The sequence below is a fragment of the Bubalus bubalis genome, chromosome 20, assembly GCF_019923935.1.
Source record: "Bubalus bubalis isolate 160015118507 breed Murrah chromosome 20, NDDB_SH_1, whole genome shotgun sequence".
NCBI lineage: Eukaryota > Metazoa > Chordata > Mammalia > Artiodactyla > Bovidae > Bubalus > Bubalus bubalis.
In genome coordinates, this window is record NC_059176.1 from 9,329,535 (window position 1) to 9,400,961 (window position 71,427).

General features: G+C 49.4%; 1 protein-coding gene across 1 annotated transcript; it reads right to left on the reverse strand.

The window, feature by feature from the left end:
• Positions 1 to 958: 958 nt before the first annotated feature.
• Positions 959 to 32,928, reverse strand: BDKRB2 (bradykinin receptor B2). The gene is made up of 3 exons (XM_006076929.4): positions 32,801 to 32,928; positions 7,452 to 7,559; positions 959 to 4,020 (listed from the first exon to the last, which is right to left on the reverse strand). The coding sequence occupies exons 2-3, from the start codon at positions 7,523 to 7,525 to the stop codon at positions 2,928 to 2,930; spliced, it is 1,167 nt and encodes a 388-aa protein (XP_006076991.3). The 5' UTR covers positions 7,526 to 7,559; positions 32,801 to 32,928; the 3' UTR covers positions 959 to 2,927.
• Between the last annotated feature and the right edge of the window lie 38,499 nt (positions 32,929 to 71,427).

The window sequence follows — 71,427 nt, forward strand, 5'->3', positions numbered from 1 at the left end:
AATTTCATGGACAGAGGACCCTGGCGGGCTATGAGGTTGCAAAGACTCAGACATGACTGAGTGACTAATACTTTTACTTTTTCACTTTTACTTATGATTCTAGGACCTCATGGGGCCTCATGGGCACCTGATGGGAACTTATTGAGTCACTAATGTGGGATGGGAGAAAATATTCAAACACTCAAAATTTCTTAAATTTCTACTTGAGTATGTTTAAGAGTGTACATTTTAATACCTGTTAATAAGTGTACATATTGGGTAAAAATAATCAAAAATTTTTTACTTATACGAATATGCAATTACAATGGTTTGGACACCACTAATTTATAGCACAGAGCCTTTAAGTAGGTTGAGTGGAAATAAATGGAACCCGTGCACCCAAGACTTCTAACTGTCTATGGCAGTGTCTGTGACAAGATTCAGAGTTTTGGGAGTTGTAACAAATGAAAGAACTACACAAAAATGCCTCATCCCTTTATTATTTTGGACAGAAAAGGCACATTTACACTACTCACCCATTTCTCCTCATTTGTGAAATAATCCCTCTTTATAATGTGATAGCTCTTTGGGTCTTTCACAGGACAGATGTTCTTTATCACAGTATCAACACAACCCACAGGGCAGCTCCCCTCCCATAGACAAATTACTCCTCTGCCCACGGGTGGATCCTAAATGGCCATTAGGAGCCCAGAACTCTGCTGGCAGGAGACCCTCAGACCATACACACCCGCTGATGAATGAGTTCCTCACACCCCAAAGCCCAGCCTAGCTTCCTTTTGTGAAACTCCACTCTCATTATGCATATGGTTTGTGAGTGAAAGTTGCTCAGTCATGACTGACTCTGCGACCCCATGGACTGAACAGTCCATGGAATTCTCCAGGCCAGAATACTGGAGTGGGTAGCCTTTCCCTTCTCCTGGGGATCTTCCCAACCCAGGGATTGAACCCAGGTCTTCCGCATTGCGGGCAGATGCTTTATCACCTGAGCCACAAGGGAAGCCCAAGAATACTGGAGTGGGTAGCCTATCCCTTCTCCAGGAATGGAATTGGAGTCTCCTGCATTGCAGGCAGATTCTTTATCAACACATGCCCACACATGATTTCACTTCATTCTAATATGAAACGGTTTGTATTTCTTATTTCACCTGTTTTCTTTCTCCAGCTATGAGTGCGTATGTTTATTTGGGCAGAGGGGCTTGCGTGGCAGAAAACAAAGGCTGGGATAGGGAGTAAATCTTTTTGTGACCCCTTTTCTTTTAAAGTCCAGAGCTGGATTGGTCAGGATTTATGGGCTCTTTGCCATCCCAATCCTGCTGGCCCTGGGGAAGATAAGAGCCCGGTAACGAATCACCCATCTACTGATCCAGTGAGCGCTTCCAGGGCGCTGCCTACATTACCAGAAGCTCCTGAGCACCCATCCCTGTCTTGACTCTAAGAGCTTGATGTCGGCGTCTGTTCTCCCAGAGGGCCAGCCTCGGGAGGCAGACTATAAAACGTGTAGAAAAAGAAGAAAGGAATTCCCCCTGGAGGACCTGGGGCTTGGGGCCAGGCGCCTGTCCATTAAGGGCCAAGGATGCTGGTCCATTTTCCTCCAGCCAGACACCTGGTACCCGCCCTCCGCCCCGCCCATCGCTGCCCGCTAGGCCCTTCGTCACATCACGTGGTCCCGCCCGCAGGAGGCAGGGCCGCGGCTCCTCTGCAGTTGCTTCTTCAGGTAAATGATCCGGTGGAGATGGGATGGGGAGGGTGTTCTCCCGCCTCCATGGAAGGGGTGACCTTTCCTGAAAATGCTTGTGTGTGTGTGTGTGTATGTGTGTGTGTGTGTGCGCGCGTGCACGCGTGCAAATTGATGGGAAGGGCAGGTGGTGGAAGGGAGCTTAACATACAGAGCACTTAGTTATGTGTCAGACACTAATGCATATTTTCCACAACCATTAGGTTCAATACCGATTCTCTTCTACAGACCTTTTGCTGAGCTTGTCTTTCTCCTTAGAATAAATTTATTCCCATTCTGTGGGCATAATAATGCCTCATATTTACATAGCACCTTTCATTTGTCAAAGTACTTCTGTGCCTGTTACCTCCTTTAATCCCCACAACAGCCTCGTGTTATCGGGAGGAAACCGAGGCGGGGACGCGGCCACGTGCAGCCAGTTATCCTCTGAGCTGGGGCGCCTGACTCCTCCACCCTGCCCTGTCCACAGTGCCTAGCTTGACCGCGTTTAGAATGGCCTTGAGGTGGTTGCTGAATCATCGCGAGTCTGCAAGTTCCTTCAGGACAGATTATTTTCTTTTTTCTTGTCCACACTGCGTGTACAGCAAGTGCTGGGTAAGTACTTATTAGGTTTGTCTTTGGCACAGACCACTTGTCTTTCTGCAAGGGGAACGAGAGTCCTGGTCTCTGGGCTCTCACTGTGGATCGCTCAGTTTAACTATCATTGACCTGAGGAATCATCCTCCAAAGTCCCAGCTGAGTGGATTCAAGAAACCCAAGACTACACGTCAGCCAGTGCGTGAGGCCCTCTCAGCAGCTGCCCCAAAGCTGGGCGGCATTCTGGAGATCTGAGCTGTCCTGCTCCGGCAGAGTGACATGCCACGTGGGAGGGGAGCTCGGCCACTCCTGTCCCTGTCCCAAGGCTCCTCTGCTCCTCGGGAAGCAACAGACTGGCCCAGGGGTGGCAGCCAGTAAGAAGGGTAATACTGTTGTATTTCTGGGGCCCTTGGCTGTGCACCTTCCAACCTCGCAGCCCTGTTCACCGAAGCTTGGGCAGGGCAGGAATTTACTGGAGACACGGACTCACTGCCCAAGGTCACAATTGGGATGCCTTCCTTCCTCCTGGGGGCGCGTCCTGAGAGCCGCCGTCCATCCTTCATCACATGCATCGGTAGCCCCAGGTGCCATCTGCTCGCTGGCTGCTCCCCACCTGCTACTGCAGTTTGTGAATGTTGCGTTCCACAGAGATGGAGGTCCGCAGCGTGCCCATGGAGTTCTCCGTCTGGCTGGGCTCAGCCGACCCGCATCCCCCTGGCCGGCACAGCCGCGCGTACACCTCCTGCGACTTCTTGCGGAAGCGCTTGCCCACGATCACGTACACCAGCGGGTTGAGGCAGCTGTTGCTGTAAGCCACAAAGGACGCGATCTGTGTGAAGATGTCGATCACGTACTCGTCCCAGCAGCCCGAGAGGACGTGGAGGCGCAGCAGTGTGTCCAGGAAGGTGCTGATCTGGAAGGGCAACCAGCAGACCACGAACAGCAGCAGGACGGCCAGGACCAGCAGCGTGGCCTTCCTCTCCGTCTGGATCTCCTTGAACTTCTGCATCTCGTTGTTACGCAGCACCTGCATGATCTGCACGGTGCAGAAGGTGATGACGCTCAGGGGCAGCAGGAAGCCCACCGAGTTCAGGAGGATGTTGGTGAAGACCTCCCAGCTCTGGGATGGGTAGATGATGATGCAGGCAGTGACGTTGTGGCCCTCGGCGTTGTACTCCTGCATGGTGCGGAAGGCCAGCATGGGTGAGCTCAGAAGCAGCGCGCAGCCCCAGATCACCAGGCTGTAGAGCTTGGCCCAGCGCACCCCGCGCATCCGGCCCATGGACATGGTCTTCACCAGGGCCAGGTAGCGGTCAATGCTCACCAGCATGAGGAAGCAGATGCTGCTGTAGAGGTTCATGTAGAGCATGGTGTTCACCACGCGGCAGAGGGCTTCCCCGAAGAGCCAGTCGAAGTTGTTGGCGATGGTGATGGCCCAGAAGGGCAGCCCGCAGGCCAGGATCAGGTCTGCCACGGCCAGGTTGCCCAGGTAGATCTCCGCCACTGTGCAGCTGCTCTTGTGCAGGCAGAAGACGCTGAGGACAAAGGTGTTCTCCAGGACAGCGAGCAGGAAGAGGATCCAGAGGAAGGGGGGCTGGATGGTGTTGAGCCAGTTCCACAAATCGGACTGGAAGCAGCTGCTGCTCTCAGGCAGGGTCCCATTGAGAGCAGGTTCAAGGACCTGGGAGGTGAGGTTGAACATTTCGGCGCTGCAAGAAAGTGGAAAAGAGGCAGTTACACCTCGGGGTGATGGGAGGAAGGAGTAGCAACTGGTGCAGAGGGCGAGGGGGTGCGTCCAGTTAGGGGCGGAACTCAGGCCCTTGCTGTGCCGTGTTCACAGACAGTCGGGTGCACCTGAGTCCCCGGGGGTCTTGGAAAGCTGCCTGTGCTCCTTGCACTTAAACTGAGAGCTTGTGTTCTTGGCCTCCAGGCTCCGCTGGGAGGTTTCCTTGGCCAGCATCCGTCACCCATATGAACAAGCGTGAGTCTTAGATGCTGGTCCTCCTGGAAGCTTCCATGGTGGGAGGATCCACAGCACATTCCTTCCTTATCACAGGGACTCCTCCTAAGGGCGCTGGTCTCTTTCAGCTTCTTGTGGCCTGGCTGTGAGTGAACCATTAATTAGAAGAGAAAAGTGGTATCATGCCAGACAGGGGGATTCCAGCCTGGCTCCGAGACCACAGCCCATCTGCCCACACCCTGTCTCTTCCTGGCAGAGGGTAGCTGTCGAGCTTCTCTACCTTCCATCAGCATAGCATTGATGATGAACTGAGGTTGCTTGACGGAAAGGGAGCGTGGGGGCTTTGACGTCAGAGAGTCCTCTGGGTTCAGTCCTGACTCATTCATTAGCTGTACGACCTTGAGTAAGTTAACTAACCTCTCTAGACCATAAAGGTCTACTTTGTAAACTAGGAATAACAAAATCTTCTTGGCATTGTGCATTGTGGTGAGGATCTGAAATAAAGTACAGAAAGTCCCAAGCACTGCACTCTGTTCAATAAACAAGAATAATTACCTTTGTGTGTGTGTGTGTGTGTGTGTGTACTTATTAAAATAAACAGTGTCAAACTCGAGTACCACTCTTGGTTCTTTGTCTTTTTTTAAGATTTTTTTTTGATGTGGACCATTTTTAAAGTCTTTATTGAATTTGTTACAACATTGCTTCGGGTTTAGGTTTTGGTTTTTGGCCCCGAGGCATGTGGGATGTTAGCTCCCCAACCAGGGATTGAACCCGTACGCTCTGCTTTGGGAGACAAAATCTTAACCACTGGACCACCAGGAAAGTCCAGTTCTTATTCTCACATTGCTGATTTTATCATTAATCCGCTGGCTTCTCCTTCATTCTGGGGTGAGACTTGGACCAGAGGGCAGTTCACTTTCTGCAAGTGTTTCTCTAAGGCTAGTTCCTTTCTGCCTTCAGCAAAGAGGCATGGGGCTTGGACAGACATGGGCTCCAATCCTAGCTGTGTGGTCTTGGGTAAATTACGTCTGAGCTTCTGCTTTGTTTTCTTTGGAGTAGAGTATTACTCTCTCGTTGATTTGCCTTGCGTGACTATTGCAAGGTTCAAATCAAAGAGTAGGTGTGAAGACATACCGAAAAGCTAAAAGCATAATGCAGAGGGCAGGACTAACTGAACGTGTTCCAAGTGCTCTTTTGGGTGGATGTGGGAAAAGTGGAGGTGGAGGGACTCTTCCTGGGCAGTTTGATTGTTGGGTAGGCTTGGGGGAGAGGAGCTGAGCAATAGATTATGGAAAAGAATCTGCTGATCGCTTCTGGGATTTCCCAGGAAAAGCCCCTATACATCCTGGAGCAGCTGACTGGCTTGGAGGGGCCAGACTGGGGACCTGTGATGAACTCACTCATCGACGCAATTTATCCTTACATGTTTCTTGAGCATCTCCTCTGTGTTGAGCTCCACTTTGGCTGTAGGGACCCAGAAAGGGACACCACACATCCCTGCCCTGCCGGAGCTCCTGACACCTCAGACCCAGCGTGGGAACAAGGCACACAAGGCCTCGGGGTGGCAGGAGGGTCAAGGGACCCGGGTGGGAGGAGGCAGGGGAGGTCGGAGGTGACTCTGGAGCTGGGGCTCAGAGGATGAAGAGCATGCCAACGGGGGCCGAGAGGGAGGGAGGGCAGATCAGGCAGAAGGAGTAGCCTGAGCAGAGCCCAGAAGTGGAGAAGCCACTGGCAGGTTCTGGCGGGTGGATGAGATGTTGGCAAGTGGCAAGGGATGAGGCTGAAGTAGAGAAAAAAAGGACAGTCTTCACTGGCTGCTAAGAAAGTGAGGCTTTGTCCCTGAGTGCTTCAAGGAGCAAGTGATGGAACTGGAAATACTCTTCTCATGGAGGGTGGTTTTAATATGTCCACAAATTCTTTGATAAACCTCCTTGCAAGGGGTGGAGTCTAATTCCTCTTCCAGTGAATGTGGCCAGACTGAGTGACTTGTTTTCCACCCAGGGTGGCAGTGCCAGTGTGTGACTTCCAAGACTGAGGTGTGAGCGGGTTTGCAGCTTCCTCCTGGGCCTCTTGGGTTTCTTGCTCAGGAAGAGGCTGGCCGCCACGTTGTGAGGATGCTCAAGCAGCCACATGGAGAGGCTCCGTGAAGAGGCCCTGACTTGCCGCCCTGGACGTGGATCCTGTGGCCCCAGTGAAGCCTCTGGCTGATTCTGGTCCCCTAGCCTGTGTGTCTTCCAAGTGAGGCCCCAGACATCATGGAACAGAGACAAGCCCTAAAGTCCTGACCCGTGGACACTGGCAGTCTTCTCTGTGGAGCCTCTGAAGGTAAGGCCTGCCCTGCGTGCTCCCCTTGGTCCAGCCTTTGGCCCCATTTCTGCAGGAACAGAAGCCCTGTTTCCCCAGAGCCTCAGACTTGGAGTGCTGTCTCTTGTGGTCTGGCTCTCTAGAGATCAGAGTGTCCCAACTGATGTTACTTGTTAATTTTCCAGCAAGGTAGTCTTTCCCAACAGGATGGCACCTGGCTTCGAGAAGCCACAGGGTCGTTAGAAGGTGGTCTGGGGAGGGCTTCATTGGGAGTGATTGGGCCCATGTTCCATGGCCTCTACTGAGACGACCATTGGTGATCTCCATAGCAGGCCACACCTGCCATAGGACTGAGAGCTCCAGCTGGGCCCCACTGCCCACTCTCCCTGACACTGCCCCCTCAGGACTGACCCTCCCTTTCCTCTGCTTCCACTCAAGACCCATTCCCCCAACATTCTCTCCTTAGAGTGTCCAGACCTTCCTCAGATGTCGGCCATGTGTTGGAGACATCCTGTCTCCGTGGAGACCTGGCTCAGCCTCTGTCTGATTTCTTGCACTGCCTTCAGAGTTTCCATCTCTTTCACGTCCCCCCTCAGCCCCATGTGGTTCACATGAGACCCCCCGTATGGTGTGTCCCTCCTCCTGCAACACCCAGCCCAGAAGCAGAACAGTCCTCTCTCTTCTGCCCCTGACAGGCCCTGGGGGATTTGAACACCAGCCCTTGAGGACTTTTGACTCAGGATTTAACGTTGCCTGTTGTTTCCAGTGGGCTTCCATTATCGTCCCAGAGAGGAGGGGCATGCTCTCCTAGGTGTTCCCCAGAGTGCCCGCACCCCTGTCCCAGAAACAGTAAATCAAGGAGCCCCTCTGACTCACCCGAAGGAGGCAGTGGTAGGCACGGTGTCCTCATGGATGGATGGGAACATTGGTCTCCTCCAGGCCGAGAACATTGGGACTCAGAGGGGGAGGTGAGTGAGGGCCTCCCTGGAGGAGAAATGATGGAGACGGTTAGATGGTGGGACTGGAGACCATAAAACGCATGCATTCTCCCCTAGGGAGAGAAACGGGGGCCTTCACTTAAATATTTATTAAGTACCCATCACACACCTGGTGCCGGGACATGATGTGGGGACAGGCACAGTGTCCGATCTCCAGGGGCTTATGGTCTCACAGAGAAGCCAGACATGACCCTCAGCGCTGGAGACTTGGTGGGGCAGGGTGGAGCTGAGCTCCCCTCCCCATGGGGTTCCCTGTCCAGGAGAGGGCCATCTGCCTGCTTGCCAAGGTCACCATTTCCATCGAGACAGTGACAGCCACCCAGGTAACCAGGGCCTCCCAGCTCTGTCACCCTGGGGGAGTGATGCCCACCCCCTCGCCCCATGCCCTCTGGTACAGGTCTGCCTGGTTAGGCGTCCCAGATCTGGCAGAGTCAGCCCATTGGGATCCTAATTGTTTGTTAATGTCCGTCAACATTGCTCTTCTGTTCAAAACAAAGTGGGGGGCTTTTCTGTCTCCCGAGTCCAGAGAGAAGGCGGTTTGAGGACCAGGGGGAAGTCTGGGGCAACTCTAGTTTCCCTGCATCTGCTTCGGATGCTCTGTGTGTGGGAGCATCGTCGTTCCTGCTTCTCCCTGGCCCTGCCCCAGCATGCAGGGACCACACCAGGAGGGGCTGCAGTCCGGCTTCTGTGGGGATTGGCCCCAGGGCAGCAGAAGGAGGCTGGGGGAGGGAGGGGAAGGAGGAGGGGATCTGGCTCCTAGCTTCCTCCCTTGAGGACCTCCAGGGACTGCCTGGGCCCAGCCCCGGTGCACAGCTCCCATTGGGGCCTTTCCAACTCCAGTGATTCTGACAACTGCCGTCTCTTCTCGTGGTTCAGGCCTCGGGTTGGGAGGAAAGGGTCGTCCGCAGAGGTCACCCCCACATGCTGTCTACACTCTGTAAGTAGACCCTCTTTAAACTCCTCTGCATATTAGGCAGCTTGATCGTTGCCTCTCAATCTCCTACTGGACCCGAGCTGATATGTCTGGGGATTACAGACTCAGATGTCAGGGATGCATCTGAGGGCCTGGGGGGTGGGGAGCTGGCTGTGGTGGGCACCTGGGTACACAGGGGGTGGCAATGGTCGGTGTGCGACCCTCTGAGTGCTATTTGAGGGAGTCCCTTAGCCCTCCCTGGACCTCAGTTTTCTCATTGACACAGCTGGGGGTGGGGAGGATGGACCCATGCTCCCCCCAGACTCTGATCCTCGTGTCTGTGTGGGGTGACAGGGCAGTGACTCTACAGTAGGGATTTTCCCTTGTTTTTCAAACAGATGTTTTAGAAAAAAACATCCAACATCCTGATTCACTTGTTCTCTATCGCCCTCGGAATTTGATCCAAGAAGACTTAACTTTAAAAGTATTTCCTTCTGTCAGATTACATAAACACTGGCTCTTGGTGCTGCTGAGAGTCATTTCCACTTTTTTTTTGGCCACACCACCCGCAGCCTGTGGGGTCTTAGTTCCCTGATCAGGAATTGAACCTGCAAGCCCCTGCATTGGAAGCATGGAGTCTTAACCACTGGACCACCAGGGACATTCTTCATTTCTGTTTCAGTGCTAGAGAGAGTCTATTTTGGTTCCCCAAGAATCCACGTCCGAAGGGCTGTGAGGCTGTGGCCGCCCCAGGACACACACCATCACTTTCACCAGGGCCAGGGTTTGCCTTATGGAACCCTGACTGAGTAATCAACTGTGCCAGTGTTTCGTGGGTATGTATTGAAGCCGGGAGATAGTTCCCAAAGCGAGGGTTGTGGATTGGATGGTAAATAACCCCCAATCATTGACCCACTCCTCTCAGTGTGGTTAGTAACCACACAAACTCCAGGTTAACCCTGGAGGAAAGTGTCAGGTTGGGGCTGTGTGGCTTCAGCATCCCTCTGGTGGTTTGTAACTCCCCTTTCAACAAGACCAGCAGGCCTGGGCTGGACACCCAAATCTAATCAGACTTTAACAGGCTTGCTTATGGTCCATTGTATTTATTTCAACAGGGCATTTTTGGTGACAAATGATACTCATTTTCCATTTAAGTTGGTGATATGCAGTTAACAGTTCAGAAGTGAGTCACTATTGAAGAAATAGTTGTGGGATTTCCCTGATGGTCGGGTGGTAAACACTCCCTGCTCCCAACGCAGGGGGCACGGGTTTGATTCCTGGTTGGGGAACTAAGATCCCACATGCTGCAGAGTGTGGCCAGAAAAGAAAAGAAAAAGTAAAATCCGAAAAAGAAAAGTAGTTGTACAGGTGATGGAGATGATGTCAGAGCTTGTGTGTAGAATGACAGAAAGAGGGAAACACAGCCCGAGGCGTCCAGACCAAAACCCAGGTCACAAACAAGAGGCCCGGCCCGGTGGTCAGGCTCAGGCTTACCCGCTCCGGAGGCAGACCTGGAATTTGGTCCCCCTCCATCGGGTTGCTCTTTAACCTCATGATGCCTCGCTTTTCTCAACTGTCAGATGCTGGCTGTGAGGAGCAGACAAGGCTATCCGTGTCAAGCGCACAAAGCACGTGGTGAATGTGTCCAGAACGGGCACCACCCAGGGGGGCACCCGGGGGGGGGGGGCCGTCTACTGCAAGAGCCCCCTCGTGGCACAGCCCCAGCGATGCTTTACAGACACAGTTCCACAGCTGCACGGAGAGATGAGCAGGTCGCTGGGACATCACCAGCCCACCTAATCCAGGGGAGCCTGTGAGACCACACAGTTCTCTCCTCTGTCCAAGGGGTGGGCTTGTCAACTTTTGCCTTTTGCATCCGGTCTCGCTGCGACAGCCTTGTGTGCGCATGCGCATGCGCAACTGGCCTATGGTATTAACACCTGCCTCGCTCATCTCCCCACCCTCCGCCACGCCTGTACTGTGTTTCGCACATCTCAGTCTTTTGGAAAACCTTTGCTCCATAAATAAGTAAAATCTCTCAGACCACTCAGGTTGGAGTCGAGGCCAGAGCTAGAAAGAAGCAAGGTCTCCCAAATCCAGCTCAGACCCCTTTCCCGGACACCTCCCTGGAATAAATGGTTTCTTCTAAAATCTGTTTCACTTAATCACTCAGGAAGGATGTTGTTTATAGACAGTTACCGAGGTGAACTGCAGACCACTGTCAGTACTGGGGCAGGGAAGGCTGTGGGGTCGCACGCACGGTAACAGCCTCGATACCAGGGAGAAGTGGCCTGAGCCCAGTTTCCAAGGGGCTTTTTCTCCTTTTCCCTGAAAAATGGCCAGAGCTGTCTGTCGGGGGATGGACGGGGTTCTGGGAATTCAATGTCTGTTCCAGGAACAACTAGAGAGCTGAATCAGATCCATTGAGTCCGACATGCATGTGGGCCCTTCTGGCATTTGGACACTTTATGGGCCTGGAATGTTTTGGAAACACGTGTGGAGGTGGGGTGGGGTGGCGGGAAGTGGGGGAGCCGGGTGAAGCAGAGCTCCCCCCGACACCGACCCTGCTTTCTGCAGCGATGACAGGGCATGCCTCCCGGACTCTTGTCCTCACAGAGTCTGGGGCTCCTGCTGGTCTTCATCTGTTTCCACTTGCTTAGAATTAGCTTATTCTGTTTCTTTCCCAGACATTGAACTTCGTTGTTTTAATGAATGAATGAGCAATTCTAGCTGATAGCCTAACACCAATCTTTCCCCTTAAAAAAATAAACCTCTCCCCTTTTAAAAAAAGATAATATGACCACAGTAGAGCATTTAAAAATGCTAAAATCTCCCAGAATTCTATACCCAAACAACTCTTTTCATACGCCTTCAACCAGCCTTTCGTCTCCTGTGGTTTTACACAGACCATCAGACCAAGAAAAATTTTCCATGTTGTTCTATAGCATCATAAGGATGCCTTTAAGAGAATGCATTGTGTTGGTTTATTGTTATTTATTAAACTATTCCTCGATTTCTATCCCTTTGTATTAATGTATTTCCATGGGACTTCAGTCATGATGATCCACATCCGCTTCCCAAGGCTCTTTCTTACCTTCCCACCCCCTCTGCCTTTTCCAGGGCTGCCCCCGATGCCTGAATCCCCTTCCCCACTTTCTACCTTTTGAAGTTGAGACCCACTCAGTTACCAACCCTTCCATGGAGCCTCCCAAAGTGCCCTGGGATGGTTAGTTTTATGTGTCGATGTGTCTAGGCTACAGCCCCCCATTATTCAATCTAATATGGATCCAGATGTTGCTGTAAAGGCATTTTGAAGGTGTTATTGAAATCCCTTATCAGATGTTAAGTAAAGGAAATCATCCTGAGTATCTAGGTGGGCCTGGCTTAATCAGTTGACAGGCCCTAAGAGCAGAAGCAGGGTTTCCCAGAAGAAGAAGTTCCACTTGTGGACAAGCCATGCCTGAGAGTTCAGGTTGCCTCTCCTGATCACCTTACTGATGGATTCTGGGCTTGTCTGGTCAGCCCTACAATCACGTAAGCCAATTCCTTGCAATAAATTTGTTAGTACCTGTCTCCCATTGCCAAGCTTCCCTGGTGGCGCAGATAAAGAATCTACCTGCTAATGTAGGAGGCCTAGGTTCAATCCCTGGGTCAGGAAGATCCCCGGGAGAAGGGAATGGCTACCCACTCCAGTATTCTTGCCTGGAGAATCCCCATAGACAGAGGAGCCTGGGGGTTAACTAGTCCATGGGGTTGCAAAGAGTCAGACGTGACCAAGCACATGCTTCAAGCCCCGCACTCCAGTCTCTTTTTCACTGGCTCTTTTTCTCAGTTGAACACCTTCAAGCAGTGGCGTTCTCTTCCCTCCTCTCCCCCTCCTCCTTCTCCACCACGTTGCTTAGTGCAGGTCTATCAGAAATGCTTATGTTGTGTCTTCCTTCCTCAGACTCCTACTAGGTGCTCAATACATGATTGTTCACTGACAGATAGAAGGCAGGGTGATCCTTACTTTTCTCTTCCTCCCCAGCAGACACATCTTCAGAGTAGAGGCAAAGGGAAGTGGAAGAACTTACTGTGTGCTCTGCCTGGTACATCCTAAAGACCGCACTGTGTGGTTGATGTATATTCCCATATACTCATATACCATACATGGTATATGGGTGTATTCCCATATACGTGGGTATATTCCCATATACCCATATACCATACATGGTATATACCATACATGGTATATGGGTATATACCCATATATGGTGTATTCCCATATATGGTATGTATATGGGAATATAAATATATGGTATATTCCCATATACCAGACAGGAAGGCAGAGACTTAGCTAAGTAACCTGAGATGGTTCAGGATCACACAGCTAGCCATAGGCAGAGCCAGGATTCAAATCCAGGTCTACCTGAGTCCAAATGCCAAGGCATTTTTCTTGCCTGGGAAGGCCTCATCCCCCTCCTTAAAGTTCCTGATGCAAGGCACCCCCTGTGAATAGTTGAGGGATCATATGGGCTTTCAGGCCTGGCTGCCCCTGGTCTGAAGGGGGCACTGTGACTTCATTCTTCAAGGGAAGAAGGTCTGTGCAGGTGGCTGTAGGTGGACAATTCAAACCAGGGCTCTGCTGGCCGCGTGAACGTGGCTAGGAGATCAGCACAGGCTGGAAACTGGTAGCCCATGGGCCTTGGGCCTTGGGACCTTTTGGTGATGATGCCAAGCAGGCCCCTGTGGGCCTCCCAGGCCCTGCTCAGCATCAGTGATGTGGGTTTTGGGGGGACAGGAAACCTCAATGTCTCAATCTCATCAGTCACTTGTGGTTTAGACCTTGAGAGGAGCTGCAGAGGGCAAACCACAGTGTGTGTGTGTGTGTGTGTGTGTGTGTGTGCGGAAGAGCATGGGCTGGGTGCCGGGGGATGTCCCCAATGGGTTGGAAAGACAGGGGCCTGGACTTTCACTACTGAGATCCAACCACCTCAGAATCCCAACTCCAACACTTACTAGCTGTGGATAACCAACCCCCTCGGGGCCTCAGCATCTCCATCTGTCAAATGGAGAGCTAACAGCACCCACTCTGCAGGGTTGCTGTCAGGAGAGACAGGGTCATGAACATAAAGTGCTTAGGACAATGGTTAACACACTTTAAAGGAGCTGTATGTGTCAGGGTTTCCTTCCTCTCTGCTCTATGTTAGGTTTCTGCAAACAATTTTTTTGGAGAAAGGAGTTCTACTTAAAAAGAAAATGTTCAACTTACCCCCAGGTCCTCATGACACAGGGGGAAACTGAGGCTCAGAGAGGTGAGGAGATGCCGAAAGTCACACAGCGAGTAAACGCCGGTGTTCAGGCAGAGCCACGGCCCAGCCTGTCTCCTGCTGGAGTGACCTGTCAGGGGTCTGTCCAGGCCAGAGGTGACCAGGCACTGGGATGTGCTCACAGGTCTGGGGCCAATGGGAACAGAGCCCGAGGGGCCATCTTATTGGAAAGCTGGGTTCCTGTACCTGGCATGTTCTTCCTTCTTCCCTCTGCTCCAGGATAATTCCAGAATCCCGGGTTAGCCTGACAGGATTCTGGAATACTAGGGTGGGAAGGGCTCCTGGACACTCTTTCATCAGACCCCTTCGTGTTACAGAAGTGGACACAGAGGGCGGAGACAGCAGACATTCTCCCAGGACACACAGCCGCTTAGTGCCAGAGCGCAACACTGACCCCCGGTCCTGGAATCATGGTACCTTAGCCCCCTGTTTGTTTTGCGTTTTCTAAGTCATCCCACAACTGCGCTCATCCTGTGCAGAAGACAGGGCTGTGTGCTAAGGCCTGACTGTGAACATGCTCAAAAGCCCAAGCCTCACACTCCCAGCCCCTGCAAAGGTGTGCCGGGGACACGCACCGAAACTATAAGAGCAGCTGCCTTTGCGTGATTAGAAAGATGTTCTTCTGGAAGAAGATATTTGCAAAACGATTCAACCCACAAGGGCTGAATTTCCAAAACATACAAACAGCTCACACAGCTCAACAACCAAAAAACCCCAACAACCCAATCAAAAAATGGACAGAGGACCTTAAATATACATCTCTCCAAAGAGGACATACAGATGGCCAACAAGCACGTGAAAAGATGCTCACCGTCACTAATCATTAGAGGAATACAAATCAAAGCTACATTGAGGTATCACCTCACACCAGTTGGAATGACTATTATGAAAATGTGGGTGTGGAGGAAAGAGAACCTTTCTCCACTGTTGGTGGGAATATAAGTTGGTGTAGCCACTATGGATGACAGTATGGAGGTTCCTCAAAACACAAAGAATAGAGCTACCATATGATCCTGCAATGGAGAAGGCGATGGCACCCCACTCCAGTACTCTTGCCTGGAAAACCCCATGGACGGAGGAGCCTGGTGGGCTGCAGTCCATGGGGTCGCGAAGAGTCGGACATGACTGAGCGACTTCACTTTCACTTTTCTCTTTCATGCATTGGAGAAGGAAATGGCAACCCACTCCAGTGTTCTTGCCTGGAGAATCCCAGTGACGGGGGAGCCTTGTGGGCTGCCATATGGGATCACACAGAGTCGGACACGACTGAAATGACTTAGCAGTAGCAGCAACATGATCCTGCAAGGGCTTCCCAGGTGGTGCTAGTGATAAGGAACCCGTCTGCCAATGCAGGAGATGTAACAGATGTGGGTTTGATCCCTGGGTCAGGAAGATTCCCTGGAGCAGGGCGTGGCAACCCATTCCAGTATTCTTGCCTGGAGAATCTCATGGACAGAGGAACCTGGAGGGCTGCAGTTCATAGGGTTGCAAAGAGTTGGACATGACTGAAGTGACTTAGCAAGCATATATGAATATATATATATATGTGTGTGTGTGTATATATATACACACACACCCCATATATATCATTTTGTTATATACCAGAAACTAACACAATATTGTAAATCAACTATACTTCAATAAAAAGATTTTTTAAAAAGAAAGATGTCCATTTCCTGTATGTTCTGGGGTTTTTCATCACGAGCATGTAAATAATTTATAAAGGGAGGAAATAGAAATCTTTGCAAAAGAATAAAAGCCAAAACTATGTAAGGTCCAGAGGGAGTGTGTTTTCCAGAAAAGCCTTTGTTCAGGAACTGCTCACACTTGGTGACCTGAAGATCCTCATTTTCCAGTAGACGCCCCAGCTCCCTGAAGGTCCTGGTGGCCCCAGGGGTGGCCCAGCCTTGCTGGGGCAGGAGGAGGGGACAGCAGGCCTGGGGCTTCAGCCACACGCATGTTTGTGTGTCGTGACCAGTCTTCCTATCCAGCCCGGTTTATAAAACACGTGGGAGGAAAATACTGTGGAGACTGAGCCAACCGCAGAGAAAAAACAACCCTTCGTGGCACGAAGAGGTTTGGGTCCTGCCCAAGAATGAGTGGGGGACGCCAAATGTGAGGCAGGTGGTGTTTCATCCCTTCCTGCACAGGGTCTCCGCCAGATGCCCTTGGCTGTGAAGGGACCCACACCCATTTACCTCCCGGGAGTGGCCTTTCTGCCCATTTATTCATTCATTCAACAAACTTTTATTCCTCATGTTTGCCGCGCTCAGTGTGCGATACAGCAGAAAAGGCACAGGCTTGCTGGGCAGGAAAAAAGAACGTGGACATCAAGCCACATCCCAGTGCCATTCTTCAAGGACCACTGAAGTGTCAGCTCCTCTGAGAGGCCTTCCTTGACCTCTCAGCTATCAGGGCTCCCTCCCTTGTCTGAGACTCTATAGCAAAGAGGTAGAAGGGTCCAGGGCTTTGGGCATCAAGCCTGGGTTCTGGTCCTGCCTCCATCACTGGGTACCAGGGGTGACCTTGACAATTCTGGGACTTCATTTTCTCATTGGGAGAATGAGAGCTTGTACTACATGGGTCTGGAGACATCTGTAGAATCATGTCCCTAGAGGGGAAATGAGCTGCTGTGGAGGAGCAGTGAGCTCCCCGTTCTGAGAAGCATGCAAGCAGAGGCAATAGGCCCAGTGCACTGCTTTTTCAGGGTTCATCTCCTTACTCACTGGCATCCAAAAACTCTTATAGAGATGGGAAGAATGAGTCAGTCTTAGCAAGTTTCCCTTCGCTGGGCATGGTGAAGCAGAAGTATCTTCCTGCCAGGCTCCTTGAAGCCTCCAAGCTTCCCAGGTTCAGGGTGCCTGCCCCACCCCGTCAGGCCTGCCCAAGTCAAAGCCACAGTGAGATCAGCCACAGGGGTATTGCCTTATGCCAGTCAGAACGGCCGTCATTCATTAAGGAGTCTGCAAGTAACAAATGCTGAGGAAGGTGTAGAGAAAAGTGAACCCTCCTACACTGTTGGTGGAAATGTAAGTTGGTGTAGCCACTATGAAGAACAGTATGGAGTTTCCTCAGAAAACTAAAACATAAAATTATCATGTGATCCAGCAATCCCACTCCAGGGCATATATCTGGAAAAAACTATAATTCAAAAAATTCATGCACCCCATGTTCATGAAGTAGCATTATTCACAATAGCCAAGACATGGAAGCAACCTAAATGCCCATCAACAGACGAATGGATAAAGAAGATGTGGTACATATACACAATGGAATATTACTCAGCCATAAAAAAGAATGAAATGATGCCTTTTGCAGCAACATGGATGGACCTGGAGATGATCATACTAAGTGAACTAAGTCAGAAAGAGAAAGACAAATACCAGATGATATCACTTATACGTAGAACCTGAAACATGACACAAACGAATTTATCTTTGAAACAGACTCACAGTCATAGAATACACTTATGGTTGCCAAGGGGGAACAGAGCTGGGGAATGGATGGAGTGAGAGTTTTGGATTAACAGATGCAAACCGGTACATATAGGATGGATAAATAACAAGGGCCTACTGTATAGCATAGGGAACTGTATTCAAAATCCTGTGATAAAAACACAATGGAAAATAATATGAAAAAGAATGTATATATATGTATAACTAAATCACTTTGCTGTACAGCAGAAAGCAACATAACATTGTAAATCAATTATACTTCAAATAATTAAGCCTTCCCCAGCCATGTGACTGCTACCCTCTGCCCGATTCTGCAGCAGGAGGCTGATCCCCTTGGAATCCAGGAAGTCAACCTTCAGAATTCCAGAGCTCTGGGTTCTGTTCGTGTTATGCCTTCTTTAGAAAAGAATGAAAGGGTGATCTGCAAAGGAATGGGCCTGACATCTCCCAAGAATGGAGAAGCAGAGAGGACAGGAAATGTCAGGCCCCTGTCCCTTGCTTAGGTACTCACATCATGCCTGGCATGGGAGCCAGGCAAACCCAGAACGTGTCTTGGTTTTCGTCTGGCTGGATGACCTGGGGCAGGCAATATAGCCTCTTGGTAAAATGGGCCTGTCGTCGTAAACAACAATGCTCAGTCTTGTCTGATTCTTTTGCAACCCCACGGACTAGCCCACCCCCACCAGGCTCCTCTGTCCATGGGATTTCCCAGGCGAGAATACTGGAGTGGGTTTCATGGGCAGACGGATTCCTTACCACTGACTCATAAGGGAAGCCCCAGTAGGTATAACTTCTCCTGAAAAGGGTTTGTGAAGACTGGCCACAATGTGCAAAGTGCCTACAACCTTAATTTTGTTGGCCCACATTTTCAAGTACCTTACAGAGAAACCCCCATACGCAGGGCCCAGGGCTGGTGATCAGGAAGTATTGTAGAAGGATGAATAATGATGGTGACGATGATGTTGACAGCAATGGATGTACCATCTGCCGTACACCAGCTCTGTTCTGAGCACTTAACAAATATCAACCGGCTCAGTCTTTGCAACAGGTCTAGACAGACGTTGCTAAACTGAGCCTCAGCAGAATTCAGCCTCAGAGCCTGGCCTGAGACGCAGTGCAGAAGTGCCTCCCTCAGTCCTGTAAGGAGGGTGGGGCTCACAGCCTTGTCCTCATCTTAATAAACAATGAAACAGGCTCGGATTCCAGAGAGGGGCTTGTGCAAGTTTAGGCAAATGGCCTTGGCCAAGTTTATCAGCTAGTAAGTGGACAGGGATGGGGTAGGATTTGAACTCAAGGATTTAGATGCAAAAGTACTTTGTAAACTTCCAAGTACCCCAGATGTGTCAGGACCATGGAATTTTCAAGCTAGAAAAATTTTGCCATTGAGAGATTTTTTTTTTGGATCCAACTCTACATTAACAGTGGCTTCTCAGATGGCTCAGTGATAAAGAATCCGCTTGCAATGCAGGAGACGCAAGAGACACAGGTTCGATCCCTGGGTGGGGAAGATCCCCTGGAGAAGGAAATGGCAACCCACACCAGTATTCTGGTCTGGAGAATCCCATGGACTGTGTAGTCCATGGGATCGCAAGGAGTCAGACACGACTGAGCGGCTTTCACTTCACTACGTATACACATACACACACACACACACACACACACATTGCAGTTTTCTTTCTCTTTATATATGTCTTGATTGCCACATTGTCAGTCACTCAAGCACAGAACAGAGTTTTTGCTTCTCTGAATTTGAAGTTCTAGTAGCATAACTGCTTTTGAATGTTTGCTGAATTGTATTGCTATTAGCAGTAGTGAGCTCCCTGTCACTGGAAGAATTCAAGTAAAGTCTGGGCAGTGTTTTTGGTGTATTTGGACCAAGCTTCCTTAAATTCTATGAATTTAGCCCTAGGGACTACATGTGATTGTCCCACCTAACCCCATGGCTTCCCTGCCCGTCAGCCTTTCCGGTTTGAGACATATGTATTATTATTTTTTAGCTTTTTAGTTTGTATTGGAGTATAGCTGATTGACAACATGGTGATAGTTTCAGGAAAGGAACTCAGACCTCTACGCGTGTATCCGTTCTCCCCCACACTCCCCTCCCATCCAGGCTGCCACATGACATCCAGCCGAGTTCCATGTGCTATATGGTAGATCCTTGTTGGGTGTCCATTTTAAATACAGCAGTGTGTACAGAGACACATATCTTAAATTTTATGATATGAAGGTACTGGAATTGCCCACTGTCAGAAGATTCACAGACCTGATCTCCCTTAATTCTCCAAGAACACTATAGGAGTGTTACTCTGGGTGTGACACCATCCAACTTCAGCGTGAAAACGAACTTCAGAGAGGTCGGTGTTGCTGTTTAGTCTCTAAGTCGTGTCTGACTTTTGCGACCCAGCCAGGCTCCTCTGTTCATGGAGTTTTCCAGGCAAGAATACTGGAGTGGGTTGCCATTTCCTTCTCCAGGAGATCTTCCCAACCCAGCAACTGAACCCGAGTTTCTTGCATTGGCAGGTGGATTCTTTCCCACTGAGCCACCTGGGAAGAGAGGTTACTAATTCCCCAAAAGTCACCCAGCTGAGAAGCAAGGTTTGGCCTCAGACCACCCAACCTCTGCACTTACTCTACCCTCACTAGGCGGCCTTCTCCTAGCGGGGGGCAGGGGGAGAAGTAGCGGGGGGCTGAGGGGACTGGTATCTCCCTCCTCTAACCCTGCAGAGGAACTGAAGTTTGCAGCTCAGCTGGCACTAGGGGGCTGTGTGTCCTGGTCCAGGGCCCCGACACTCCCACAGACACTGCTTGTGGGTGCAGGCCACCAGAGCTCATCATTCCTAGTGCTAAAGCAGCTGGAAATTTCCAACTCTTTGAATCGGGATGGAGGAGCATTTCTGACATGCATGAGCTCACCTAGTCCCAGCGTATGTCACAGTTTGGGAAGCAGAAGGAAGAGCCTGGGAGATGCTCCGCCTGGCCCATGGGAGGCCTGGGCCAGGGGGAGGCCACGCCCAAGCTGCTCACCCTCCAGCACACTCCACTCAAAGCCTGGCCAGGAGGGAGATGCAGGACCACAGTTCCGTGCCTCTTCTCACTGCTCGGTCCCTGGACCTCTAGGAGCCTTGGTTTCCTTATTGCTGACATGGGATTGATGATTCGTAGGCACTCAATTGGGCTTTCCTGGTGGCTCAGGGGTCCTGCAACGCAGGAACCCCAGGTTCGATACCGGGGTCAGGAAGAGTCCCTGGAGGAGGGCATGGCAACCCACTCCAGTATTCTTGCCTGAAGAATCCCATGGACAGAGGAGCCTAGTGGGCTATAGCTCATGGGGTCGCAAAGAGTTGGATACAACTGAAGAGATTTGGCACACACGCAGGCACTCAGTTAGGGATTACTCTTATAAGAGTGAGACACCACGCTGTCCACCGTCTCCAGCTCCTGGCTGCCTGGCCCTGATTCCTCAGGAATCCTTGGAGTTAAGACAACAATAAAACAATCTGGTTTGCAGATGTTTAGAGGGCTAGTCACCCGCTGAAGGAGGGAGGCCGGCAGATGAGAGCTTCTGTGTCTTCTCTAGATACAGAGGGTTGACAGGCTCTCAAACCTGCCTCCGAAAATTGGATTTGGGGATATTTCAGTGAAGCAAATCAAGAACCTAAAAAAATACCCTTTACTTTTTGCTTGTTATTGCCGAAAACAATCAAAAGGACAGGAGAAGCCTCCCACCCTTGGATTAGGGAAATAAGAAACAAGCAAAAAATTTTCAGACTAGGAGACTGATTAAACAGGTGAATAGTGATGCTCCAAAGAGTTCACTAAGAGACAGAAAACACTTTGGAGAGAATGTCAGGTGGGGAAAAACCTGGGCACTAAATCATATGTATAACACAGCAGGAAAAAAATCTGGAAGGCAGAATACCAAATTATAACTACTAATAACCGGGCCTCCCAGGTGGCTCAGTGGTAAAGAATTCGCCTGCCAATGCAGAACCCGCACGAGACTCGGGTTTGATCCCTGAGCAGAAAGGTCCCCTGGAGGAGAAAACGACAACCCACTCCAGTATTCCTGCTGGGATAATCCCGTGGACAGAGAAGCCTGGCAGGCTACAATCGTGGGGTTGCAGAGTCAGACACGACAGTATGCACACATGCCCTACTAATAATTAGTCATTATTGCAAATAAGCAATGGAATCCTGGGTTTCCTTTGTGTTTCCTTCATTCTTTGTAGTAGCCTTCACATTTTCTGTGAAGAATGTTGATTACTCTTGGAAGAAAACTATTTAAATAAGCCAAGTTTTCTCTTCTATTTGTTTTTTCAGAATAGAGAATGAGTGATGGGTTAGCTTGGATAAGAGATAATCAGCCAGCTCAAGTTCAAAGAAAAGACTCTGCTTACACGAAAACTGGTAAATCAATGTGCAATCAGGTTTTCATTTAGAATGAAATGGTTTGTGTATTTATGAGCTGTGTCTTCAATGATTTCCCGTCCTACCCAACCACCAGTCCTGAGCATGAGACAGCCTGGGACTCGGGACCCTTTACTGCGGTGCTGCAATGCTTGCATCAGAACAGACTCCATCTCCCCTAGCTACAAAACACAAAGAAAGTAAAGGGACTAAAAATAGCTGCGTGCGTGTGCAGTTGCTGCAAATTTCAGACAAGAAGATACAAAAAGAGCAAAAAACCCAACTGCCAGTTCTGAAAAGTCCAGGACAAAAACAAGGTGTCAGGAGCAATGCCCCCTCAAAGGAATGGGCAAAACACCTAAGCCAACCCTGGACACACTCCCACCCTTATCCTGTATAAGGAACCAGCTCACCCCACCTCAGGGACCAAGCAAGGGAAACTTCTCTGTTCTAGCTCTCCCCTGCTGCATTAGGGACCCCTATAGAGCCTCGCCTGAATTTCTTGTCCAGCCTCTCAGTTCAGTTCAGTTTAGTCACTCAGTCGTGTCCGACTCTTTGCGACCCCATGAATCGCAGCACGCCAGGCCTCCCTGTCCATCACCAACTCCTGGAGTTCACTCAAACTCACGTCCATTGAGTCGGTGATGCCATCCAGCCATCTCATCCTCTGTCATCCTCTTCTCCTGTCCCCAATCCCTCCCGGCATCAGAGTCTTTTCCAATGAGTCAACTCTTTGCATGAGGTGGCCAAAGTACTGGAGTTTCAGCTTTAGCATCATTCCTTCCAAAGAACACCCAGGGCTGATCTCCTTCAGAATGGACTGGTTGGATCTCCTTGCAGTCCAAGGGACTCTCAAGAGTCTTCTCCAACACCACAGTTCAAAAGCATCAATTCTTCGGAGTTCAGCTTTCTTCACAGTCCAACTCTTACATCCTGGAAAAACCATAGCTTTGACTAGACGGACCTTTGTTGGCAAAGTAATATCTCTGCTTTTCAATATGCTGTCTGGGTTGGTCATAGCTTTCCTTCCAAGGAGGAAGCGCCTTTTAATTTTACTGCTGCAGTCACCGTCTGCAGTGATTTTGGCGCCCCCAAAAACAAAGTCTGACACTGTTTCCACTGTTTCCCCATCTATTTCCCATAACGTGGTGGGACCAGATGCCATGATCTTAGTTTTCTGAATGTTGAGCTTTAAGCCAACTTTTTCACTCTCCTCTTTCACTTTCATCAAGAGGCTTTTTAGTTCCTCTTCACTTTCTGTCATAAGGGTGGTGTCATCTGCATATCTGAGGTTATTGATATTTCTCCCGGCAATCTTGATTCCAGCTTGTGCTTCTTCCAACCCAGCGTTTCTCATGATGTACCCTGCATATAAGTTAAATAAGCAGAGTGACAATATACAGTCTTGACGTACTCCTTTTCCTACTTGGAACCAGTCTGTTGTTTCATGTCCAGTTCTAACTGTTGCTTCCTGACCTGCATATAGATTTCTCAAGAGGCAGGTCAGATGATCTGGTATTCCCATCTCTTTCAGAATTTTCCACAGTTTATTGTGATCCACACAGGCAAAGGCTTTGGCATAGTCAATAAAGCAGAAATAGATGTTTTTCTGGAACTCTTGTTTTCCCATGATCCAGCGGATGTTGGCAATTTGATCTCTGGTTCCTTTGCCTTTTCTTAAAACCAGCTTGAACCACTCACCTAGAGCCAGACATCCTGGAATGTGAAGTCAAGTGGGCCGTAGAAAGCATCACTATGAACAAAGCTAGTGGAGGTGATGGAATTCCAGTTGAGCTATTTCAAATCCTGAAAGATGATGCTGTGAAAGTGCTGCACTCAATATGCCAGTAATTTTGGAAAACTCAGCAGTGGCCACAGGACTGGAAAAGGTCAGTTTTCATTCCAATCCCAAAGAAAGGCAATGCCAAAGAATGCTCAAACTACCGCACAATTGCACTCATCTCACACGCTAGGAAAGTAATGCTCAAAATTCCCCAAGCCAGACTTCAGCAATACGTGAACCTTGTCCAGCTTCTAGTCAATTCCTATTGATTGGGGAGTGCCAGGAACCCTGGTCGGTATCAAGCAGGTGGAATCATGGGCTTCTAAGAACCCAGGAAAGAACACCTGGTTGGGGAGTGACTGAGGGAAACTCTGGGGGAGGTGAGATTTTCTTGCTCCACCAAAAGCCACTTACTGTCACAGGATTCAGGCTTATTCTTTGTATTTGGGGTCCCAAGGAACCAAAAACATCCTTCCCCAGCCTCTGTTCCTCCTTCTGATTCATGTCTCTGTCGCCCAGGTTTCATCTTTGGGTGGCTTTCTCACGAAGGCGGCAAGGATGGCGTGTTCCCTGAGCCCTTCCTCATTCAGCATGGCTCTCTGCTGCCTTCCCTGGAGGAAGACCATTCACTGTCACAGCCTGTTTCTCTCCTGAGTCTGGAGATGCTCCTCTGTTGGGTTGGAGGTGTTTGCTGCTGTGGGAAACCCTTCCTTTGCATGTTGCCTGCCACTTTCCCTCTCTCCCCACCTCTGGATTATCTGGTCACCTGTCCTTACCACGCCCCCCCCCCCACCCCCCCAACACCCGCCCAGAGCATCCGCAGGCCAGCTCCAGCCTTCGTGCAGCAAACAAAAGAAGCTGGGAGGTAGCATCCATTTGGGGGCGTCCAGATCTCAGCTTTGACAATTACCAAGAAGTGTGACTGAGCCAGTGGCCCCGTCTCTGGGCCTGGGTCCCCCCATTTGTATGAGTGGGGTCATTATGTCCTGCCTGCAAGTGGTGGTGAGGACCCAGTGGGATCAGTCCTGGATCTCATTAATGCTAGGCTCCCTTCCCCACCTTGGAGTAACCGCTGCCCCCGAGGCCCCCCAGACCCAGGAGTGTTTCATGTGGTGACTCTCCTAGGGGCCCACCTCCACCCCCTCATTCCCAGCCACCACAATCTACGCACTCTCAAAAGAAATTCCCCAGGCCACTTGCAAGGAAAGTCCCCACGACTGTAGTTTATTTTTGTGGTATACACACATGTCCACTGCTAGGGACATCTAAGTGGCCCAATTAGGGCACTCAGCACCCAGCTGGGGTTTGGAGATGACACCCTAGAGTGGGAAGCACCCAGGCCAGGGCCTAAGTTTCCCCCAGAGTGTCCAGCTCCTGCCCCTCTTTCCCCATCTTCTCTCCCTGCCTCTCCCCCACCCCCCACCAGTGGCAGGGCTGGTCTCCTCATGGCTGGCCAGAATGCACCTCTTGATTCCCACCCTGACATCTTGGCCCACCCGGGGAAGCACGGTGTCCTGGAGGGGGAACCAGACCAGGCCCCGAGCACAAGGCAGGTGCACTCAGGCCAGCAAGCCCCTGAGCATCTCTGTCCCCTCAGAGAATGTTTCCTCCACTCCTGCACGGGGGCAGCTTTGTCAGGGGTATGGCGGCCATGGTGCCTGTGTCGGGGGGTGCTCCCCTGATCTGGGCTCCAGCCTCGTCCAGCCTACCACCTGTCCTTCCCCATTTAGACGTGCCCTTCACTTTACAGGTCCGGAGCCTCCTGGGAGAAAACTTGACCACTGTCCACAGTGACAGTGTACAGCCTGCAGCAACTAGGAGGGCGCTTCAGGCCCCCTTGCACGCTGCAGCCTGCTGCTCTGCTAGGCTGGAGATAGACAGATGGCTGAGGCGAGGCCTTGGCCTTTGAGGGGCTCATGGACTGCAGGAGAGACAGACACACAGACGGCTCCAACACAGCATGAGGACTGGAGAGGTGATGTGCATAGGATCCTCGGTAGCTCAGATTTTCTTCGGTTTCACACCAGCTGTGTCCCCTCTCGGCTGGGAAGGGTCAAGCCCTCCAATACGGTTTCAGCTCCACAGTTGGGTGTTCCTGCTTTAAGCCTGGGAAGTGCCCCATCTCTAAGTCTCTTGGCAGCTTTATCACAGGCCCTTTTCATAGCTCAACCCTTGAAGGCTGGTGTAGGGAGAGGCCTGCCTTTGCTTTCCCTTACATGGGGTTTTCTTTTCAGTAAGCCTGCGGGGAGTGGATGTGGCGGAGGTAGCACAGGCCCTCGTAAATCTGCTCTGAGAGTTCTTTCACCACATTATAAATAGCTCAGTTCTATCCTGGTGGCCTTCACTAGGCCTGTACTTCCCAAGATGCAAAGCAGAGCCTTGAATTCAAATGCCCACTGGGGCCCATTAAGGTGGGGTACTGGAGATACCAGATGCTCGTGCTGGGTGAGCAGTGGGCACCTGGAGGGTCAAGGTCTTACCTAAAGAGCTGAGTGTGGCCATGTGAAGGGATCCAAGTTCAGCCTTGCCAGAGATAACTGCATTTCTAGAGAAGCTGGCAATCTAAGCTTTTTTATGTGACATATCCTAGTTTTGGACTTCCCTTGTGGCTCAGTTGGTAAAGAATTTGCCTGCAATGTAGGAGACCTGGGTTTTATCCCTGGGTTAGGAAGATCCCCTGGAGAAGGGAAAGGCTACGCATTCCATTGTTCTGGCCTGGAGAATTCCACGGACCTTAGAGTCCATGGGGTTGCAAAGAGTCGGACACAACTGAGCGAATTTCACATTCGTATATCCTAATTTTAAAATAATGACCTTTTTAAAAAGGACCAGTGGCTAAATACTTAGCACATCTGTGAGGCTGTTGGTCTGTGGGATCTAATGAGACTTACACATAAAATGTTGAAGCTGGCCCTGGGCCATGGCACCGGGCAAGGCCTTTAGCTCTGCTCCCCCGCCTTCAGGGATGTGGAACACCCACCCTCCCACCCGGAACTCCCTCCCCTCCCCACCAGAGAGCAGGAGGCCAGGATGGAAAGAAAGCCTTCATGGGGCTGACAGAAACCTCTAGCCAAGCAGAACCTCCTTCCCACGGCCCGAGACGGCCAGGGCGCTGAGCCCCAGATCTGCTGCAGGCTGCTCTTGACTATCAATGAAGTGACCGCTCATCACTCCCTCAACTTAGAATTCTCCACATAGCACAAATCACTTCCTGTATTTCCTTCTCCTCACCTATTTTCAAAGAGCCAGGTTTTGGTTTTCCCTTAGATGAGATACTGATATTAACATTTTCCCCTTTCTAATTGATCATCTTGTTTTGTCATCGTTAGTTTTTCTCCTACTTCTTTTTCTTTCTTCTACTTTTTTTGGGTCTATCTAACTTCATTACTTTGCCAACAAAGGTCCGTCTAGTCAAGGCTATGGTTTTTCCAGTGGTCATGTATGGATATGAGAGTTGGACTGTGAAGAAAGCTGAGCGCTGAAGAATTGATGCTTTTGAACTGTGGTGTTGGAGAAGACTCTTGAGAGTCCCTTGGACTGCAAGGAAATCCAACCAGTCCATCCTAAAGGAGATCAGTCCTGGGTGTTCATTGGAAGAAATGATGCTAAAGCTGAAACTCCAGTACTTTGGCCACCTCATGCGAAGAGTTGACTCATTGGAAAAGACCCTGATGCCGGGAGGGATTGGGGGCAGGAGGAGAACGGGACGACAGAGGATGAGATGGCTGGATGGCATCACCGACTTGATGGACGTGAGTTTGAGTGAACTCCAGGAGTTGGTGATGGACAGGGAGGCCTGGCGTGGTGCAATTCATGGGGTCGCAAAGAGTCAGACACGACTGAGTGACTGAACTGAACTGAACTACTTGAACTGAACATTTTATTCATTAACTTGTGATCTCTACTGTTTATGTATAAAAATAATATGATAATCTTTATAATAATTATTATTTTAACACGAATTTTCCTGAGTATGGCTTTGGCTGCATCCCATAAATTTGATTCAGAGAAGGCAATGGCACCCCAGTCCAGTACTCTTGCCTGGAAAATCCCATGGATGGAGGAGCCTGGTAGGCTGCAGTCCATGAGTCTGCTAAGAGTCGGACACGACTGAGCGACTTCACTTTCACTTTTCACTTTCATGCATTGGAGAAGGAAATGTCAACCCACTCCAGTATTCTTGCCTGGAGAATCCCGGGGATGGGGGAGCCAGGTAGGAGGCCGTCTATGGGGTCGCACAGAGTCGGACACGACTGAAGTGACTTAGCAGCAGCAGCAGCAGCATAAATTTGGTTAACCATGTTCTTATAACTGGTGACTTCTCAAAGATCTATGACTTCACTTTTGATGCTCTCTGATAGAAGAGTTCTGAGGAAGAGTGTTTTGTACAATTTACAGTGATTTGTTGTGCTTCATTTCTGTATTTGATATTAATTTCCACAATATTGTCAAGTAATGCAGCCTGTAAGAGAGCTATATTAAACTTTTCTTTAGGGCCTAGAACATAGTCAATTTCTATCAATATTCCTTAGAATGTGTTAACTTTTTATAATAATATATTACAAATATAATATAAAATTTTATATGTATATATACACTCGTCAGTTCTTCTAATGATTATCTTTAAATTTTTAACAAATATATTAAATCTTGTGTTCATCTGTTAGCATTAATAGTAGAAGAGTAACTCTTCTTCCAGCTAAGATAAAATATTTAGTGTAAATCAACCATGGTGGTGGTTGTGGTTTAGCCACTCAGTTGTATCCCACTCTGCAACCTCATAAACTGTAGCATGCCAGGCTCCTCTGTCCATGGGATTTCCCAGGTAAGAATACTGGAGTGGGTTGCCATTTCCTTCTCCAAAATCAACAATACTTCAATTTAAAAAATCTTTAGCACACTTTTCTTTCTCCCTTCTTTTTTTTTTTTTCCCATTTTCAGATGTAGCTGAAATCATAAGAAATTTTTGTTCCAGATTATTTCCTAATTTTTATATCTATTTTAAGCATGTAGCTGCTGAAACAGTTACAAAGCTTCGCAATCATATTACCAGCAGTTTGTTAGCCATACCTTAGAACTGAACTCGTTTAACTGATCAACTACTTTCCCCTGTAACACATCTTTCCTTTTCTTGGATTATTTGATGGGATTAATTTCATCAAATTTGGCTGGAAGGTGCGATCTCAGAGGCTCTGGAAAGACCCCAGAAAGTCTCCCTCTGCAGTCAGGGTGTCTCCCCTGCCTTGCAGGTACTCCCAGTGGGTGCCGTGCTCTGGGCCGTATCAGGCTTTTCCCAGGAGGGGCTTCCAGCTGGGTAGGGGAGGCAGGATACCACATGGTGTTTCCTGAGCCCCAAATCCCAGTGCAGGGGAGCTGGGCTGGGAGCTGTCTGGGGCCCCAGGTTCTCAGGGACAGTGTGTCTGTTGGTTCCTGAGATGAGACGGGAGGGACAGTGATGGAACCCCAGTTAGAAGGTGGGGGACCCCGAATCTCAGCCATGGGGATTAAGAGGATGGGTCTGGGGTTGGTGGCTTTGGGGCCTTGGGCAGGGACAGGGCCCAAGTTCCCCTCGAGTTTGCTTCCCCAGAAAGCCCTTTGCTAAGGCAGTGTGGTCCACAGCTGGTCTTTCCCGGTCAGGCCACACCCACCCTGGAGTGTGGTTGCCTGGGGACCTGAAGGACAGAAGAGGAGATGCGATGTTACAGGTACACATCAGCACAGCAAGAGCCACAGAGGCTCTGGGGCTGCCGGATGCCTGGCACTCCACAGTTTATAACACCCCATGGGGTGTCCAGCACAGGTGCTGCTGATTTCGTGAGGCTCAGAGAAGCAAAGTGACCTCACTGAGGTGGCTCAGCCAGCTAGCAAGTTTGGATCAGGATCTGGAAGCCAAATCTCTGTGACCACCCCCCTCCCACCCCGGTGTTCAACTGGCCACAGAGATCAGAGGGGGCCCAGTGGTGCTGGGGTGTGTGGAGTAGAAACCCGAATTTTAAGCTCTCAAGGGAAGACTGACAGGGATCCAGCTGTCGCCACCCACAGATGCACTGCCTAGGAATATGGAGTTTAGGTGTGCATTGAGGGGTGCCTGTTTCCTGGGAAACCTCAAGCTGCAATGACTCCACTGGAGGGCAGACAACACCCTGGTGGGCCTAAAGGCTGTCCCTCTGCTAGGTGGGCACCTGCAGTGAGCCTGTCCCCCAACCCCACTTGCACTACATCAACACCCTCTGAGCTAACCCCCCGTGGTCTTCAGAAGCAAGAGTGACTATCCCCATTGTACAGATGAGAAAACTGAGGCTCAGAGAACTTCTCCAGCAGGAAGCAGTCAGAATTTGAACCCAGAGACCATGCTTGTTCCACCCTGCTTTGTGCAGTGATGATTTTTTTTTTTTCTAGAGGGGGTTTATATTTTTCTAGCCTCGAGAACCCTAGAGATCCCAGAGTCAAAGGAACACCTTACTCCTTGGGTTTGTTCTGAAAAGTGTGTTTTGATTGCGGAGCTGTAGATGTTTCGTTCAGGGAGGACCCATAGGATGAGAATTATACAGTCCAACTCCAAAAGATAGAAAGTGGGCCAGTGGTCAGTGGAAGAGGGATTTAGCTTCAGTCTAAGTAAGGAAGGACTTTTTAACACTGTAATCCTCCCAAGATGAAGCAGGCAGACTTAAAAATTAGTGAGCTTTCTGTTCCCGGAAGCATGTGCAGTAAGACGGTTACTTGGAGTTCAGGGGACTCCTGGGCTGGGCGGGCATCAGAAGTGATGTCCTGAGTCCTAGTATCAAGTCTTAGGAAGTTCTGCTCATTAGACTCATGGCCTGGGAAACCCTAAGTGCCTTCTGAATCTTCAAAACACTGTGTGTGTTTAAAAAAATTTAAGTAGACTTTATTTTTAGAGCAGTTTTAAGTTCACAGAAAAACTGAGCAGAAAGTACAGAGTTCCCAAATATTGTACCTCCTGCTCCACATGTGCACAAATCAACATCCTGCACCCGGAGTGCTGTGTCCTTACAATCCTTGAACCTACACTGATACGTGGTGTCACCCAGTCTATGGGTTACATTAGGGTTCTCTCTTGCTGTTGTACATTCTATAGATTTGGACAAATGTATCATGACACGTATCCACCATCATAGTGTGCGGTGTGGCATACAGGGCATCAGTGCCTCAGCCACGTACGGAACCCATGCGTCCTGCAACGGAGGCGTGGAGTTTTAACCGCTGAATTGCCAGGGAAGACCCAAACCACCATAATTTCATGCAGAGTAGTTTCACTGCCGTAAAAATCCTCTGTGCTCTGTGTGTTCATCCCTCCCTACCCCCAGTTCTGGCAAATACTCATCTTTTCACTGTCTTAAAGTTTTGCCTTTTCCAGGATGTAATGTAATAGGAGCATTTTCAGATTGGCTTCATTAACTTATTAACATGCTGTATACTTGTAGTGCTTGCTAAGTGATCAGTATTCACTTATTCATTTATCCATCCATTCGTTCATTCATGCATCCGCTATTTAGTCATTCAGCAAATACTGACTGGCGTCTGCTTTATGCTAGGCACGGTTTAAGAGCAGGCGAGGTGGCTGTGAATGGGACAGACACGCTCACTGCTTTTATTTTGCAAACCAGAATCCCCTGCTGGGTCTGCAGCCCCCCTCCCATGCCCCGGGTGCATCCTCTCTGACCCTGAGGTGGCACAGGTCAAAAGGACAGCCCTTAGTCTTACCCTCGGACCCCCTCTGAACTTTTTATCCAGACAGAATCACTGTGTTAGCAGAGGCCACGTGGCACAGCTGTTTCCCCTGCTTGATGCCATGGGACAGCATCTCCCCATTTCTGCCTAATCCCAAGTCCTTATATCTCACCATCAGTCAATCATCGGAACCTCCTCCTTCTTATAAGTGATAGACTTGAGTCACCAAGAGGTTGAGGACTTCCCAGACCCTAAGTGAAGGGCTTTGCTGGGTTACATCCTGACTCGGAGGCTCAGTTTCCTCATCTGTTCCGTGAGGATCCCAGAGCCCACGATTGCAGGGGTTTTGTGAGTTCAGGGCAGAGCAGGGATGAGACCCTGTGGTCCTGCCTCCATGCCTCCTGCTGTGGGGCCAGCGCGGAGCCTGCGTTTGCAATGTTTTCAAAACCACTTCTGGCTCCAACCCCTGTTTGGCTCCTGTTCTGAGCAGGAGAAAAACAATAAATGCGCCCTTCAAGCTTTTGGGTCTCCTGTTGTGGAATATCCCCACCACTCACAGTACTGCCGGGGTCCAGAAGGACACAGAACACAGAAGGACTCCAGCAACCTGTGGGGTTGCTCCCTCTACCCGCAGCCAGCCAAGCCCTTCTCTTGCTGAGAGGAGGAATATGGGGCGGGGTTGGTCCCCCCAACGGTTCATACCTGGGCCAGAGCTCCCACTTCCTGAGGTTGGCAGGAGACACAGGGAGCCTAACTCAGGAAGGCACATTCTAACCTGCAACGGGCAGAGCAACGCCCACCTCCCACCCTGACCCAGGCTGGTAAAACTACCTGCCCTTGGCAGCTCTGATAACGGCTATGGTTTATTGAGCACCTACTGCATATGTGACACTTGACTTCATCAGCCTATTTCTCTCTTGGCCACCACCCTGCCAGGTCAGCTTTCTGGCCCAGGAAACTAGAAAAAAATTGGACGCAAACATGTTACCCAGGGGATGAGAGCAGAACTTGGTGCCAACTAGGTCTGGATGCAGAGCTGATGCTCTGAACCAAGGTACTGTTTTAGCCCTCCATCCTAGCCACCCAGGACCAGACAGGAGGGATGAGAAGCTTATCTGAATCATCATCACAGCCACCTCAGATGCAAATCAGCTCAAGTTTACAACCCCTTCCATCTGTGCTCTGAATAACTCCAGACACCCTGGGAAGTAGGTGAGCAGGGTACTTTACAGATGAGAAACTGAGGCTCAGCGAGGTTAAGTAACTTGTCCAGGGTCACACAGGGCCAACGAGAGGCAGGGCTATGAGTGCAAAGCCAGATTCTGGAGTCTAAACGCCACACCTTTCCCACCGCACCTCGCTCGCTTCTCCCTGCTCTAGTGCAAGAATCCACCCGGAGCCTATAAAATCAGACCGCTAACTTGCTCACACGAACACATGCCTGCCTGCCTGTCTCCTCAGTTCCGAAAGAAGACACACCGAGAACAAGAAAATTCCTCTTGCTGGGAACCTTTCTTGTTACTTGTAGGGAAGGAAAGGAACTTTCCCAAGCTCCCCAGCTGCCGAACAAAACTTCTCTCCCAGCCTGGGGATCAGCCCCCGGGTGTGTCACCCATCTACCCACCTCCCTCTGTGCCGGGTCTGCCCGTCCAGCCCCCGCCCAGCACCCACCTTGTCTGGAGCATAATCGACGGCGCCTCCGTGGCTCCCTGGTCCAGCGAGGCTGCCCCAGGACCCCAGTCCTCCCAGGAGCCTCCGGAGCGGAGCTGAAGTGGCAGCGGGAACAGCTCATCTTTCAAGGGCTGGGTCGTGATGTCATCACCCTTCTAGGCACTTCCTCCCTCCACCTCCAGCCTAGCCCAGCACTCAGGCTTCTGCCCAGCGCCTTGCCTAGCCAGGCTGGCTACAGTTTCTAGAACCCAGACCTGCAGAGGTCAGGCAGGGTGGCTGCAGCTGCCCAGGGCTCCTCCTGGCTTCTGAGCCGGGGGAGCTGGGCGAGCCCCGTGGAAGACCTCCAAGTTAGTCCGCGGAGTGTTCTATTGTGTAGACAGGCTGCCCTTGAGAGGCTCCAGTTGGCAAACGTTCCGGGCTGCGAGTCAGCCCGGGGTTTTCAGCCCCGCTTCCCTAGCGAAAAGCCCCGGGCAAGTGACTTAACCTCTCTGAACTCTGAAATGGAGCTAACGGTGACAACACTCAGAGCGGGTGTGGTGAGGATTAGGAACAGTCCTGACATGTATATGACTTTTACTGTGGTAGGCGCTTTGTAAAGACATAAATGCATTCACTCAGCTAATCCTCCCTGGAACCCAGGCAGTGTGGCTTCAAAGTCTGTTCTTAACCACTTTCCCATTCCTTTTCTCAATTAAATGAAGCTATGGATGTGAAAATCGGATACCTAGCAGGTGACCCCTAAAATACTAGCTTTCTTCTTGCTGGTGTTGAGGTAGGTAGCTGACAGACTCCACAAGCGAACACATTTTTCTAAATAGCATGTTTATAGCAATAAATCATGATCTGTTTTCCCTAGGCGGTTGTTTTGTGTCTGAGTTTAGGTATAAACAGTGGGCATTTACACAGAAGGTAGAAGCAGAGTTTGACCAGGGAGGCAGGGGAGTTCTGATTTTTTTTTTAATGCCATGTATGGAATGCAGGTGGAGAAGGCAATGGCAACCCACTCCAGTGTTCTTACCTGGAGAATCCCAGGGATGGGGAAGCCTGGTGGGCTGCCATCTATGGGGTCGCACAGAGTCAGACACGACTGAAGCAACATAGCAGCAGCAGCATGGAATGCAGGAGACATTGGTTCGATCCTTGAGTTGGGAAGATCTCCTAGAGAAGGAAATGGCTACCTATCTTAGTACTCTTGCCTGGAGAATCCCATGGACAGAGGAAACTGGTGGCTACTGTCCATGGGGTCACAAAGAGTCAGATACGACTGAGCAGCTAACACACACACACATACACACACACACCCCACATGCTTCCAAAGGAATGATGGCAGTAGAAACTCAGAAACATCTTCAGAGATAGAACACCTTGCCCGGTCCTGTTTCCCAGTGACACTTAAGGGTTTTTGTGCTCCTGAGACTCAGCCATTTTTGGGGGGCTGTCTGGCTATGGTGTCCTCCCACTTTAACACTGATTGACTTTCTTGGCTTCATCCTGGAGACTTACTGACAATCCACAGCACTTTACACTCTTGAAGCCTAGAAGCTGGAAAGTGCACAAGCCTTCAGATGTTTTTTGTCTTCACCCTGGAGACTTACTGACAATCCACAGCACTTAACACTCCCGAAGCTTAGAAGCTGGAAAGTGCATGGGCCTTCAAATGTTTTTGAAAAAAAGTCTTAAAGCCTTTCTTTTAAAACAGAGAAGATAACACGGGCCTGGGGGTACTGGGAGATAGAGGGTCAAAACCCCACTTTCTGTCTCCCCTTCACTTGAAACTTCTCTCTACCAACTCTTCAAACCAGCAGTGGAATCCGACTTGATCATCAGATAGCCACCTGATGTGAAGAGTGATCCATTGGAAAAGACCCTGATGATGGGAAAGATTGAAGGCAGGAGGAGAAGGGACTGACCAAGGACGAGATGGCTGGATGGCATTACCAACTCAAACGACATGAGGTTGAGCAAACTCCAGGAGTTGGTGAAGGACCAGGGAGCCTGACATGCTGCAAAGGGGTCGCAAAGAGTTGGGCACGACTGAACAACTGAACAACAACAATCATCAGAGAGATGGGGAAATGAATTTCTGGAAAGGTTTAAGGGGAGATCTGGGGTTTAGACCTAGCTTGGCTATAAACTGGTCACATAAGCTTGACTGTGGTCCCTTCCCCAACCTGGTGTCTCAGTGACTCCTCTGCACAGTGACTGGTTCCTGCCAGAACTCCTTAATCTGAGGTTTCGAACCTTCCAGGTGGGGGCAGGGCTCTGTGGACAGAGCTGCCCAGGGTCTACCCACCCTCTAACATGGTATACGGAACAGTGCTGTGTGCTTTTTCTGGGAGAGAGGATCTACAGGTTTCATCAAATCATTGAAATGATCTTTGATGATCCAAAGCATCTTCAGACCCCTGGATGTCAGAGACCTGGTGAAGTCCCTTCCAGCTCCCATATTCTAGGGTTCTACATCTACGGGATGAAAAATCCCCAAAGACCTGAATCCAGTGCCAATGCTTCTGTAAATACTGTTGACTGAGGCAGCTCCACCATGCATCCGTCCGTCTGCAGAAATCTCCATCCACCGCAGTAACACAGTGTGTTGGTAGGGGAAAGGGGATGCTATCTTGACTCGGTTTTGAAGTCCTGACTGGGAGCCGGGCAGTTCTACTTGAACAGCTAGGATCACACTCCAGTCGCTTGTTTTCTCGGGCTCTCACGCTTCAGGCCACTCTGTGCCTGCCCTAATCAGACTGGGGCCAAACACCTACGGACAACCCCATATCCCGGAACTTGCAAAATTGTTCAGATTAACCAATCCACAGGGAGCCTGAGAAAGCTGCCTAATGCATCCTGCTTGCCTTACGTATGCTCTCTTGCAGCAGCAGCTTGCTGTTTCCGTGTCCCTGGTACAACCCCTGTGCGGCCCTGCCTGGAAGCCCTCTCTCCTTTGGAGCTGTAAGTAACAAAATATGCTGCTTTTCATCTATCTGAGTGTCACTGTATGGTCTCTCCCTAGCAAAAGAATTCTTAAATCTTGTAAAATAATCACCCACTCTTCCATTCATCCACACTTGTATCTACCCATTCACCCGTCCTCCCATCCATCCACTTGTTTATCAGACCTGCCATAGGCAGAAGTGAATGAATGGATACTCCCGTGCCTGGGAGGAGCCTGAAACCGAGCAGGACCCTGTGGGGCTCTTGGGCACAAAAGCCTTTCTGTGTCCCCTTCCCTGAGTTCCAAAGGGTAGGCTCAAGCATGCTAATCAGGGAATGAAAAGACAAGGGAAGAGCAGTCAAGTAACAATAGTGCAGCCTTGGGGCAGGGTCCTGGTTCCCCCTCAAGGGATACACATGATGTATCTTTGAGCCTTTCCAGCAGAACAAAAATCCCCACCAAATGGAAGATGTTAACCCCTGATGAAGCCCTCTTCATTCCAGAGACGGTCACAGCTCATCCTTCATTACCAGATGGTCTCTGGATTGAAGAAACGTGGACCCTGCACGCACCCTCATCCTTCTCAGCAGCCCAGCCCCTTGACTATAAAACTCCTCACAAGCCCCCCGGGGTTGGGGACACATAGTTTTGAAGGTATTAGCCTGCTGTGGCCCTCTTAGGCTGGCAAAGCAATAAAGCTTTTGCTTTTTTTTTAATTCACTCAAAATTCTGTCTCTGAGGATTAATTCAGTATTGGGGTACAGAGGTGAAAAGTGGCGCCAAGCCTATCACTGAGGCCAGTCCCCTGCCCAGGGGCAGAGCTCGGGTGGGGAACCATTTGAAAATGAACTTCTCACGGACTCAGTCAGAACCCACACTCATTTATATCTGAATCAGGACTTCATTTTCGCTTTGAGAAAACTTGATGAAACCCTCCCTGTGAAATCTGGCACCCCTGACTTCTTAGACGCCTGTGTACTCATCTGCTTGGCTTGGGTCACAGTGGGGATCAGCCCTGCCTGGACTCTGGCTCCAGCCAGCAGCTGTTTTCAGGGTGAACAGAGTAGGGACCAAGTTCCTCCTGCGTGACCTGGACAAGTCTCTGCATTTAACCAGGGCCCCTGTGTGGCTTGGTAAGAACCCACCCCAGGCCTCTCCAGCTCATGTCCAAGCCTAAGCTTCAGCATCATGGAGTCACCTAAGGCTCCTGGGTGCGGCAGATGGCAGCTGAAACACACCTGCAGTGCTCTCTGTCTGGAGCGCCCTTCCTTGGGAAACGTCCACTCTTCTCTTAGGGGCTGCTTACGGGGCCTTTCCCTGATGTGCCTGGTGAGGACAGCGCCCCGCCTGCACTCAGCAGCCTGACTGTCTTCCTTCACAGCTCTGCGGCTTTTTGTCCATGGTCCCTGGACATGAACCCCATAAGGCAGGGACTCCTGTCTTATTTATCACTATTCGTTATCTAGAGCATAGCTGGCCCACTGTGAGCTCCTGCTGATGGAAGGAAGACACAGATCAGTTTTGGGGCAAAAGCCCCCAAATCTAACCTTTTCTATGGGGTGGAGAAAAGACCCCATAGAACAGAACAGCACAAAGCAGGCTATGACATGTACACACACGTTTGTTTATATATGTCTGCCCCTCTAACCCAGTATTGTGGAACAGTCTCTACAAAGGTCTATGTTTGAGGCTGAGGACCTCAGTCCCGTCCCTGGTAAGACCCTTTTCCATTTGCTTTCAGGAGTGGGCTGTGCTTTTGCCTAGAATTCTACAGTCTTGACCAGAAGCAACCTCTGTTCTCAGCAGCCATTCGGCACATCCCAGGCAGTGAATGCTTGTGTGCTAAGTCGCTTCAGTCATGTCTGACTCTTTGCGACCCATAGACTGAAGCCTGCCAGGCTCCTCTGTCCACAGGATTTTTCAGGCAAAAATACCGGAGTGGGTTGCCATGCCCTCCTCCAACGGGTCTTCCTGACCCAAGGATTGAACCCATGACTCTTGCGGCTCCTGCATTGGCAGGTGTATTCCCTGCAACTGAGTCACTGAGAGAGCCCCACACCCCAGGCAGACCAGTCCTGAAACACTGGGTGAGCACACATTCTGCTTTAGAGCAAAACATGCACAAAGCCTGTAACGTGAGCCGGTTGGCACTGATGCCCATGCCTAATGGACCCTGCAGAGTGTGTCCAGGCAGTGTGTAGCCACCCCCAGCCCCACACGTTCTGCCTCTGTCCCCTGATATCCAGGAGCCCCTATAATGCTACAGGAAGCAGAGGTACAGCCAGTAGTCACTTTTCAGCTCTGAACTGCCCTCCACCCCGTGATAAGTTACTAGCTGTTTATTGTCCTCCTGGATAAAGGAAAATGAAAAATTTAGTTTATTAGCATGCATTTTACCATTCACCTTTATACTGCTCAGCTTGAAATGCAAATATCAATCCTTTTAGCTCATATGTGAAAGCACCGAAATGACGCCATTTGTATTTTATAATTTATATGCACATATGTATTTTTTTTTCTTTCCAGAACAGTGGAAACACAGCAGAAAACAAACTCATCTGTTTTTATTTAACTTTTCAATATAGGAGTTTTCCCCACAACTTTTGTCCTACTGGACTTTTCCATACCCCTTCCCCAGATTTAGGGAGTGAGTGAAATCCTTGCTATTTATGGTGCAAAGACTTTCAGCGCTGAGAACGGAGAGGAACGTGGGGAAGGAGGTGGAGGGAGCTTGTGCACAGGGAAGCCAGTCTTTCTGTCTGTCTGTCTGTCTCCCTCCCTGCTGTCCTGGGAGGTGGACCAGGGCCTGGTCTTGCTGGGCCGGCAGGTTGTAACCCCCCGGGTTTGGTTTGGGGAGGGGGTCTTGGTTGCCAGTCAGCGTGGTGATGCTGCTTCCTAACTCCGTCCTTGGCCCTGGGGCTGACGCCGCTCTTAGGTCTAGAAGTGATTGCTCACTTCCTGCCGTCAGGGCCACTGAGTTTGGGAAAGCCTTGGGTGAGGAGCCCAGGCTGGTTCCTAGCACCCCTGTCCCCTCTTCTCCTGGGACTAAGCGCTGAGCCATGGTCCCCGGGCAGCTGGCTCTGCCTGCAGTGTCCTCGTGCCTCCCAGAGAACCCGGGAGTGCGTTCCACCCCCGTCTTGGCAGCGTGCTGTCTGATTAACTGGCCTGGTGCCCACCGGGCTGGCACTGTGCCGACCTGGCTGGCACTGCGCTGAGACCCCTCCTTTCCCCTTCCCACCCCACACCCCTGATCAAGATACTGATGCTCAGAGAGAAGATTTATTCTGGGAGCAGTGTCCTTGAATTTACCTATTATGGATATTTAATAGAAATGGAATCCTATGACTTATGGTCTTTTGGGCCTGACTTCTTACACTCTGGGCTTCCGTGGTGGCTCAGATGGTAAAGAATCCACCTACAACGCGGGAGACCTGGGTTTGATTCCAGGGTCAGGAAGATCCCCTGGAGAAGGGAATGGCAACCCTCTCCAGTATTCATGCCTGGAGAATTCCAGGGACAGAGGAGCCTGGCGGGCTACAGTCCATGGGGTTGCAAAGAGTCGGACACGACTGAGCAACTAACACTTTCCCGTGCTTTCCTACACTCTGTGTCGTGTTTTTGAGACTCAGTCACCTGGCAGCACGTGTCAATCTTTCATTCTTATTTGTGGCTCAACAATGTTTCATGGCATCTGGACCACATCCATCTGCCCCTTCTCCCCTGGGTGGACTTGGGGACTGTTTCTTCCTTTCGTCTGTTGTGAATAAGGCTGCCGTGAGCATTCACGTAGAGCATTCGTTTGGGTTCCTATGTTCAATCTTTAGGGCATGTACTCAGAAGAGGAGGTGCCAGGCACCGTGGTGATTCTGCACTTGGCTTTTGCAGGAAGAACCAGACAGTTTCGCAGTAGTTGCGTCTTGCTGGTCCTCACTCACAGGTTCACACAGTTGGTGCACTGGTGCTGCTGGGGTGGGGAAGGATTGTGCCTCAGGGGGCATTCTAGAACCAAGCAGGACCCTACAGGGGCTTCCTGGGCAGATATCGCCCCTGTGTCCTTTGCTGTAGCTCCTCTTTGAAGTAGCTGGATACCAGTGCTAAGTCACTTCAGTCGTGTCCGACTCTGTGCAACCCCATAGACGGCAGCCCACCAGGCTCCCCCGTCCCTGGGATTCTCCAGGCAAGAACACTGGAGTGGGCTGCCATTTCCTTCTCCAATGCATGAAAGTGAAAAGTGAAAGTGAAGTCGCTCAGTCGTGTCTGACTCTTAGCGACCCCATGGACTGCAGCCTAACAGGCTCCTCCGTCCATGGGATTTTCCAAGAAAGAGTACTGGAGTGGGGTGCCATTGCCTTCTCCAAGCTGGATACCAGTACCTGATGCATATTTCCCAAGTTTTCCAGATGCTAAAACCACCACCAAATGGAAGAAATTAACTACTGGATGACCCCGAGCTCATCGCCCCCCAGATCTACCGGCACCTAAGGACTGATCAGGTTAGCCCTGTGACACTGCCCTGTCACCTCACCATCAACCAATCAGAGAACTGTGTGTGAGCTGATCGCAGACTCTGGGACACCCGTCCCTCACCTGGCCTTTAAAAATGCCTTGCCCTGGATAGCACAGGGAACTTCGCTCAGTATTCTGTAATAACCTAATACGGAAGATAATTTGAAAAAGAATAGCTGCATGTATATGTATAACCGAATCACTTTACTGTATACCTGAAACTAATACAACATTGTTAATCAACTAGACTCCAACATAAAATAAAAAAAAATTTTTTTTAAAGTAGGCACAAAAAGCTGTACATTGCTGCTCTCAGAGAAACAGGTTCTTTGCTGAAACTTGTCAGAGTGTATGGGGTTTGCGGGGGCAGGAGTCACTTGTTCTCCTTACTCAGGCCTGCAATAAACCTTTCTCTGCTCCAGATTCTGACAGTTTGGTTTGTCTGGCCTCCCCGTGTGACGGGCACGTGAACTTGCATTCGGTAACAATTCAAGTTTCTCCCGACTCACGGGCTGACCCTTGATCAACATCAGCATCAGCATCCATTTCACTTCGTCCATTTGGTTCAAGTATTGTCAGTTCACCGAGGTGTCTTCCCATGTGCTACTCATCAGAGGCTTATGACGAAGCAGAGAGGTTGAGTGACCTGCCCAAGGTCCCCCAGCGAGAGGGGGGCTGAGTTGGAGCAGAATCCAGGCTCCCCTGCACTGCAGCCTGCGGGTGGGAGCCTCCGTCTCCCAGGGGACAGCCCCGCGAGCCAGGCTTTCTGTTCCCCACCCATCTCTGCTCAGGCCTTCAGATCCTGAATGCACCCCAACTCAAATGCTCTGGCCTCCCAGGGAGACAGAAACTGAAAACACAACGTTCTGGTCCACATTCCTCTGCCCGGGGGCCTCCAGCCCAGTGCCCTTCACTGTTGAGTAATTCCTGCTTGGTTCACCTTCAAGTCTGTTTTCCTAAGGCAACCCCTGGCAGCTCCCAGCCCCCACCCCCGCCCTGGCCGGAGAGCCCCAGCCGTCCTCAGGTAAAGCACAGTCAGCCAGGCTCCCCAGTACCCAGCACTTTGCTCCCGCCAGGCCCCTCCTGGCAGGTGACAGGAGATGTCTCCAACCCACGTGGTCAGCTCCGAGGTGGGAACCATTGCCCCTGCGCCCAGTGAGGAAGCAGGCTCCCAGAGGTCAAGGCCCCTGAGCCACCACCAGCCCAGACCCATCCACCCTCACCCAGATCACTGCTGCTGGCCGGCGTTTCTCACTTCCCCTCCTGCCCCTCCCACCCTTCCCTTTGCAGTTGCCAAAAGGGATCTTTTAATTTTTAATAGAAAACTTAAAAAAAATTGCATGCAGTAAAGTTTCCTCTCTGTGGTGTCTGGTTCTGTGAGTTTTGACAAAGTCAGATTCTTGCATCCACCACCCTCGTGCCCCACAGAACGATTCAGTCACCTTGCACATCGCCTGCGGGCTCCTTTGCCATCAACCCTCCCCTCCTCTGCTCTCTGGCAACTGCTGATTTTATTTATTTATTTTATTGGAAGGACTGATGCTGAAGCTGAAACTCTAATACTTTGGCCACCTGATGCAAAGAGCTGACTCACTTAGAAAGACCCTGATGTTGGGAAAGATTGAGGGCAGGAGGAGAAGGGGACGACAGAGGATGAGATGGTTGGATGACATCACTGACTTGATGCACATGAGTCTAAGTCAACTCCAGGAGCTGGTGATGGACAAGGAGGCCTGGTGTGCTGCAGTCCATGGGGTCGCAAAGAGTCGGACACGATTGAGCGACTGAACTGAACTGAACTGCTTTTATTGGGGTCTAATTGCTTTACAGTGTCTTGTTGGTTTCTGCCGTACAACAGCGTGAATCCGTCATAACTGTATACACGTCCCCTCCGTCTTGAGCTCCCTCCCACACTCCCACCCCATCCCACCCCTCTAGGTCATCACAGAACCCCAAGCTGAGCTCCCTGCGCTGTACCGCAGCCTCCCACCAGTTATCTATGTTACACATGGTAGTGTATAGGTGTCAACGTCACTCAGTTCATTTCACCCTCCCCACATCCGCCCCCTCCCCCATGTCCATGTGCCTCTTCCCTACATTTGCAAACAGAGGGATTTTAAAGCAGGTGAAATCACTCTCTGATGGCCACTTCCATTGCATCTAGCAAAAAACACAGCTCCAGACCTCTCGCTCACCAGCGCTTCCCAGCCACGGGACACTGGCCTAGCCCGCTCCTCCCCTGGGAACGTTCTTCCCTCTTCTCCCAGGGCCAACTGCTCTCCTCCCCAAGCCACAGCCTTAGTGCTTCCTCCTCAGGGGGTTCTCTCTGCCCTCCTTCCTGTCTGAAGCCTCGGGGCTCTTCTGCAGGACACCCACAAGGTGCAAAGGTGTGTGTGTGTGTGTGTGGTTGCGTGTCCTCTGCTGTGAACTCACAGCTCCATGAGGGCAGGGCCGTATACACTACTCTCCAGTCTGCTGGCAGGCAGGTCCTATGTGCTCAGAAAACACTCATTGAACTGATGAAGGACGGCTGCTGATGGCAGAGAAGCCAGTTTCTGTCTGACTCTCAATCTGTATCTTTTCCACCGTGCCTTGGGGTCTCCCCAGAATTCTCGCTCATCTCTCCATCTGTCCATCCATCTGTCTGTCCCCCAAACCCTCCCTGAGGCCAGCTTTGTCCCCTGTGCCAACCCAGGGCTCCCAGAGCCGGTGAGGCTGGTCTCTGCTTTCCCGTGGTCAAGATTAACAGCCTCCTATCCTGCCGTGCCCTTAGGGGTCTCCCCCACCCGCTTCCTCCTGTGGCTTCCTCCTTCTCACAGCCCCATGGGGGCGAGTGACACTAGAATTATCAACAGAAGAGGAAGGGACCTGTCCAAGGAGAGCAGGACCTGAAGGCTTCTCAGGATATCCCAGCGCCCCTGGAGCCACACAGCGCCCTCTGAGAAAGGCAGAAGGTGGGCAGAGGATATATCCTCAGGTGGGCAGGGTGGGTACCTGGAAGCTGGAGGGTCCATGAGAGAACATGGGAGCTGAGGGCCCCCTTCAGCGCCCAGTGGAGAAACAGGTCCAGACAGGATGCCTTAGTCATCAGGTCCATCCTTGAGGGTCCCGTGGAGAAACAAGTCCAGACGGGATGCTTTAGTCTTCTGACCCATCCTTTAGGGTCCCGTGTTTCTCGGTGGATCAGGAAAGCAGACGTTCTGGAGATATGGGGGAGGGGTGCTCTGGGACCTGGAGAGGGAACCCCCCACACCCCCCAACATCAGGGTGACATGACCGAGTTCGCCCTGCTGTTGTGGCTCCATGAATAGGCACCGCCTTCCCAAACGTTCCCTTCCGTGAGCCCCAAGGGCATGGAGTGGAGCAGGGTCAGGGTTCCCTGAGGCCAGAAATAGGCCAGAGCCCCTCAGCAGACATGGTGGGGGCGGCGGCGGGCCACCCTTCCGGGAAACGGTCCATGTTCTCCTCCCAGACCTGAGTGATTCAGAAAGTAAGCAGGTGACCTTTTCCTTTCCTGAGGGTTACATTTTTAACTCCGGAGTTTATTTGAGGGTGGTTTTCTTTTTTTGGCAACCTAATGGAAGCCAGAGTGAATCATGTCCAATTTTTGAGGCTGACACAGTGCCTGGCGTAGGGAAATGGGGGATAAACAGTTGCTAGTTGAATAAGCAGATGCCTTCTCTTCCCCCCGCTGTGCACACAGAGGCTGGGAGACCAACCACAGGAGACTGATCTTGGGTGCAAGTCTGTGCACCCAGGGCCATGAGTAGGTGGCTCAAGTCTAGAGAGGGGGTCAGGGGTGGGCTTAGAGGTCCAGCCAGGGACGGTGCCACAAAGCCCCCTTGGAATGGCGCCTGTGTGGACACCTCCTCGTCCCCCCCTCCATGGGCACATTCCTCGTTGCTGCCCTCCTATCCCCCATGAGCACAGACCACACTGCTGATGCCCCAGGCCTGGCACTGGACCCTAGGGCCTCCAGGAGCTGGTGTAGCTGTGGGCCTGTCCTGGGAGGGGTTCCAAGATCCTTACCAGCTTCTGACTTTGCCCATTTGGGACTTCTGGCCCAGTGCCCACCTGCTCCCTGTTGTAGGAGAGGCTGTGAAAGCATTTGCCATCTCCAAAACTCACTGGGTGGGGAATCCCCTAAATCTAGCAAGGGTGTTCCGAGATCGGGGGAGACCAGCAAGAATAAACATGCTCACGACCCTTCCGCCTCCCGCAGACATGTCATGCATAGGCCAATCCTTGTCACAGGTTATACCCCAGGGCCTTTGCCTGTGCTGCTGTCTGCGTTCAGCCTGACATCCACTGCACATCCTCCCATCTTTGTGCTTCACTACATAATTCCTCTTGCTCTGTCTCTCCCATTCCTTCCAATGTGAAGATATAAAAAAGGTGGTTCCATCGACCCTCAGTTTTCATGTTTCTCTGTCCCTGATGTGGAATGTTGTTCCTGGTAGACAACGGTGGCACCTTGATTGGATTTCATTAGATTTATCATCCTGTGGGTGCTGTAACAAATTACCCCAGCCATGGGGGCTTGCTGTTGTTCAGCAGCCAAGTCATGTCCAGTTCTTTGTGACCCCATGGACCACAGCATGTCAGGCAGCCCTGTCCTTTACTGTCTCCCGGAGTTTGCTCAATTTCATATCCATTGAATCAGTGATGCTATCCAGTCATCTCATCCTCTGTCATCCCCTTCTCCTCCTGCCTTCAATCTTTCCCAGCATCAGGGTCACATCCCTCCCATCACCACCACCACCCCCACCCCCGACCAACCCCCAGGGCCTTCTCTGTGTCTACTCTCCCTCTACCTCCCTGTTATAAGGACCCTGTGATGGTCTTAAGGGTCCACTTGGGCAGAATAATTTTGTCATTGCGATTGCACAGACCCCTTTTCCAAATATGATCACATTTATCATTTCTTTGACAAGTTTTTCCCTTTGGTTTACTTCTGTTTTCTTTTTCTGGAGCTTCTATTTCTCAGATCTTGAACCACCAGAATTGACTCTTAGAATTTCTTAATTCTTATTATTGCTGTTCTTCTTTAGGGAACGTTCCATGATGTTATCTTCCAACCCTTCTTTCGAACATTTCAATGTCATTTATCATGTTTTTAAACAGCTTTATTGAGCTGTAATCGACATACAGTGAGCTGCACATAGTTAAAACATACCATTTGATAAGCTTTTACCTACATACATATACACTTTCAAAGCCAACACCACAATCAAAATTACAAGCACACACATCACCCCACAGCCCCTTAGAAACACCTTCCTCCCCATCCTCCCCATCCTCCCCATCTCCAGTCTCTTCACTCTCTGCTTATATTATTTAGAGTTTTTTTTAAAAATAGAACCATATGTCCTCTTTTTTGCTCTGGCTCCTTTTATAGGCATACCTTCTAGTTCCAGGCATACCTCCTTTTATTGCATGGTTTGTAAACTGACGATCTGTGGCAACCTTCCCAGGTGGTGCAGTAGTAAAGAATCTGCCTGCCAGTGAAGTAGATGTGGGTTTGATTCCTGGGATGGGAGGATCCCCTGGAGAAGGAAATGGCAACTCACTCCAGTAGTCTCGCCTGGCAAATTCCATGGACAGAGGAGCCTCAGTTCAGATCAGTCGCTCAGTCGTGTCTGACTCTTTGCGACCCCAAGAACTGCAGCACGCCAGGCCTCTCTGTCCTTCACCATCTTCTGGAGCTTGTTTAAACTCATGTGCATTGGGTCGGTGATGCCATCCAATCATCTCATCCTCTGTCGTCCCCTTCTCCTGCCGCCTTCAATTTTTCCCAGCATCAGGGTCTTTTCCAATGAGTCAGTTTTTAACATCAGGTGGCCAAAGTACTGGAGTTTCAGCTTCAGCATCAGTCCTTCCAATGAATATTCAGGACTGATTTCCTTTAGGATGGACTGGTTTGATCTCCTTGCAGTGCAAGGGACTCTCAAGAGTCTTCTCCAACACCACAGTTTAAAAGCATCAATTCTTTGGTGCTCAGCTTTCTTTATAGTCCAACTCTCACATCCATACATAACAACTGGGAAAACCATAGCTTTGACTAGACAGAACTTTGTTGGCAAAGTAATGTCTCTGCTTTTTAATATGCTGTTTAGGTTGGTCATAGATTGTCTTCCAAGGAGTCTTTTAATTTCAATGATTTTGGAGCCCAAGAAAATAAAGTCTCTCGCTGTTTCCATTGTTTCCCCATCTATTTGCCATGAAGTGTTGGGACCAGATGCCATGATCTTTGCTTTCTGAATGTAGAGTTTTAAGCCAACTTTTTCACTCTCTTCTTTCATTTTCATCAAGAGGCTCTTTAGTTCTTCATCACTTTTTGCCATAAGGGTAGTGTCATCTGCATATCTGAGGTTATTGATATTTCCCCCAACGATCTTGATTCCAGCTTGTGCTTCATCCAGCCTGGCATTTCGCATCATGTACTTGGCATATAAGTTAAATAAGCAGGCTGACAAAACGTGGTCCACCAGAGAAGAGAGTGGCAAACCACTTCAGTATTCTTGCCTTGAGAACCCCATGAACAGCATGAAAAGTGCAAACATAACTTCATTTAAAATTAATTTTTTTGGAGTAAAATTGATTTACAATGTTGTATTCATTTTGGCTATTCAGCAAAGTGAATCAGTTATACATATACACATATCCACTCTTTTTTAGATTCTTTTCCCATATAGGTCATTACAGAGTATTGAGTAGAGCTCTGTGTGCTATGCAGTAGGTCCTTGTTGATTATCTATTTTATATATAGCAGTGTGTGCATGTCAATCCCAATCTCCCAATTTATCCCCCCCCTCCACTTTCCCCCTTGGAAACCATAAGTTTGTTTTATATGTCTGTGGGCCTATTTCTGTTCTGTACATAAGCTCATTTGTACCATTTTTAAGATTCTACATAAAATCGATATGGTGTGATGTTTACCTTTCTCCGTCTGACTTACTTCACTCAGTATGACAATCTCTAGGTCCATCCATGTCACTGCAAATGGCATGATTTCATTCTTTTGTATGGCCAAGAAATATTCCATTGTAAATATATATATACACACACACACACACACACCACATCTTGTTTATGAAGCATAACTTCTGCATGTGCTAGGAAGCCAAAAAATTTCATGTGACTTGCTTTCATTCGGTCTTTGATTTATTGCTGTGATCTAGAATTGAGCCCCAGTATCTCAGTCTGCTTGTATTTCAAAATTCACCCATGTTCTTGTGTATATCAGACGCTCACTACTTCTCATTGTTGTGTAACTGGATAGACCACAATTTGCTTATCCACTCATCTGCTGATGAACAAAGGTGTTTGTTTCTAGTTCTGGGCTACTACAAAAAAAGAATCAGACACGACTGAGTGAGCACAAATAAGCTGCTATGAACATTCATGTACAAAATCTTTGTATGGACATATATTGCCTTTTCTCTTGGGTAAATATCTGGGAGCAGAATGGCTGGATCACATGGTAAGTGTATGCTTAACCTTTTGAGAAACTGCCAAGCTGTTTTCCAAACTGCCTGTATCACTTTTGATTCCTTCCAGCAATATAGGGTGGTTCTGGGTTTACCAGCGCTTAGGTCAATCTTTTTAGCTTTCAGTCAGTTAGTTCAGTTGCTCAGTCGTGTCCGACTCTTTGCGACCCCATGAATCGCACCACGCCAGGCCTCCCTGTCCATCACCAACTCCCGGAGTTCACTCAAACTCATGTCCATCAAGTCGGTGATGCCATCCAGCCATCTCATCCTCTGTCGTCCCGTTCTCCTCCTGCCCCCAATCCCTCCCAGCATCAGAGTCTTTTCCAATGAGTCAACTCTTCGCATGAGATGGCCAAAGTACTGGAGTTTCAGCTTTAGCATCATTCCTTCCAAAGAAATCCCAGGACTGATCTCCTTCAGAATGGACAGGTTGGGTCTCCTTGCAGTCCAAGGGACTCTCAAGAGTCTTATCCAACATCGCAGTTCAAAAGCATCAATTCTTCGGCGCTCAGCTTTCTTCACAGTCCAACTTTCACATCCATACATGACCACTGGAAAAACCATAGCCTTGACTAGACGGACCTTTGTTGGCAAAGTAATGTCTCTGCTTTTGAATATGCTATCTAGGTTGGTCATAACTTTCCTTCCAAGGAGTAAGTGTTTTTTAATTTCATGGCTGCAATCACCATCTGCAGTGATTTTTTAGCTCTAGCCATTCTCCAATAGATGTGTAGTGAATCTCACTGTGGTTTTAATTTGCATTTCACTGGTAGCTAATGATGTTGACTATCTTTCCATTTCCTTATTTGCCATCTTATATTTTTTTTTTTTTGGTGAACTGTCTGTTTGCATCTTCTGTTCACTTTTTAATTGTGTTGTTTCCTTATTGTTGGGTTTACAGAGCTCTTTGTATATTCTGGACTCAAGTCCTTTATCAGATAGATATATACTTTGCAAGGAGTTTTCTTCCAATCTGTTATGACATTTTTAGCATATAAGATCTCTGCTTATTCTTGTTGCTTTTATAACATGCTGTTCTTTTTTAATGGATGTACTGTTTCATCCTTGTGAAGATATAAATTATCCTTAAACTTTTTTTCCATTATTTTCTGCACTGTTTATCCTTGGCCTCTCTTCCTCTTTGCTTTTAGGTTGGTGGGGTTTCCTTAAAGGGCCAGTTCCCTTAGCTGTCCGTTTACATTGAAGAGTGAGCTGGCCAACGTTCTGCATACCGGGGCTGGCCTCGGTGACAAGTGTGCCTCGTGGAGGAACAACGGAGCAGGAAGCTAAGCTGCCGGGGACCCCCAGGTGTCAGTGCTGCAGGGCTTCCCCCGGAGCCACTCCGTCTCCCAGAGAAGAACCTTTGGATCCCTTGGTTTTCTAGGGACAGGACGGGGGCAGCTCTGGGGGTGCCAGAGCTCCATGTGCCGATGGTCACAGCATCCTATGATGTTCTGCTTCATGCCTCACCTTTACCATTTTTAATTTGATTTTTGCCGAGGTTAGGCTCATGTCCTGGGGCTGGAGGTGGCATGGGACAGAAGAGTCTGATGCTGGTGTCAGCAGGGGATGAAGATGCTAGCCATTTTTCAGTGAAACCTTCATCCACTCTCCCCCTGTTTTAGTCCTAAAGGGTTTATTCCTGAATCCTTTCATGATATCTGACGCCTCAGATGTGGAGACCCCACGGGGCCTGTGTGGAGTAGCCTGTCTTTATGGAATCTCCTTTATGGGCTTCCCTTGAGGCTCAGTGGTAAAGAACCAGCCTGTAATGCAGGAGATGCAAGAGATGCAGGTTCGATTCCTGGGTTGGGAAGATCCCCTGGAGGAGGCAATGGCAACCCAGTGTTTTTGCCTGGAGAATCCCATGGGCAGAGCCTGGCGTGCTGCAGTCCACACGGTCGCAAAGAGTGGGACACACCTGAGTGACAGAACACAACATCCCTCTTCATGCCCTTAAGTGGAAACCACCCCCTTCTGCCCGATCCTGCTTCTGCTTTTAGTCAGCTAACCATGTCTTGACTCTCTCAGTTGCTAGTGCAGTTCACCTGTGTTCATGTTCTTATGGAGAATTACCGTGTGTGTGTGTGTGTGTGTGTGTTTAGCAATACCTTTATTAACATTTGAAAGGGTTTTGGGGAGAGGAAGGACTCATGGATACTGACTCTGCCCCTTTTACCCCAAATCAGCATTTTGCTTTCTGACCATGACCTCCCTTCTTCCCATAGGACATAGATGACTTTGCCTTCACTAGGACATTGCCCACTGCCCTCCCTGAACCCCTGTCCCTCTCTGCTGTCTGTCCCCTGCTCCCTGTACCAAGCTCAGTACAGCCCTGAAGCCACTGACGACTCAGAATTGCCAACCAGCAGGGCCCTGAACAACCCCCAGAGCCGCATGTGGTTTCTCAGCTCCTGGTCCTTCGCTTCTCCCTCAAATTCTACACCTTCCTCTTCCTCCAAGTAAACAACCCTCCTGCTCCTTCACAGAGAAAACCAAAGTTGCTGGATGAGAGGTCTACCTATTCTCATCACCCCAGACTTGCCACCTTCCTCTCCAGCCTGGCTACTGTCTCCAGGGCCCCATCTACCCCTCCTCTACCCAGGCTCAATCCAGTAGCCCAAGGTCCCTCGGGGAGCCATCAGGGCTCTCTGAGAAAGAAGAGGAATGCTAAATCTAGGGGTCATCATTTCAAGAGTAGGTAAGTCAAATTAGAGTGTAGAGTGAAGTAAGTTAGAGAAAGAGAAATACTGCATGATATCAGTATTTGCAGAATCTCATATGCAGAATTCAGAGAAAATTCTACAAAAAAAATGAGCTTATTTACAAAACAGAAACAGACTCACAGATTTAGAGAATGAACTTACGGTTGCCGAGGGGAAGGATGTGGAGAAGGGGTCGGTAGGGAGTTTGGGATGGACATGTACACACTGCTATAGAAAATGGATAATCAAAGGACCTGCTGTATGGCACATGGAACTCTTCTCAATGTTATGCGGCAGCCTGGATGGGAGGTGACCTTGGGGCAGGATGGATCCATGTGTACGTGTGGCTGAGTTGCTCTGCTCTGCACCTGGAAGTATCACAACAGTGTTAATTGGCTATACTCAAATATAAAATAAAAAGTAAAAAAAAAAAGATTCAGAAAAGTCACTATGCTATACTTATGTAGTGTGGTTTGCCACTTACATCTCAGTAAAACTGGAAGTGTTAATTGGGCTTCCCTGGTGGCTCAGATGGTAAAGAATCTGCCTGAATGGCAGGAGGCTCAGGTTCGATCCCTGGATCAGGAAGATCCCCTGGAGAAGGGACTGGCAACCCACTAAACTTATACAGTGCGATTTTCCACTTACATCTCAATAAAACTGAAAGAAAAGCCACATACAGCTGAAGCCCAGCCTCAGAATGTCTAATTCAGTAAGTACAAGCTGGGGCCAGGGAAGCAGCTCTTCTAATGCCCAAGTGGTACTGATGCTGCTTGGCTTCCACTTGAGAATCACTGATAGAGTCAACAACTTCAAGCTAAAGATGGTAATGCTGAAGTCCCAGAAACGTGTCATGTCCAGCAAAGTTGGCTAATGTCCAAGATGGACCTAAAACCAAGCTGCCACCTCCTAAGTCAATATAACCTCCACCGCAGGCTGCCTTTTGTACACTCCCAGGGAGAAGATGCCTGACCTCACAGTGAGTCCCAGAACAACCACTGGAGGAACGAATTGATACTTCGATGGTGTATCACCTGACTCTTGTATATACTGTATTTTTAAAAAAAACAATTAAAAAAATTTATTTATTTACTGGCAGTGCTGGGTCTTCGTTGCTGTGCAGCTTTTCTCTAGCTACCGTGAGCAGGGGCTACTCTCTAGTTGCAGTACGCCGGCTTCTCATTGCGGTGGCGTCTCTTATTGCCGAACATCGGTTCTAGGGCACATAGGCTTTGGTAGCTGTGGTGCAAGCACTTAGTAGTTGCAGTTCCCAGGCTCCAGAGCACAGGCTCAATAGTTGTGGCATATGCGCTTAACTGCTCCGTGGAGTGTGGGATCCTCCCAGATCAGGGATCCCACCTGTGTCTCCTGCAATGATAGGTGGATTCTTTACCACTGAGCCACCAGGGGAGCCCTATTCTGTATTTTAATGTCTGATAACAGGATCAGTCATGTTCTTGACATCTGCACCAACCTTGAACCACCAAGCATTCTATTTTGTGTGTGTAGATCTCATCTGTTTAGAAAAGTCACATCGGAATAACAGTATTATTTGAGAAAGGCAATTCTAGGACTCACTAATATTCTCTTCCTGGTGATAGGAGGGTTCTCAGGACACAGATCTTATACTATAAATATGTCACTTTTCTCTGTAGCAGCTCCCTGGTAAATAACAGGTTGGGGAAGAGAAGGGAAGTCGCTCAGTCGTGTCCAACTGTTTGCGACCCCTTGGACTGTAGCCCACCAGGCTCCTCCATCCATGGGATTCTCCAGGCAAGAGTACTGGAGTGGGTTGCCATTTCCTTGGTTGGGGAACTAGCAAAAAACCTAACCGTGTTCGTTGAGAGTAAGGAATTCAAATACAATTAAAAAAATTTTTTTTTAATTAAAAAAAATTAAAAATCAATTAAAAAAAAAAGAAAGGAAGAAAGAAAAGAGAGGAAGCCTGGGGGCCATGACGCATGGGGGGGGGGGTCTTTGCATGAGGTCATCAAAAAGGATGTCGTGCTTGGAAGAAAGGCTCCATCGGGATTACAGGGCTCCTCGGGCTCCTTTGGAAGCTTGGCCAGGAATTTTTGTTCCATGAGGCTTAGAGGACTTGGTGGCTCATTGCTGTGTTGGCCCGCTGTCTCGCTCTGTCTGTACCCCTCATGTCCTTTCACCAGGGGTGACCCCAAGGTAACAGGTGGGGTTGATGGGGCAACACATGCCTGAGCTGTGCCCTGGGGAAGGTCTGCTCAGATTGCCCCCTCTTTCATGGCCAGCTTTTCTGGCTCATTCAGTCTCAAATGTCACCTCTCCAAGAGGATGACCTGACCTCTCAGTCTAAAGCAGCCTCCAGGGGGAGGGGCAAGATGGTGGAGGGGATTAAAAGGTATAAACCACTGTATATAACACAGATAAGTGGGGAGGATATATTGTGCAGCACAGGGAGCAGAGCCAACATGTCATAATAACTCTAAGTGGAGCATAGCTTCCCAGGTGGTGCAGTGGTAAAGAATCTGCCTGATAATGCAGGAGACATGGGTTCAATTCCTTGGTCAGGAAGATCCCCTGGAAGAGGAAATGGCAACCCACTCCAGTACTCTTGCCTGGACAACTTTATGGACAGAGGAGTCTGGCAGGCTACAGTTCCTGGGGTCTCAAAAGAGTCAGAAAAAACTGAGCGACTCAATGACAGCAACAAATGGAGTATAACCTTTAAAAATTGTGAATCACTATGTTGTAGACTTAAAACTTATACAGTACTGCAAATCAACTATGCCTCAAGAAAGCAGTCTCCAACTCACACGTGTGTGTGCACACCCTAACCACACACATCCCAGTACACATCACACAAACATCCCACCAACACACAAACATCCCATCACACACACACACACACACACACACACACACAGACAAGATGGTCCATTCTCAGCTCAGAAATTAAAATCTGAAATTGCAGATGGAGGCTCCATGAGGTGAAGCAATAGACCCTCAGGTAGGCATGGATTTCTCGACTCCACCCTCAGCCACAGAGGTGCTGAAATCAGTTGTGGCTGTGGTTTGGAGCCTCAGAGGCAGTGGGCACTCACCCCATCCAGCCTAGAGGTTGTGAACTCAGGGTGTGGCCCACTTGGTCCCTGGCTCTCTGCCTTGGGTCTGTCTCAGCAAAACCCTCTGAACTCAGAGTGCTGGCATCCTGTCCCCTGCCACAGTGCGAGGACTGGTCATGGACCCTGAGTGGTGGGTGTGCAGCCTGGGAGGTGGGCTGCCTGCTCCACACCCCACCTCTGCTGTGACTCTCAAGTGAGGCCCTTATCTTGCCCTGGCCAAGCTTCCTCATCCATCAAATGTAGACGGAAGCAGCACTGAGCTGATGCGCTTGTGTAAGGACTTAGTGGGCCATACTTGCATGGCACCCGGCATGTTCCTCATAATTATCCTCAGTCCTGGGTCAGATGCTCCAGGACTGTGGGCAGCAGGAAGCTTTCAGAACTGCCTTCCTCTGTCCATCATGGATGAGAATGCATCACACTTGCTGAGTGTGAGTGGAGGCAGCCATGTGCCCCATGCAGAGGTCAGGTCCAGCCACTGTGGGGATGCGAGCTCCCTTCCCCACCTCCCCACCCCTCACGGTCACTCTGGCCCCAGCATATTTCCTCAGTACTCTTTGGGCTCATTTGGGCTTCCCTGGTGTAGTAAAGAATCTGCCTGCAACGCGGGAGACCTGGGTTCGATCCCTGGGTTAGGAAGATCCCCTGGAGAAGGGAACGGCTATCCACTCCAGTATTCTGGAGAATTCCATGGACAGAGGAGCCTGGTAGACTATAGTCCACGGGGTCGCAAAGAGTCGGACACGACTTTCACTATTCACTATTCTCAGTTAATGACATTCTCATTTACTCACAAGGCAACGTCAGAACAGCTCAAGGCCTTTCATCCTCCACAGTTCAAGGTCAGGGGAGCGCAGGCACAGCACTGGGACTTCAGTCATCTGCTGTGGGGGCTTCTACCCAAGCCAGGAGCCCCTGAAGATGCCAAGGATGCACCCTGTGAAAACCAGCCAGCCAGCCTGGAAGGTTTTATCTTCTCACCCACCACCAATACTAATAAGTGATTATAAACTATTATTCAGCATCTCCTATTCAACAGAACTAAGCTTTCTATAATTGTTACTTTATTTAATACTTAAGGCACATTTGTTCAGTAGATATGGTTAGTCCCATTTTACACATAGGGAAACTGAGGCTCAGAGAGAGGCAGTGAGTTGCTTCAGGTCACACAACTAAGAGATGGAAGTGTCAGCACTTGAAACCAGGCCTGAGATCTTGGCACCTACATCAGCTCTGGATGCCCCTGCCCTCCTATTAGCCTGAAAGGGTCCCCTAGTCTCTGTCTGCAGCTCTAAGCAGATGGCGCTGGAAGGAACCAGTTGAATGATGGGCTCCGAGGGCTCAGTGCATGTGCGCAGGGGCACAGGATGCTGGGAGGCTATCGAGAGCAGGTGGGGGCTTGTAGAAGCTAGGAGTCAGAGGCACTGTCTGATTACCCCAAGTGCTGGGAGATTGTTGGTATCCTCGTGGAGGGAAGGGAGATAGGAGCTGAACAGCAGGAATGAGAGAGGGGCTTGGTGCCTGGGAAGCAGGAGGACATGTAGAGCCCACGTGCAGGAGCCCATCACATCCTCCAGATGGTCTCAGGCTCTTGGCTTTGAGAGACAGAAACCATGGACTAGGTTACACTAGAAAGATGGGGAGGGAGATGCTCCTGGGAGTGGGAGAACAGATGGTCCTGAACCTCTCAGCTGCCCAGACCTGGGATTGGATGCCACCAGGGACTGTTCACCTCCTCCTTCCTCTGGGCAGTGGCTGTGGCCCTGACCAACAGTTAGTGCCCTCGGGCTTCCAGGCTGCTGCTGTGAAATGCAGACACCATGCAGCTGAGTTGTGGCCACCCACAGCCCCAGGACCCGTGACTAGAAGGGCCTTGGCCAGAAGGGACACCACCTGGGCCACCAACACCACAGATGGCCCTAACCTGGGTTCCTTCTGAGTAGAGACTGAGATGCAGGCTTCTGGGCAGGGTGCTGTTTGGGCAGTGACCACATGGACCAGAAGGAGATGCTGGCGGGAGAGGTGCTACTAAGAAGCGGAGGTGACACAAGATGCTTTTCTGAACTGACCACCGCTGTGCGTGCTGGGCCCCTGTCACCTCGAGGACCTTCTAAGATGGGTCAGATTGTTTCTCAGAAATCTCTGCCTCAGGACAATAAAGAGGTCTTTCCCCACTTGGGGAGGGTTTCCCATGAAACTTCAGTCCCCCCACCCTCCAGGATGCTTCCAGGAATGTGGAGCAGGGTCACCCAGGCAGCATATGCTATAGATCCAAAAAGCCCCAGGTCAGGGGAGAGGGTGAGAGGCGGAAGACGGTCAGGCTGGAAGGACCGGTCAGTGGAGCCACGGCTGGAGCAGGGCCGGGGCTGTGGAGCATCCAGGAACATGCCCTTCCTGTCACCGTGCCATCACCATGGCTCAGCCACTCTCTTCCGGAGTGGACCAGAGCCTCCTGCTCCCAGCGCCTCTGTCTCATGGCTCTTGGTGCCTCATGATGTCTGTGTCCCTTCTCTCTGTAAGTCTTTTGGCCTCTGCTCTTGCCAACAGCCAATAGCTGGCTTTTCTGAAACACAAGTCCAAACTTGAGTCTGCATCCAAAGAGTACAAGTGGGCCCTACCCCCTCCCAGGTACCCTACAGGCCTGAGGCCAATCTGTCCATGAACCTCTGGGTCAGATGCCCTCTTCAGGATCATGGGACCTATTTTACCTCCCAAAGAATCTGATGTTAGGAAGTCATCTGCTCAGTCCTCTTGCCTACCCTTTCTTGAACCTAGGAGAGAGACAGAGAAAGGGCCTTTGCTTATTGTCTGTTGTGGAGCTTGAGGTGTGTCAAACCTTATGGGTACACCAGCTGCTGGGTCCATCATGCCCAAAGGGTGATGTGGTAGAGAGAATAATGGCTCCCTCAGAGATGCACATGTCCTGTGTTATCTCATATGGCAAGGAGAAGATTAACTTGTAGATGGAATCAAGGTTGCCAGTCAGTTGACCTTAAAATAAAGAGATTGGCCTGGATTACCTGGCCCCAGGGTAATCCTGTGGGCCCTTAGACGTGGAAGAAGGAGGTAGAAGAGCAAAAGCCGGAGGTATGCAAAGTGAGAAGGACTCTACCGCCATCGCCATCACTGGCTTTGAGGATGGAAGGGGCCACAAGTCAAGGAATGCAGGCAGTCTCTAGAAGCTGGAAAATTCAAGGGAATTAACATGGTGATCCAGGGAGCTGAAGGGTAATGGGGCACCCTTCTGTCTTCTTTTACAAGGCTGAGGCGAGCCAAGCTTCTCCCCCTGGCTTGCCAAGGCTGTCTAATGGCTAGTCCCAGTTGGGCAGGCGTTGAAGCCACCAGAGCAGCCTGCCCATCTGGCCCCTCCTACCCTGCCTATGAAGCTGGCCAAACATAGACCTCTCTGCCCCCAGGCTGGCAGCAGGAAGAGGGGCTGGCTGTCAGTGATAAGGTCCAATGCCCACCACCATCTTCACAGCTGGGTGGGAGCAATGGCAGAGGGTGGGGCTGCTCTCTAGCTGGTGGCCGGGCCCTGGAGTGGGGAGCTTAGGCACATCCCATCCCTGCTCTGAGCCGTCCCCCTTCTCCCCAGGCCATACCACCGAGCTGTTAAGATTGAACACTCTGTGCTGTGGAAGCATTTAGTCGAGATTGAATGCCCCGCAGGTGGCAAGGACTCCCCACTGGAGAGAGGCCCTGCTGGACCACGGTCTCAGAGCCCAGCCTTCCCACCTGGAGAGGCCAGCCGGAGAGACGATTGAGGCTCCGCTGACATCTTGCCTCTCACTCACGCACGAAACCCCTCACGTGGCAGGACAGATGGAAAAACACTGAGTTGGAAGGTGGCGTGCAGATGGCCAGATGGTTTTCATCTGAGTGATGATAAAACCTGGGCCCAGGGTGCAGACGGAGACCGGGGGCATTAAGCGGTGAACGTGCTCCCTCCCGCCAGCCTCTCCTTGCTCATCCTCTTGGGTTCGCTCTCTTTGTCTTTGAATCTGAGATGTCCCTTTCAAGTTGATTTCACGCTTGTTTTCTGTCTGAGCTTCTCACTCTCTCCTTCCGTGTCCTTTTCTTCTGCTTCTCCTTCTCCCCCACACACTTCTTAGAAGTTACCCTCTGGTGTCCCTTGCAGCATCATCAAAGCCCATCCTTCTTTTTAAAATATTTTTATTGGGCTACAGTTGATTTACAATATTGTGTTAGTTTCAGGTGTAGATCAAAGTGATTCATATAAAAAACATATATATATATACCTATTATTTTTTACATTCTTTGCCATTATAGGGTATTATAAGGCTGAATGTATTATAGTTCCCTGAGCTATGTAGTAGGTCCTTATTGGTTATCTATTTTATACATAGAAGTGTGTCTCTGTTAATCCCAAACTCCAAATTTATCCCTCTCCCCTTTACTATATTATTGACACCAAACTGATACATTATGAACGTAATTTTCTCCCCAGTCTTATTAAAAAATAATTGTCATTCATCGCTGTAAAGTTTAAGGCATACAGCATGATGGCTTGATTTACATGTATTTTGAATGAATGCCATCTGTTTTATGTAGGCTATAATTCAATAATAAAAATAAGGAAGTGGTGGTGGGCTGATCTTTCCTGCTTGGAGAACTCAGAAGAGACCCCTTGCTGGTTCTTGCTTCTTTCCATCTGACCTGGCTACTTCGTGTCCTTTCTGAGACCTGGCTGTCCAGCCTCTGTGATTCTGGGAGAATTTTTCCAAGTTCTCTGCCTCGTCCTCATCCTCCCTGTCTCGCCACTGCATGTACCAGAACTGGTTTCTGTTGCTAATAACAAAGGAAACATGGTGTGAGTGTGCAGGAGTGTGTGAGCATGCATGTGTGAGAGTAAGGGTGCACGTGTAAGGGTTGTGGGGGTGAGTGTGTAAGCCCCACTGCAAAGGGCTGACTCAGCTTCTGCGATGACAGGTATTGGACAGAAGGACAATCCTTGTTTCTCTTTTTGGTTCCAATTTTACCTCCTGGCTGGCAGGGCTAGTGTGGTACAATCTGTGGCTTAAGGGTTATTGGGGTGGAAGGTGAGGGGCAGATTTTGCTCCCAGGCACAGGAAGTCTTGGCAATGAGAAGGGGGCAGTCGGGCCAAGATGCAGAAGAAAACTGATGACTGGGTGGCACAGAGTCAGAGCTGAGGGGCTCCAAGTCCTCTGACTCAGCTTCTCATTTGGCAGAGGAGGCACCTGGCCAGAGAGCTTCAGTCACTTGCCCTGGCTTACAAAGTGGATCTTGAATCTGAATTTTCCACTAGGCTCTCCTGCAAGAAAGGAAAGATGGAAGCTGGGATGAGACCTGAGAAAGGAATGCTCAGCTGGATGACAGGGGTGGGACGGGAAAAGCAGGGAGAGGCTGGGGCAGAGAGTCAGCCGTGTGGGTGAGAGGTATCCGGTGGGGTTGCCTCATACTTTAATTAATCAGTGTATAATGCAGGATGGGGCAATAATGGAGAAATTTTTGAGTGTGCCTCTGTCACCCAGGCAAACAATATGTGACCAGAGATGAGAAAGCAAGATTACTGTTTTTGCTTTTTGTCATTATGTCGTGTCCAACTCTTTGCGACCCCATGGGCTGTAGCCCCCCCAGGTCTCTCTGTCCATGGGATTTCCCAGGCAAGAATACTGGAGTGGGTTGCCATTTCCTTCTCCAGCGGATCTTTCTGACCAAGGGATGAATCCACATCTCTTGCATTGGCAGGCATATTCTTTACCACTGAGCCACCAGGGAAGCCTGATCACTGCTGTAGCCAATTGGAAATACAGTTTGGACCACCATAGACTTTCACATATTCAGCCTTTTAAATTGTGTGCTGACTTCCTATGTGACCTGTCACTGGCCTTGGGGATCCTGTGAAGACAAAGCAGGCTCTGACGCTCCTTTGCTGGGGGACCTAGACTTTGGGGACCTAGATATCAAACATGCAATTTCACAAATGATAAATTAGCCACCTCAGTGCTATGTAATAGGGAACCGCTCCCATGGAAGCGACGCTTAAGCTCCTGCTGGGAGAAGGAGGGTTTAGCTGGGAGGGTGGGTAAGGTCAGGGTAGGCCTGCAGCTTGGAACCAGTGTAGAGCTGTAGGTTTTGGATCGCTAGCATTTGTATCTGCGTAAGCCAATTCCTTAAAATAGACCTTTCTCTGTATATTCTATTGGTCCTGCTTCTCTGGAGAACCCTGACTAATCCAGATTTCTCCTGCTTCCCTCGGGAACCCCCTCCTTCTCTTCTAAGTTACTCATGTTGGCATGGAGACCTGTAGCTCCCAGCCCCCCACTGCACCCCTCACACCATTTCATCCCCAAGGTCCTGGGAGGCAGGCTCCAGGAACACCAGAGTCGAAGTGTGAGCAGCATATTGACCAAAAGCACCGACTGCCGGGTCTGAGTCCCAGTTCTGGGCCTCACGTGGGCATATTACGAAACTGCTGGCACCTCAGTTTCCCCATCTGTAGGTAAGGGCTGATTCTTTTGGTACAATATCTATCTCACGGACAGGGTGAAGGAAGAAATGCACCTGTTCTCTATTTTCCTGATGGAAATCTGGGAATCAGACAAGTGAGGATTCTGTTTTCTCTGCACGTTAGAGGGAGAGCTGCTGCCGTGGTCTTCCTAACCCCTCGGGGCCTCGGTTTGCTCATCTGCCAGGCGGGTAGGACCAGACCAGCTTGCTGGGAGGCTCACCCTGGGCTATTTGTCTCCCCAAGTGAAGGCAGAGCCAACTGGCTGTTCCTGGAGAAAATGATGGAAGACGCTCTCCCTGGTGCTGGTGGGGTTGAGCAAGATTTGGCTGTAAATAATCTCAAAGAGCTGGACATGACTTAGCAACTGAACAACAGCAGCAACTATCTCAAGAGGCCATTCTGGACTTTTCTCTCGTGCTCTCCAACCTCCCACAAATCACTGAAGGGCAAATTACTGGCTCTTTCCATCAAGACGGAAAAATACTTCCGACTTATTACAGACCCTCGTGCCAAACTCAGCAGCCTCCAGCAGTCTGGGTCATAGCCAAGGGCCACAAACCTCTCTGCTCTGGGGAGGCTCCTGAGATATCTGGGCCCTTCTCTAACCGGCTAAATAGACCAAACAACCTTGAACCTTAGACCAGCCCCACCCTTTTCAATTGATGGGAAAATCCCTCTACTCTGAAACATTTGGCAACTGAACAGATCATGGGATATGACCCAATGAGTTTATCCTGGAACTCATGGGACTAATGTTTGCATATTAGATCATTCACTACTCATTCATTTACAAATATTTTTTAAATACTTAGTATATTCTAAGTGCTGGGGATATAGCAGTGAACCAAACAGGCTACTCTCTGACCTCATGAAGTTTACATTCTAGAGGGAGGAGATTCAAACAAAATAAGCAAACAGATAGACAAGATAATTCTAGATAATAGGAGTATAGTGAAAAGTGAAAGCAAAAGTTGCTAGTTGTGTCTGACTCTTTGTGACCCCATGGATTATATAGTCCATGGAGTTCTCCAGGCCAGAATACTGGAATGGGTAGCCTTTCCCTTCTCCAGGGGATCTTCCCAACCCAGGATTGAACCCAGGTCTCCCACATTACATGTGGATTCTTTACCAGCTGAGCCTAAGGAAAGAGAAATAAGGTGTGACTCTAGGAACTACTTTTGATCAGGAGGTCTCTCCAAGAAGATGACGCTGAAGCTGAGAAGGAAGTAGCCATGAAGTCAGGGAGGGGAGCTTTGCAGGCAAGGGGAGGAGCAAGTGAACAGGCCCCCTTGGGGCCTGGATTATAACGAAAGCCATACAGAAGGTCAGCACAGTGAGGGTACAGCACACGAGGGTGGGTGCCAAAGGAGGTGATGCATAGCCAGCAGAATGTGCACAAAAAGGAGTCTTGTGTTAGCCAGGGTAAATCAACACTAGCTGCAATAACAGATAACTCCCAGAGCTCGGAGGCTTGAGGATGCAATAAAGGGCTGTTTCTGGCTCACTTCCTGGCTCTCTGTGGAAGTAAGGCAGTCTCTCACCCTCAGTCTTTGAGGAATCCAGGCTCCTGATGCTGTGTAACTCTGTCTACTCCCAGTGCCTAGTGCCTGGGAACCCTCCGTGGGATGCTTGCACCTAACTGGTACCCAAGGGAAGAGAGAGATGGTGGGGGATTGTGCAGTAGTTTTTAGGAACAGGATTGACTCCTGCTCACATTTCATTGGTAAGAACTCAGCTGATTTCTGCGAGATGCAAGGAACTGGGGCTGGGAGATGTCCAGTCATCCACCAGCGGTATCCGTGAAAACCAGCTAGGTTCTTCCTTGGTACCAGAGTGGGTGGTGAGAGGGACCAGACCTTATAGGGCCTTATAGATCACAGTGAGAAGTTGGTTTATTCCAGGTGGGCTGGGAGACTGGTGAAGGTTTATGAAGGAAAGTACACCTGGTTTATGTTTGTGCTTTGCCTCTGACTCTAAACTATCATGCCATGTGTGCAAACATGAGCCAGGGAAACTTCTGGGCCTCCAGTTTGATTGTCTATAACATGGAGGAATAGCAATTCAGACTATAATTATTTATTTAATTAAAATTTTTTTTTTATTTTTCTGTATTTTCAGTATGCTTCTCCTCCACATCTGTACCTCCCCTATGGCTTTTTGGGGATTTCAGGAAATTAAGGGGTGGAGCTCCTTCCAGGACAGTGCTAGGGGTCCAGAGCAGAATGTGAAGAGGATGGAAAGGCCACAGAAAACCTTTCCAGGCCCTGGTAGCTGAGCACGGCCCAATCCCTGGTCCTTCTCACCTTCCAAGTAATTACACAGAATGGCCCTCACTCCACTTCCTGCCTTCTGGGTTACTGACAAACACACGCTGAATGACTTGTCTTCCCATTCCTCTCCTGGACCCCATCACACACCTCCTACCAGATTCCACACAGCACCTCCTCCTACTGCTTCCTCCCGCCCACCATGATGTCCCGCTTCTCTGAAATCCAACAAATCTTAAGGTGTACCTGACCCAGTTTAGTCATTGGCTTGCCCATTTATTTACTATTGTTTAATTTTTAAAAGCTCAGGTCTGTGGAGTGCTTTTTAAGAGCAGTTGATTTCGATATTTTCTTCAAAGGCACAGCGTGCCTTATGAGGTAGGCAGCTGTAGGATTAGGCTAAGCTGCATAAACAAATCAATGCCTCCGTGGCTTAAGCATGAAGGTTTACTCTTGTTCACATGGTAAGGCAATTGGGTCCTTCTCCAAGCTCTGATCTGGGGACCCAAGCCTGTTTTGTCTTGGGGCTCCAGCATCTAGTTGTTTTGTCATTGCTTTGGTTCACCTAATCAATTTGGGGGCCTGAGACCTGGGAGGGTAAGAAGAGAGAGAAAACCAACACTCATTTGTAGCAGTCTCTATGAGACAGGAACGCAAGAGGCAAACGTCATTTCCTCCCACTTCCCATTGGCTGGAATATGGTCACGTGGAGTCATTCAACTGCAAAGGAGCCTGGGAAACAGAGTTTAACAACAATCTGCAAAGAGGTGAAAACTGATATTGGTGAACACTTAGCAGTATGGCCCAGGTAAGATTATTTTAGACATGAGGAAACAGGGGTTCAAGTGAGTGAACCCCTGACCATGAATCACCCACGATCACTAGGCTAGGAAGTGGGTTGGGGGAACCTTAGCTCAGATGTCAAAAGACAGCAAAGTGTTCACAGTAACATGTTAACTGAAAACGGCAGGACATAAAAAGCAGATTTGATTTGATAGACAAGTAAATTATATTACTTATTTACATACACACGCCAAGTCCACATATAGAAACCAGACTGAAAGAAATACATGAAAGTGCCATTGGGTCATATCTCAATTTTATCTGGTTGCTTGGACTATGTAAGTTTAAACTTGTCTTCATATTTTGTACAATAAGAAAATAATTGCTACTACTTTCTAAAATTAGTAGATTAATTTTTCTTAAATGATCTGTTTGCATGAAAGCATATCACAAGAACAAAAAGTTGCCCTATGGAGCACATAACAATAGCATTCTTACTGCTAGCTGTAACTTCTTACATGTGTGATTCCAGCTCTTTATAAACTTCAAAGGACTCTTGCATATTGCTGTTTTATGTATTTGCTAAGTAAGACCCCACGCACTCTCCACCAGGTCCTGGTGAGGTTCTGGATGAAGGAACATAGACCCAGGAGTCATTGGTTGACTTGACGTCTGTGAAATTGATAAATTCAGGAATAAAGTCAAGAATGGATTTAGTGGTTGCCTGCCAGGTGGGAGGCTTGGACGCTGTGCCGTGGGGTTTGGTCAGTTTCCTCTTGGCCTGTGGGCCACGAAGGAGAATTCTTGGGCCATCAACCTAGATTCATAACTCAGTGCTGTGAATGCTGGCTGGGGCTGGGTAAACCCAGAGCTGAAGCCCAAGGCATCTCAAAAGTCTGGGGACAAAGGTCAGATCTGAGACCAGACCCATGCCCACGCCAGGGCTCTTTCTAGAACCTCATTTCTTAGTCATGGTTTGGTGGCTGAATGTTCTGCAGGGCTCTCTCCAAACAGAGGGACTCTGCCCACACAGCTGGGCCTGGAGCCCTGTTGGGTCCTTATATGCGACTTTGAAGCTAGCCAGAAACTCTGCCGGCAAACACATTGTTGGGATTTATTGTTTGTGTAACTCAGAATCCAGGAAGAATAAACAAGGCCATGTCTGCCACCCACTCCTAAGAGTCATCAGGATGTCCTGTACCAGACCTGTCCACCCAGGCCTTCTGTGAGGGAGTGTGGTACACACACACACACACCCTAAACACATGCAAACACATACACCCTTACTCACTCACTCACTTCTCCTCTGTCTAATCAGATCCTTGCCCCAAAGGCAGAGCTGCCTTTATTACCCTCTTCTCTGCATTCTTGATGTCGGGGAGACTTAACATTTTTGCTGAAACCAATTCAAGGGGAAAAAATGGCTGCATTTCCAAACTTTTTTGGGGGGTGGGGATGGGGAGTGGTAAGGAATGGAGAATTGTTTCAAACTGAATCTTCCATGGATAAAGTTGCTCAGTTTAAAGCCAGGTGGGTGGCCCAGGCCCTGGCCACTGGGCAGCAGCCTCCTCAGCCCCTAGTGTTGCCTAAGAAATCCTGGAAAAACAGGCGAGGATGGCCAAGCAGTGACAGGGGTCAGGAGCGCCAGGCTTCTGTGCCCCCCACGGCTGCACCTGCGCCTCTTAGGGAGACCGCAGGAGAGACACTTGGGCCCTGGCACTTGCCCTGGCAGGGACTCAGTTTCCTACCTGTAAAGACAGGATGCTCAGGTGTGTAAAGATGCCTGGGACCGAAGGATTCCTACTCCCTGCCTTCCCTGTTGTGAAGGCCACCTGGTCTCTGAGTTGATTTTGAACACCATGATTTCACAGGGGAAGGCCATTATGGACATAATACAGAACCTGAAAAAATTAAACCATATTTGGGAAAGTTGAGGGATCTCCCAGGAGAAGTGTTGAGGCTGCTCTTACTCTTATTCCCTTCCAATCAAATTTAAACCATTATGTACTTTTTATCTTCAAAGCTATTTTGGAAACTTGGGACAGATCATGGTAAGAGGGGAATTTTGAATTTGCTGGCAATCATGTTAACTCTTTCAAGCCCATGGCTGCCATTTTCAAGGATTTGGTGGCAATACAGACCAAAAGGAGTCTTCCATTTTATAGATAGGAAAACTGAGACCCCAAAGGTAATAGGATCAGGTTAGAGGACAAGCCAGTGGAGTGGGGACCTAGTTTTTCTAACTTTGTATCACTGCAGGTAACTTAAGAGGAAGGTCTTCAAAGTTAAAAACACCTTCCATGGAATCCTAGCTCAGACAACTGAAAGTCCTACAATGGTGGGTGAGTTACTGCTGAACTTTAATTTTCTCCTTTGGAAAAATGGGGTAGTTTCTGGTTCACCAGAATAATGCTGGGATTAAATTAGATGGTAATCAAGTGTTCAGCTTAGTGCTAAGCACAAGGAAAGTGCTGGAAATACATGGCTTGCATGCTAAATCTCTTCAGTCACGTCTGACTCTTTGCGACCCTATGGACTGGAGCCCGCCAGGCTCCTCTATCCAGGGGATTCTCCAGGCAAGAATACTGGAGTGGGTTGCCGTGCCCTCCTCCAGGGAAGTCTTCCTGACCCAGGGATAGAACCTGGTGTCTCCTACGTCTCCTGCATTAGCATGTGGGTTCTTTCCCACTAGCACCACCTCGGAAGCCCCGGAAATACTTTGCTCCACTATGACTGCCCCATTGTCTGGAGAGGCAAACCGAGGCTCAGAAAGGTCCAGCCTTCGCAGCGTGTGAATCCAAGGCCTGTGTCCCTAACCACCACACCATGCCGTTTGTGCAGAGGGAGAAAAACTCTACATCTCAAATTCCTTTCAACAAGAGCATATTATGTCTTGAAAAGAAACTCCAGAGCTAAGCCCATGTGGGACACAAGCTGAGCATCCAGGGACCTGCCTGAGGACAGAGAAAGATGCTGGTGAGTCTGTTGTGTGTATATGTAGAGAAGAGGTGGGTGAGATGGAGCGAGGAGGGGAAGAGTTCAAACCTGGGCAGAGGGAGATGAAGCCCTTGGCCACACCCGCCTTCAATTGTTAAACTCACAAAATGTGGCCCTGGAGGTACCCTTGGGCTTCTGAGTGGAACCCTGAGCTTGCATCAAGCCAGCATCCAGGATACAGAAGCACAGAGATGGAGAGAAGAGCTCAAGGAAGCAGGTCTTGGAGAAGTCACGGAAATCACTTTGGGGGTGGCAGTTGGGGCGTGGAGGGGAAGGACACTGGAGATTCAGAGGCCATAAGTTAGGAGTTTGGATGAAAGGTCTCCAAATCTCCAAGGGGCAGGGAGGCTCAGATGACCCCTACGTTCAGTGTGTGTAAGTCAGTTGAATTAGTTTTCCATGAACCTGGGGAAGCCCGAGACTTATGCTTTTTCTATCCAGATGAGTACAGCTCCCTTGGCTGCATCTGACATCGTGGGGTCTGCTGGTTTGAGCTCTGAGCTCCAGGACCAACCCTGCCAAGCTTTTAACACCCCATCCTCTTGGCCTCTGGCAGAATCAGAGCCTCCTCGGTCACCCAGAGCCCCCCAATTCCTACAGATGCTCTAAACATTCCTCATTTGACCCCATCATCCAAGCTCCTCTCCCACCCCCACCCCACTTTTGCTGAGCCCTCGGGAACTCAGAGTCAATCCAGAGTTCTGCTAATTTCACTTCATACTAATTCAAACCCAGGCCACCTGGAATACTGCTTCCCTTGCAATTCTTTCCAGAGGCTGGTACTTTTCTGTCACACGCCACAGTCTCAGGATCTGGGAATAGCTGTCAGTGCTGCTTCATTCCACTGCCAAGCTGCCTCCTCCCTTGTCAAGCCTCCAGCTCCTTTGAAGTGCATCGTCCATGTTCATGACCCTTGCCCCTTCTCGTGGGTGTCAATTTCCTGGCTCCCCCATCACCCCCCTTAGTCTTCAGTAATGTTAGTACTGATTTACTAACTTTCTCCATCACCATGCCCTTCATCGTTCTTGGGATGTGCACATCTGTCTTTCCTAGAAGATGGATTCTTGTTCAAATGATTTTTTTAAAGAGTTGACCCTAGAAAGAGGAGTGAGAATAGGGCAGGTGGAAAAGCTAAGCAATAAAGTTCTGTCTGCTGGAGACCCGCTTTTGCCTGATCCCATGGGGAGCTCTGGGGCATTCATTCTACCGCAGAGCTTGTTGCATCTCCAGGGAGCCACATCTGTACCCACTGCCAGCCTGCTGTTGACTGAGGTCTGCAGAGTGCAGGGAGCTTGGCTGCCTGGAATCTGAGTGGCAGTTATGCCACCATCTAACCCCAAACAACCTCCGATTGCCTGATCTCAAAGGACAGTCAACCACCTCCTCTGCCACCCGTTTCAGCCACCCACTGGCAATCTCGATTTGAAACCTCCCACTTTTCAACTACTCTCTCTTATTCTTCCAACTCATTTCCTCTCCAGTCTTTTCTTTTCTAACCATCTTTCCAATCCTCTGCCTGGACCTGTAAGTCTGATTATCATCACCACAACTGTGTGCTCAGTTATGTTTGACTCTTTGCAATCCCACTGGACTATGGCCCAGCAGGCTCCTCTGTCCATGGGATTTTCCCAGCAAGAATACTGGAGTAGGTTGCCATTTCCTCCTCCAGGGAATCCTCCCAATCCGGGGATCAAATCTGTGTCTCCTCCATTGGCAGGCAGATTCTTAACTACTGCACCATCTGGGAATCCTCATAAGGAACTTCAGAAGACCCCAAGGAGATTATAGCTGGAGAAAATGATGCAATGGAGCCGCTCTTCTCATTTCAAATAAACTGTGGAAAATTCTGACAGAGATGGGAATACCAAACCACCTGACCTGCCTCTTGAGAAACCTGTATGCAGGTCAGGAAGCAACAGTTAGAACAGGACATGGAACAACAGACTGGTTCCAAATAGGAAAAGGAGTACGTCAAGGCTGTATATGGTCACCCTGCTTATTTAACTTTTATGCAGAGTACATCAAGAGAAATGCTGGGCTGGAAGAAGCACAAGCTAGAATCAAGGTTGCCAGGAGAAATATCAATAACCTCAGATATGCAGATGACACCACCCTTATGGCAGAAAGTGAAGAGGAACTAAAAAGCATCTTGATGAAAGTGAAAGAGAAGAGTGAAAAAGTTGGCTTAAAGCTCAACATTCAGAAAACAAAGATCGTGGCATCTGGTCCCATCACTTCATGGCAGATAGATGGGGAAACAGTGGAAACAGTGGCTGACTTTATTTTTCGGGGCTCCAAAATCACTGCAGATGGTGATTGCAGCCATGAAATTAAAAGACGCTTACTCTTTGGAAGGAAAGTTATGACCAACTTAGATAGCATATTCAAAAGCAGAGACATTACTTTGCCAACAAAGGTCCATCTAGTCAAAGCTATGGTTTTTCCAGTGGTCATGTATAGATGTGAGAGTTGGACTATAAAGAAAGCTGAGTGCCGAAGAATTAATGCTTTTGAAGTGTGGTGTTGGAGAAGACTCTTGAGAGTCCCTTGGACTGCAAGGAGATCCAACCAGTCCATCCTAAAGGAGATCAGTCCTGGGTGTTCATTGGAAGGACTGATGTTGAAGGTGAAACTCCAATACTTTGGCCACCTGATGCGAAGAGCTGACTCATTGGAAAAGACCCTGATGCTGGGAAAGATTGAGGGCAGGAGGAGAAGGGGACAACAGAGGATGAGATGGTTGGATGGCATCATCGACTTGATGGACATGGCTTTGGGTAGACTCCAGGAGTTGGTGATGGACAGGGAGGCCTGGCATGCTGTGGTTCATGGGGTTGCAAAGAGTCGGACACGACTGAGCGACTGAACTGAACTGAATGAACATGTTCAGTAAACCCATCTCCACTTTCCTAGAAATTTCACCTCCATTTTCCTGGCTTATGGCTTTTTCCTTTCTCCATCTTCGACATTGCTTTCTTCCCTTCTTCTTGGCTGATGACCTGTTTCCATATTTTATAGAGACAGTCACTGTATTTGGATGGAGACATCCCATCACCAAGTTCTAGTTTCCCGGGATTGCTCTCCACATGATCCACAACAGAAGACATGTCTGCATCACTTGGCTTGGGATTTCCTTCCCCCTCACTCTCTCAAGGTCTTTGCTTCTGTAATTATCCCCTCTTTTTCCCATCACCAATGATTCTTTCTGCAGGACTGCTTAAAGATGCCCAAAGGGCAGCCTGACTACACTTCCTACTCTGCCCACCACCCCACTTCCTTCCCAGCACCACAAAGAGATGTCTATTTTTAAAATTTTATTTGAATTTATATTTGAAATATAGTTGATTTACAATATGGTGTTAATTTTGCTGTACAGGAAAGCCTTTCCATTATACATATGTGCTTAGTCGCTCAGTCGTGTCCAACTCTTTGTGACACCATGGACTGTAGCCAGCCAGACTCCTCTGTCTGTGGAGATTCTCCAGGCAAGAATACAGGCAATACAAGTTGCCTTTCCCCCTTCAGGGGATCTTCCCAACCCAGGGATCAAACCCAGGTCTCTTGCATTGCAGGCAGGTTCTTAACCGTCTGAACCACCAGTGAAGCCCAAGAATACTGGAGTGGGTAGCCTATCCCTTCTCCAGGGGAGCTTTCCGACCCAGGAATCGAACCAGGGTCTCCTGCATTGCAGGTGGATTCTTTACCAGCTGAGCTACCTGGGAAGCCAGTTATGGATTTCTATACATTCTTTTCATATTCTTCTCCATTACAGTTTATCACAGGATATTGACTATAATTCTCTGATATACAATAAGACTTTGTTGTTTATCCACTCTCTGCATAATAGTCTGTATGGTGTTTTTGACCTCTATCATTTTTTTCCTTTACTTAATAGTTCAGTTCAGTTCAGTTCAGTTGCTCAGTCATGTACGACTCTTTGCAACACCATGAATTGCAGCACGCCAGGCCTCCCTGTCCATCACCAACTCCTGGAGTTCACTCAAACTCACGTCCATCGAGTCGGTGATGCCACCCAGCCATCTCATCCTCTGTCGTCCCCTTCTCCTCCTGCCCCCAATCCCTCCCAGCATCAGAGTCTTTTCCAATGAGTCAACTCTTCGCATGAGGTGGCCAAAGTACTGAAGTTTCAGCTTTAGCATCAGTCCTTCCAAAGAACATCCAGGACTGATCTCCTTTAGGATGGACTGGTTGAATCTCCTTGCAGTCCAAGGGACTCTCAAGAGTCTTCTCCAGCACCACACTTCAAAAGCATCAATTCTTTGGCACTCAGCTTTCTTCACAGTCCAACTCTCACATCCATACATGATCACTGGAAAAACCGTAGCCTTGACTAGACGGACCTTTGTTGGCAAAGTAATGTCTCTGCTTTTCTAGGTTGGTCATGCTATCTAGGTTGGTCATGACTTTCCTTCCAAGGAGTAAGCGTCTTTTAATCTCATGGCTGCAGTTACCATCTGCAGCATCTGCTAGTCCCAAAGCCCCACTTCCCCTTCCCTCCTCTGCTCCCCCTTGGCAACTGCAAGTCTGCTCTTTATTTCTGTGAGTTTGTTTCTGTTTTGTAGATAAGTGCATTTGGATCATATTTTTTTTTTATCAACTTTTACTTTATGTTGGAGTACAGTTGATTCACATATATCATAGTTGATTTACATATATCTATGCTTGTTCAGATTCTTTTCCCATATAATTTATTACAAAATATCGAGTACAGCTCCCTGTGCTAAACAGTAGGTCCTTGTTGATTACCTGTCTTATGAATAGTAGTGTGTATATGTTAATCCCAGACTCCTAATTTATCCTTCCCACTTTGGTAACCATAAGTTTGTTTTCTACCTCTAAGAGTCTGTTTCTATGTTGGAAATAAGTTCATTTGTATCATTTTTTTTAAGATTCCATTTATTTGTGATATCATACGATACTGGGCTTTCTTTGTTTGATATACCTCACTTAGTAGGATTTTCTCTAGGTCCATCCATGTTGCTGTGAATGGCATTATTTCATTCCTTTTAATGGCTGAATAATATTCCATTGTATATATGGAATTCCCACTTCCCACTTCACTCTCCCCATTGAATATATGTAGCACATCTCCTTTATCCATTCCTCTGTCTGTGGACACTAAGGTTTCTTCCATAAAGTTGCCTTGACTTGTTATCTCCACTTTCTCACCGTCTGCTCCCGCCTTCCTAAGCAGGATCTTGTCCTCACGATTCCCCAGGAGACAGCCGGAGGTAGCCAGTGCCTTCCATCCTGCCAAAGCTCAATTCTCTGTCTCCTCTTCCTCGACCTCTTGCCGTCATTTGGTGTGACTAGCCACATGGTCCTTCTGGA

What these genes read in the sequence shown, in the direction of transcription:
- BDKRB2 (XM_006076929.4), bottom strand. Translation starts at nt 7,525, where the DNA reads ATGTTCTCGGCCTGGAGGAGACCAATGTTCCCATCCATCCATGAGGAC. An exon ending in CCTACCACTGCCTCCTTCGG is followed by an intron (nt 4,021 to 7,451) that starts GTGAGTCAGAGG and finishes ACTTTCTTGCAG; the next exon opens with CGCCGAAATGTTCAACCTCA.